Source organism: Nannobrachium achirus, assembly GCF_963921795.1.
Source record: "Nannobrachium achirus genome assembly, chromosome: 13".
Classification (NCBI taxonomy): domain Eukaryota; kingdom Metazoa; phylum Chordata; class Actinopteri; order Myctophiformes; family Myctophidae; genus Nannobrachium; species Nannobrachium achirus.
The window spans coordinates 55476911-55537858 of record NC_137833.1 but is presented as its reverse complement, the minus strand read 5'-3'; the positions used below and the strand labels follow the sequence as shown (position 1 = coordinate 55537858).

Below are 60948 nucleotides of genomic sequence, written 5' to 3'. Positions count from 1 at the left end.
TTACAAGGTTACAGAGAAGTATGAAATGAACAAAGTACTGTTGTGTACAGCGAAAGGAACAAGGCAGAAAAGAATATGTATAGTGTCAAGAACAGTCAATGCTGCATAAGTGTCGCGTCATAACACAAATAGTATGTTTAGTATGTAGGAATATATCACTGATCATGCCAGGGTCTTCAGATCTGTCCTTATTTGATCAAGAGGCTGTGCAAAAACATATCGTCACTGTCTGGACAAAACCTCTTGACTCCATGTTTGAGGTTTTAGATCTTTTGGGATGAATCAGAGCTATTGAACACCCTTTACATCTGAGTGTTGGTTAAAATAATGAACCAATGGAAAGTAGTAAAAAGTGCTTGGGACAAAACCTCCTAACTCCACACTTTCTGCCAAACCAGCTAACTCCACCCGAGTGGCCCTCTCTTTTTTTCATAAATATGTGCTATTGAACACCCTTTACGTCTGTGTGCTGGTTGAAATAACATTGAACCAAAGAAGAGTAGTAAAAAGCCCTTAGTCAAAACCTCCTAACTCGCTTGATCTAATTTTCCCAAAAATGAACATTTTGGAGTTTAGGAGGTTTCGGCCCGACTGCAGAGATATCCAAACATAAACAGCTGGACAATTTGAAAGGACATTGAACAGAGTGTTGTACTGAGAGACGAGCCCAAAGGACAACTAATAGGAGACTGTAATTAATCTTAACCCATTTAGAACGGGTACACATTTTGTGTATCATTATTTTATGCTTTGACTATTGAAAAATAGCAGATATACAAGCTCACAGCGCGAGTGCCGCGCTGCGAGCTTGTAGATCTGCTATTTTTGAAAAATTGTGAAAATTAGAATTTTGACCCGATTCTATAAGTGTCTTTTGAATCCTTCTAAGGCTTTTTTGAAAAACCTATGTTTCTGTGTCAGCAATCTGGCCAGCCATCGTCAACGAAAAGGTCCTTTTCGCTTAAAGCTATACTGTGTAAGTTGCTCAACTAGTGGTCAGTAGCGTCCGCGTCTTTCGGCCGTTTTTCGCCGCAGACCGGGCCTCACACCCCCGCGTCACCCCTGCGTCTGCCTCCTAGTGATGTGTCGTTCATGAGTGATTCGTTCATAAGATTCAAATCATTAGCATGACTCGTGAACGATTCGTTCAAATCCCTGAAATGGGTCGTTCACACTTTCGTTCATACCCCCTCCCCTCCCCCTAATAGCCCAGGCGGGCAGACAGAACGCGACGGCGGGCTGTACTCGCGACGTAATAAAAACGCTCCCGCGATTGTGTTTTTCACGGTACGATCGCGTTATGAACGAATCATTTGAACGAATCTTTTGAACGGATCATTACCGTGAACGTGAACGAAATGATCCGTTCACTGAAATGAACGGGATTGCCCATCACTACTGCCTCCACCTCGCCGAGATCTATCTTTAGAGGGGTCCCTGGTTCATGTGCGTTCAGGCATTCCGGAGAAACGGAGTGTTTCACCCGAGTATAGATAGAGACACACTACAAATATGGCCGCCCTATTGTGATAGCTAGCGACCCCACTTCAAGATGCGCTGTGATTGGCCGGCAGTGTATAACCCTCGCTGTGATTGGCCGGTAGTGTATGATGACGTAATTTTTGCGCGAAAACCGGACCCCGGTCAGGATTATACAAAACATATAAAGAGAAGGCTTCAGAAGCTGAAAATAACGGAGTGGGTGTTCTAAAACTTTAGCGATTTAAGAGTTAAGACAATTTTAAGATTTGTTTTATAAAAAAAGTTACATGGTACAACTTTAAATGGAGCTCAGTTAGTCTATTCTTGAGAGACTACTATGTCAGTGGTTCTCAAACCTTTTCATGTGAAGGACCCCCAAAATGATATCAATTTGGCCACGGACCCCCATCTCAAAATATCTAGTTCCAGGGACCACCCAGAAGCAAAATTTGAGTTACAAACGTTCGCTTTGAAAATACATATATTCAAAGATTTGCACACATTTTCATGACATTTTTCAAAAATAGCAGATCTACAAGCTCGCAGCGCGGCACTCGGTGCCGCGCTGTGAGCTTGTATATCTGCTATTTTTCAATAGTTAAAGCATTCAATAATTGTAGGCCTAAATGGGTTAATGAAAGCCTCTGGGAGTGGAGAACAAAGATAATACAGGGCCAGCTGCAGTTGATTGAAAAATGGAGTCAGGAACATCCTTATCAAGTTATATTTGTGACTTACAAGGTCAAATGTGCTGTGGTATTTTTAGTGTTTCTGGTATAATTGCCGTCTACCGAGCAATCTTCGTTACTCTCACCTCATGGTCATGAAGTGTGGGTCATGACCGAAAGTGTAAGAAGGTTGCGGGTGCAAGCGGCCGAGATGGGTTTCCTCAGACGGGTGGCTGGTATCTCCCTTATAGAGATAGGGTGAGAAGTTCAGTCACCCGAGAGAGACTTGGAGTAGAACCGCTGCTCCTACACTTGGAAAGGAGTCAGCTTAGGTGGTTCGGGCATCTAGTACGGATGCCCCCCGAGCGCCTTCCTAGGAAGGTCCTCGATGCACGTCCCACTGGGAAGAGACCCCATGGCAGACCAAAGACCAGATGTAAGGATTATATCTCCAAACTGGCTTGGGAACGCCTCGGTATACTCCCTGAGGGAGTGGAGGAAGTTGCTCGGGATAAGGAAATCTGGAAGTCTCAGTTGGAACTGTTACCCCCGCGACCCGATGCCGGATAAGCGGTTGAAGATGGATGGATGGATGGATGGATGGTGATTTCGGATAAGCGGTTGAAGAAGGATGGATGGATGGATGGATGGATGGTACAATGGAGCTACAGTAATCATTGCTACAGTGTATGTTCAGTAACACGGTTCTCTCCAGTTCTTTAAAAAAATGAAAATAAAGTAATAGTTGGGGACACCAATCAAGTGTCCAATCTAATCAGGAGAACCTAATAGTGCTTTATTATTTTTTATCACATATTTTGTTTGCCAATTGTTTGTTTTTTGTTCACTTTCAATTTCACCTGTTTACCCCGTTTCCTGTATGCCCTCTCCCTCCTGATTGGATGAAATTAGTATCCTGGCCTGAACATGTATTTTCTGCTTACTACAGCGACGACAAGACCAGTTACTGAACACCAAGGACGTGCAGAGAATGTTAGAGAGGCAGGGGCTGACATTTCTAAAAGGGCCTTTTGCTATTGAAAATAGCAGACCTCCAAGCTCACAACGCGTCACGCTGCGACACGTTTTAAACTTGGAGGTCGGCTATTTTGGGTATATACCACTCTAAACATAATCAAGTGAATACTGGAGATGTGGTTTACGGCGTGTATTTCTACACAGAGAGGGCAATTCTTTCAACATAAGATGCTGCATTCAAGTTCAGGAGCGTTTGGACAAGGCAATTCTCTTGAATGCTGCCTTCAGGTATTATTCAGGTATGGCATATGGGATTTGCATTTCTTTCACCATAGTAAAAACTGCCTTCATGGTCTGGAGAGGACACTTTTTACAGACGGGTAAAAGGGCAGGGGCTCAAGCCCCCTTTGATGTCTATGTGTGCACGTGCCTGCTGAATACCTTGTAGCAGAAATCACTATTGCAACATTGACCATCATTTTAACACATATATTAACTGAATAAAAATTACTTACACCCCCTTTAACTTGTCAGGCTGGGAATACAGCATATTGTGGTAAGTCAACCTGTTACAATATCATGTTTTGTGATACATTGCGTAAGACTGCTGCCCCATGCTGGTAGAAATATGGTATTGTATAAAAGTGTCTTGATACTCCAGTTCAGACAAGGGGGAAGTGACATGATTTTGCCAAGGGGAATCTAGGGAGAACACTTAATCAAAGGCTGCACAAAAATGCCAAACCATCTTTGATTTACACAAGGAATGAAAAGGAGGGCCTGTAGTGTTAAAATGAACCACCTTTATTTTTTGCACAAGACACCCATAGAGTACACTGTCCATAGAAAAATAAAATTGGCTGCTTTGGAGCTGAATTTTAACCCAAAAGACACTTATAGAATCGGGTCAAAATTCTAATGTTCACGACTTTTCAAAAATAGCAGATCTACGAGCTCGCAGCGCGGCACTCGGTGCCGCGCTGTGAGCTTGTATATCTGCTATTTTTCAATAGTTAAAGCATAAAATAATGATACACAAAATGTGTACCCGTTCTAAATGGGTTAAGGTTTGGCTCTTTTCTGGAACAAACCCAAAACAACAGATGCTCAGAATTCTGACCTGGACTTGGAAAAGACAAAAAGAAAATCCTTCACCGTTACAGACATTCATTCTGCTTAGGGCTGGGATAGGGAGACCAGCATATAAATAGCCATACATTTGTATTTGTCTACAAGCTCACATCACATCGTTGTTAGCTTGTACATCGGCGATCTTTTGCCATTTGAGAAAAGGCCAAAATTATTTGAAAAAGGGCTTAAACTATTCAAACTACGATAGCTAGTCTTCATATCAAAATATTGATATATTTATATCCCCAGCCCGAATTCAGCTCATCTTTGGGTAACATGTTCCTTTGTCCACAAACAGAAGGTACATTCTGTTCTTCAGATAGAAAACACACATGACTGCGCAGCAACACTGGTTCTCAAACGTTTTCTTCATGTCAAGGACCAAACTAATAGGTATTTGACCCTAAGGGGTCCTCAGAGTTACTACAGGGGGTCCTCCAAATCGTTGTGTGATAGAAAGCTTTTTTTTTTGCCAGATTCTTAACCAGATTCTGACTGAGAACCTTAGCCAAAAATAGCAGATCTACAAGCTCACAACGCCTCGCAGCGCGAGGCGTTGTGAGCTTGTAGATCGGCTATTTTCGGCAAAGAGGTTTGGTGTAGAGGGGAGAAGTATTATTGACAGTTCAAGTGGTTAAATATCTGAAAACACAAACTGACATGAATCCAAAACACACTGATGATTGTGCTGTCAAACAATGAAACTATATGGAATCTATGACAAGGTTGTGGGGGTCCCTGCTTCATCTCTCTCTCAACTAAGGGGTCCTTGGCCTGAAAACGTTGAAGACCCCTGTGCTACAGTATCAACTGATTTTGCTGGGGGGCCCTCGGAAACACCCTGGAGGACCCCTAGGGGGTCCACAGAGAAGCAGTTGCTGTACAGTCATGGAGTGGCAGAGTGGTATACAGTCATGATTGAGCCAAGATATGAAGGTAGTTAAACTGTACGCTTACGATAACGTTACATATCTACCTTCATACTAGAGGTGCAAACGGTAAAGGTTCCACAAGATGTTGCAATTTTTTATCACAGGAAGAATCATGCATAGCCATGAGCTGTAGCAGAGAATGGAAGCCAGCGAAAATCAGCCAAAAACAGGAACTAGGAAATTAACGGTGTGTTTTTTATTGAACACAGCTGTCAGTTAAATTGAACGTGAAGCGCATGATTACAATGCGTGGAATCAGCTGTACCGGATCCCACACCACCCATAGTTGTCCAAAATTAGTTTTGATTTCTTTTAAATATACTTTTTGAATTCTCTTGCACATAAATAGCGTTATTATTGCTAGACAAAAAAGGAAAAAAATAAAATAAAGAGAACTCTCTGAGAAGTACAGTCTGCACACACATACTGGCATAAATCTAACATGATGTGGTTCTTTGATGGCAAAAGAAATGGCAGGGCAAAACAAAACGAGAGAAAGAAAAAGTATTCAACCAAAGTACTGAAAAAACGTGTGAAATGCTCAAAATGAGACACCGCCGCTGCTTCCACACGCGGTACATCTACGATGCTTATAAACAAACCTAGGCAAGGTCAAACAAACACATTCAAACTCATACTTGGTTAAGATCTATTATACATGTCCGCAACAACAGGTCCAAAAAAACAAAAAACTGAATCAAATTATACCCATTTAGTGCATATTTACAAGTTTTTTTCTTTTTCCCCTAAAGAAAAAGTCACAGATGGGACTCATCTACTCGTCATTCATTCGTCTCTGTGCCGTTGGTTTGAGAAGTCTGAGTCTGGTCCTCAGGTAGGCTTTCAGATGGAGTCTCTGGTTCCTGGTCCTAAAGGTGGGGGAGGAAAAGAAAACGATTGAATTTGAATGTAAAATAAAGATGACAAATGCAAACACATTTCGTTGACTAAAGCTATGATGAAAAACATTCGGTACGACCTTTTTTCCCTGACGAAAAACTAAATAATAACGTAATAAAAACTAAGCTATGATGACTAAAACTAAGACTAGATATATTGACAATTGCATCAATAAATAAAAACTAGACTAAAATGTTAGGGAGGGACTAGTGGAGAAGAGATGCAGTAGAACTAAAAGACAAGTCATTTAAAGGCCCAGTTCACCTCTGGGACAACCAGATTGAACACAAAAAAAATAACTCAGGATGGTGTTGATCGTGTCCCAAACAACAATAAAATAAGATGTGGTTGTCCCATAGGTGAACTGGGCCTTTAATGATTGGTTGGTATTGCGTAGTGAGTTTGCAGATCGGCTATTTCCAGCATGCAACCAAGTGTAAAATCAGTCACTACGACCCCATCCCGGCCTAAAATCAACTCAAGATGACCAAAATCGTATGATTTTTAGTCTACAAACTTTTCAGGTGGCTAAAATAAGACTAAAACAGGGTTCCCACTAGAGATGGACATCGGTATCGGCCGGTATCGAAAATCGGCCGGTATTATATAAAATCGGCCTCAATCGGTGACCGGCCGGTCCTAACGTAATTTCCGGTTTTCCGCCGATCAAAAATGACACGCATTCGCAGTACGCAACATGTGGCTCAACGCGCGCTGACCAAAACAAAGCAGCAGCGAAGCTAACGCTAACAGACTCATGAAGAAAACATGTCTCAGATTTGGACTTATTTCACTGTGTGCCAGGATGATCCAAAACTCGCTCTTTGCATTATTACCCGTTCGCTCAAATAAATAACTCCATCTCATTACAGTACATCTGAACAAAAGCAACGATGCGAGCTGAACGGGGCTATAGTGTTCCGTCTATCTCTCTCGCTCTCTCTCCCCGTCCCTCCCTCCCTCCACACACTCTGACTCTCACACCCACAACGGACAGCAGCTAGTGGTGGCTGGCTGCTTGAGTTTAGTCGAAAACAGCTGATCTACAAGGCATACAAACTCACATCCTGCTAAAGAATGGCCAGATTAATGCACACGCTTTATGTGCTGAAATCTATAGCAAAGGCTGCCGAAGAAGCGCTAAAAATGTCCGTGAAGCGTCTATTTTATTTTCCGTGCGAATCGTCTATTTTACGTGCTATCAACAGTGATTTTCCGATGTTTCCTCCCTGTTGGTAGCCAGCCACACATCCCAAATATTGCGCTACATAAATGCATGTAATCATGAGCAGCATGAGTGTCCACTGTAGCCTGCTTGTTTAGCGTCCTGTGCTAAGATAAACACATCTCCGAGTCTGATCACCCGACACCCAATGTTGCCAGGCTTTGTTTTTGAGAGAGAAACAAGCAACCAGGGGGGTTGCTTGTTGATACTAATGACAGTATAAAAACAGAAAGGATTGCCAAGCCAATTTCACCAGCATATTAATAACAATGATAATAATAATAGTTAAATAGCACCAGCTTTCATTTTTCAAGTACAAACATTGCACTAGATTCTTAAGTTAACTCAGTGCTGCTTAAAAAATTGTTGATTGTGACATTGAAAGTCAACTATTCCAGTGTTTAACTGGGGTACTACGAGTACCCCTGGTGATACCCAGAGGTACTGCATGGGATACTGAAGAAATTACATGGTAGAATACCAGCCAACTGAGATGTGTTTTTGAATTTTGTTAATCAGTTGATGATTGGTTGTTGATTACTAGTTATTGACATGAAAACTGACTGAATCTTATTGTCAGTGTTGAAAATAAATCTGCTCAGGATGCACTGTTTGAAACTCACTCCATTTCTTATTTGTGATGTTATATTGTTGAACAGGGGTGTTATGCATATAGCCTACCATAGTTGTGGTTTTAATTGCAGTTATATAAGCAAAATGTTGTCTGGGAAAGGGAGTACTTGGATAAAAAAATCATGGAAAGGGTACTCAAGCCAAAAAATATATGGTGTATTGTATAATTATTGTTCTTTCTTAGATAGAAAATCGGTATCGGAAAAATCGGTATCGGCAGATCAGAATTTAATAAAACCGGAAATCGGAATCGGCCAAGAATTTTGCAATCGGTCCATCTCTAGTTCCCACACATTTTTACCAATTCATTTCCAAAACTTTTCCAGAATATTTAACCCAATTTCCAGGACTATATAACAATAATTCAGCTCAATAACAGGTCGCTTAAGCTGGTTGCACACTGCTGCGTTTTTCGTTGCGAAATGCGTTTTTCAGGGCAAGGAGAGAGAGAGAGATAGAGAGAGCAAGGGACAGAGTGGTGCGCGAAACGGGCGGCAGTGTGCAAACGTGACTGACATAACGTGAGTTTGATTTTTTTATTTGCGTTCTCCGAAATTCACTCCGATATTCGGCCCGAAAAACGCAGCAGTGTGCAACGACCTTTACTCCTATGCGCAATGCCCAAAGACAGGTAGTTTATGGCAGTGGTTCTCAACCTCTTCAGGCCGTGACCCCCGAAATAATCATATTTTAACTGGGGACCCGGGCCGGCACCCTGACGAGCACCAAGAGTTGAGGAATTTTGTATAACACTGTTCTATTGTGAAAATAGCAGATCTACATGCTCACAACGCCTCGCAACGCGAGGCGTTGTGTGCATGTAGATCGGCTATTTTCACAATTTCTGCCTCTAATATTAGACAGTTTGGCCCATGTTTAATTTGTCATTTCAGAGGTATTAACAAAATCAATAACCAAAGACAATGCATAGTTATTTTTTCCAGGACCTTCCAGGACCCTTGATGAATTCCAGAACTTTTCCAGTACTGGATATTTTTTTGCTTTTTTTTTTTTTCAAAATATTTCCAGGAATTTCATGACTGTGTGAACCCTGGGTTTGTGCGTTACCTTCTTGAGGGCCTCCAGCAGGTCCTTGACGGTTCCACTGAGCGTCCCCACCGTCCTGCTCAGCTGCTGCTGGTAGGAGGTCTTCTGCTCCTCCGTGGTCGACAGGGCCTCCTCCGTCCGGCCCAGGTGGGTCTTCACCTCCACCAGCTCCTTGGACAGGGTCCTGTTGGCCTGCTCCAGCTGAGTCATCTGCCGGACGTCTTCGTCTTGGGAATAGAAAAAAACAAGAATTGACACAGTCAATATAAAATCTGGTGGATTGGTGTGGTGTAAAGCAGGGGCGATGAAGTTTCAATATTGAGCTGGGTGCTCGTTTTTGACCCCCCCCCCCCCCTGACTGAACTGGTTAATGCGTGGAGCTTCAGTTTACTTGGGTTAGGTTAGCCCCTGAATCGCTAGCCACTCCCGTAAAAAAAAAATATATATATATATCTACAGTATGTGCACACACGTGGTGCATGATCTGTGCATGGGCTTGCATTATTATTATTATTGTTATTATGGTTGAATTTGGCAGTTCAGCCAGAAAGCAGCCATTTTTAAAAAGCAACGAATGAGATAATAACCATTCATTCAACTGGATAATGCTATGGGCTAACTGGCGCGTAAACTAACTAGGCTTGTCACGATACTGGATTTCTAACTTCAATAGGATATTAAAAAGAAATGTTGATACTCGATACCATTTTCGATACCACGCAATCACAGCGATTTTAGTGAAAAATTGTTTATTTTTATTTAAAGAAAAATACAGAACTTCTTGAGGTAGATGGTAGCGCACTTTTTAAAGGCCAGCCTTTGATGTTTTCATATTGTAAGTAGAAACAAAGAAGTTAGCCCGCACTCACTTTAAAGTCGCTCCAAGCTTTTTAATGACAAACAGCAATAACTTATTGCTGTTTGTCATTAAAAAGCTTGGAGCGACTTTAAAGTGAGTGCGGGCTAACTTATTTGTTTCTAGTATTACTGCACTGTCAGTTATAGCTCGGCACCGAAGAACGGAAGAGTGCGTTATTTTTCCTTTGAAATTCATATTGTAAGTACAAATAGGCCTTTAAAATAACTAGGAATAAGCCAATAAGCCAGAGAGGTAAAAACTGAGTATCGATATTATCGATAGTATGGAAAAGTCATGCTGAAAATCGATACTATATTCAAAATCGATACTTTTCGATAAATCGATATTTTTGACAGTACCAAAACTAACGTTTAGTGACATCCCTTGTCAGGCATTTTCACACATTGCCAAACTTTGCCTCATTACATTTAGTAACATGACGAATAAATGATCCTAGTTGCTCATCTAGGTCCATCCCAGTGGAACATCCTTGGACACTGACATTAAACCCAATTCCCACCCTAAGCACTTTTAAAGATAGACTTAAAACATGGCTTCTTGAGATGGTAGCTGTGTGAGCATACAAGTTACGATAACGAGTGTGCTTTACTGATTTTCGTATCTGCTGTAAATTATGCTTCTGTGTCATTTATGTTGGTCAGTATCTGTCGATATGTGTAAAGGGACCACAGTGGAATTAAGTTGAGAGTCCACTGATCAGCAGCAGTTTATCATATGTACCAGTCCACTGATCAGCAGCAATCCCATAGCAGAGGAAAGGCCAAATGAAGTGGGTCTGGACTCCTTCTGTAGCAAAGCTCAAAATGAGTCAGATCACTGTCCTGGAGGACTACTGACACAGAGTGTAGCCTGCAGGTCATTCAGCACGAAGCTTATTTATGATCCACAAAGTACGCGTTGGTCTGAGAGGTGCATCCACACTGGACGAGACATTATTTGCTGGAGCAAAGCGATCAATGTAACAATAACGTAACCTGACGTCGAACAACATTGCGTTTCTTTGCCCTGAGTAGCGGAAATTACGCCGTCAAGCGACAGCTGATGCCGGACCCAGTTGGAGAAGTAGTTTGTAGAAGAACTGCGTTGTCTCCGTTTGTTGTACCGTGCTCAACACAACACACATTGCATATCGTTTCCGTCAGGTGGAAACCTCATATGTCCATAAAGGTGACTTTTCAGGATTCAATAAAGATAACCACGTTTCGAGCTTGTAGATCAGCTACCTTTGATACTTTCATGTGACGCTGTAGTATGATCAAGTATGGCGTTAATTATGGGGTTTTCTTTGTGCCATAATTAATTCGTATTCGTACTTTTCCTTTTTTTACTCGTAAACATTTTTACCCAAAAAAAAATACATGTAAACAAATTAATTTGAAAAATATATCCGTAAAAAAAAAAAGTACAAATGTTTTTTTGGAAGCTGCAGTGATTATTATGCCAAAACTAAAAAAACAAGCCAAAATACGAATATTTTCTTACTGTTTTACGAGTTGTTTTTTTGGTTACTTCATCACGAATGCTTTCATCATCTGCACGACTACGAATCTCAGTCAGCAGTTAGGAAACTGCCAAAAATCACATGATCGACAGAGAGCCAATGATGTGAGGCCTGTCCCACTAGCCAATCAAAAGGCTCCGGAGTTGGCATGGCAACCAGCTGTTGCCATGTCTTGTAAAAGTGAGTACTCTGGGCTTTCTTATCCATCATTTTAGCTAATTCCATCACCAGTCCCTATGGAAGTCTAAATGCTCAAAAAATAATACATAAATACTACAATGAAATGAAATAAAATTAATAACAAAATGATATAAATAAAAAATACATAGTTCTATAGATCTAGGGAGTCATCCATATGTTTTCAGATCTATATGCCCATCCCCATGTTCTATTAATAGATCTATGGAGTCATCATATTTTATATTGTACTTATTTTAAATAAAGGGGCCTCGGCATCGGCCGAGGGACCCCTCGGAGCTCCGGGGACCCCCGCGGACCCCCTGGCGCCGCCGCAAAGGGGCTCCGAAGGGGCCCAGAAATAGGAGCGGCACTTTCATGGGAAATTCGGGACTTTGACCGTGCGGACCCCCTCCATGGGTGACAGGACCGGGGCAAACGTGACAGCGCGGCCTGGTGGCGGCCCCCCGGTACTGCAGCGCACATAAAAACCCATAACTCGGGCTAGGAGTGACCGTTCGAGACGGGACCGGTACCCACACGTCCGGCTCGGGGCCCCGGAGCCGGCCGTGGCGGAGCACCACCTGGTGGCCGAACGCCGGTACTGCAGGCGGGTAAAAAAGGCCATAACTCTGCCCCCGAGCCACCGGGAGAGACGGGGCCGCCTGCAGGGAGGTCCCCGAGGGGTACCCAACCCCTGCGTTTCCCCGCGCCGCCCCAAAAAAATAGGCTGAAATACCCAAAAGTAGCCGATCTACGAGCTCCGGCTCCACTCCGCGGGCCCTGCCCGCATCTCGGGGGGGGGGGGGGGTCCGGGCGGCGCGGGGAAACGCAGGGGTTCCCCGGGGTCCCTGCAGCCGGCCCCGTCTCTCCCGGTGGCTCGGGGGCAGAGTTATGGCCTTTTTTACCCGCCTGCAGTACCGGCGTTCGGCCACCAGGTGGCGCTCCGCCACGGCCGGCTCCGGGGCCCCGAGCCGGACGTGTGGGTACCGGTCCCGTCTCGAACGGTCACTCCTAGCCCGAGTTATGGGTTTTTATGTGCGCTGCAGTACCGGGGGGCCGCCACCAGGCCGCGCTGTCACGTTTGCCCCGGTCCCGTCACCCATGGAGGGGGTCCGCACGGTCAAAGTCTCGAATTTCCCATGAAAGTGCCGCTCCTATTTTTGGGCCCCTCCGGAGCCCCTTTGCGGCGGCGCCAGGGGGTCCGCGGGGGTCCCCGGAGCTCCAGGGGGTCCCCGGGGGGTCCCTCGGCCGATGCCGAGGCCCCTTTATTTAAAATAAGTACAATAAAATATGATGACTCCATAGATCTATTAATAGAACATGGGGATGGGCATATAGATCTGAAAACATATGGATGACTCCCTAGATCTATAGAACTATGTATTTTTTATTTATATCATTTTGTTATTTATTTTATTTCATTTCATTGTAGTATTTATGTATTATTTTTTGAGCATTTAGACTTCCATAGGGACTGGTGATGGAATTAGCTAAAATGATGGATAAGAAAGCCCAGAGTACTCACTTTTACAAGACATGGCAACAGCTGGTTGCCATGCCAACTCCGGAGCCTTTTGATTGGCTAGTCCGACAGGCCTCACATCATTGGCTCTCTGTCGATCATGTGATTTTTGGCAGTTTCCTAACTGCTGACTGAGATTCGTAGTCGTGCAGATGATGAAAGCATTCGTGATGAAGTAACCAAAAAAACAACTCGTAAAACAGTAAGAAAATATTCGTATTTTGGCTTGTTTTTTTAGTTTTGGCATAATAATCACTGCAGCTTCCAAAAAAACATTCGTACTTTTTTTTTTTTACGGATATATTTTTCAAATGAATTTGTTTACGTGTAATTTTGTTGGTAAAAATGTTTACGAGTAAAAAAAAGGAAAAGTACGAATACGAATTAATTATGGCACAAAGATAACCCCATAGTTAATTTACGGAAAACACAAAAAAGTTAGAATATGGAGAAAGAGGTTTCTGGCTTTCTGCCCGACCACAGACATAGAAAGGTAGACGCCTCCTCCGGCTCTGGGGCGTTGGTAAAAGAGGACTGGCAAGCTTCCGGAATTCACAGAATGGGATGCTTGGTAGGCCAATCATATGCGGGACTCCCTCTTTCCCACTGCAGGGGGCAGAGTGCCTTCCACAGTTCCACAGTTCTGCACTTCCGCCAGTCCTGTTTTACCAGTCGCGCCAATGAACTGCAGCGGCGGATGAGGTATCTAGCTTTTTATATCCGTGTGCCCGTCAGCAACCGTCACCTGCCAGCGTGAACGCACCTTAAATGACAACGAGGTCGTACCTATTTTGGCATCCTGGACGATGAGCTTCTGTTCAATCTCCTCTCGTGCTTTCTCGCTCTTGTCCAGCTTCTGCATCATGCTGCCGATGTCCACCATGGCACCGTTGTACACGATCAGGCTGCCGGACTCGCTGGCCTCCGACGTCGTCTTCGAAGACGAGAGCAGCGCTCGGTTACCTGGGAGACACAGGAAGCAAGGATTAAAGCTAAATGAAAGCTCATCTCGTGACGGGAGCAAAAATCGGATCGCCGATCCGCGAAGCCTAAGTGCCCCAAAGATGGTGCTTCCGGTTACTTGTTAACTCATTTAATGCCACCCTTTCACCACTAGAGGGGGCCAAGTGTGCCACAGACAATCCCATAGAGATATGCTGGTATATGCAGAAGCCCTGCAGCCATGACTTGCCTAAACACTTTCCTTTGTGCATGTACAGGAAGAGGATGAAGTTAGCTTGAAGTTAGCTATTGGCTACCAAGCATTTTAAAAGCCTTATTTTCGTCAACTTAGCCATGATTAAACCTTGCACACCTCATGCATGGGAAAAAAACAGAGAAGAATGAGCTCTAAAAAATCCAATGCAATCCTGGATTGCATTGTTGTGGGTTTGTGCAGTTTGTTCACAGCTTTCAAACAAAAAAATCCGATTGGAAATCCGTTCAGGCATTCTTGAGATAATAGCCATTATGTTTTACACTGTTGTGAGCTTGGAGGTCTGCTACCTGAGTTGTATGGGGGTTGTATGGGGGTTAAACATGCAAAATCGCGATTGAAATCATGTTCACTAGTTTTGATGGGGTCCAAAAAAAAAAATTCAAAAAAAAATTTTCAAAATTTTTTTTTTTTTTTGAATCACGTGTATACACGTGATTGGCACTGTGGGATGCGCTAATATATCACGTGTATACACGTGATTGGCACAGAATGAGTTAATACATCAGTAAGACTCCCTAATCGGGAGGTAAGCAACCGTCAGGTCGCATACACAAACTTTAGAAGGCAGGCGTAGCCAATCGGGAGGGAATATGGGAAATGGGACAGATCCATGTTGATGACATGACTTTAGAGATACTGTGTACCACTTTGCGTGAAAGATAAGAGTAGGGGCAAAAGTGTGATGTGACGTGACGGACAGACTGACTGACAGACACACAGCTGGTGGAGCTTTTCATAGTGACTTGCAACCTAACGGTCGCAATCAACCAATTGGGTAATTTTGGATTCCCAGGCAGTTTAATAAGAACCAATGCAGTTTATCATATGTACCAGTCCACTGATCAGCAGCTATCCCATAGCAGAGGAAAGGCCAAATGAAGTGGGTCTGGACTCCTTCTGTAGCAAAGCTCAAAATGAGTCAGATCACTGTCCTGGAGGACTACTGACACAGAGTGTAGCCTGCAGGTCATTCAGCCTCAAGCCTCATTTAAGCAAAGTATGCATTGGGCTGAGAGGTGCATTCATACTGAAAGAGATGTTATTTGTTGGAGCAAAGCGATTCATTGTTAAGTCAATGTAACAACGTGACGTTGGGGGGTCCCTGCTTCATCTCTCTCAACTAAGGGGTCCTTGGCCTGAAAACGTTGAAGACCCCTGGTCTATGCGGTTTAGTTTGCCAACAACATACAAAGACAACAATGAAGTGAAGAGGCATGTTGGCTCACCGAGCAGGCTGTCTATGTGGGCCTCCACGAGGGAAGGAACCGCCTCGTCTTTCCCCCGGTCGGTCAGTTTACGGTAGTAACAAGACTCTCTGATCACAGGCTTGTTCAACAGCTTCTTCACCTGGAGACAAAAGAGCAGGAGATGAACAACGTCTCACGGGACTTCCACTGAGAACAAGGACTTGTCTAGAGAAGTGCTTCCAAAACCTTTTAGCTTGTGACCCAAAGTAGAAATTAGACTTTTGCCCGGGACCCAAACTAGTGAAAACAGCAGATCTACGAGCTCACAATGCGTCGCTTCGTGCTGCGTTGTGAGCTTGTAGATCGGCTTTTTTCACTACTTCTTCAACATTTTTTTTTGTCATTTCTTAAGATTTTTCTTGGATTTCTGAAAAAAATTGAGAAAAAAAAGAAAAGAAAATCTTTGGGAATGTTTTTTTTTAAAAATCCAGTTATTATTTATAGTCACAAGCTCGTGTTAATACTTTTTCACTGGTTAAATATTTATAAAACTCACACACACACACGAAACCACTTTGAAATCGACAAACTCACACGTTGTGAGCTTGTGGATCGGTTACATTTGTGTGACACTGCATTATGGCAAAGTAAGGCATTATAGAAAAGAATAAAAAACAGCAACTAAAGGAAGAATAAAAAACAGCAACTAAAGGTTAACATATGGAGGTGGTTCTGTAGTACATGTGTGTACCTGAGCGCGAGACAGGTGCAGTCCCAGGGTGTACATGATCTCCTCCAGGTCTCTCTCCATCAGATAGCCACAGTGGCTCTGGTCAAAGTAGACGAACGCCATGAGCAGCTCCTTGTTGTAGGTCACCATCTGCTTCTTCACCTCCTTCTCCTGGACACAGACACAGTCACACACACAGGTTCACAAGTCAGTCTGACCACCATAATCGGTGTGATGGCCTAGGGGCCTTTCTGTATAAGTATTAGGCTATTCAATATTATGTATTACTACTGTTTATTATTATTATCCGTGCCATTTGTATTTCCCTGATGCATCAATGGAGCAGGGAACCATTCGATCCACTAATAGACAGTATACGCGGGGAACGTGCAGTTTGGTTGGCTGGAGGGCTATGACGAGCAGTGACGGCAGACGGACGCTCCCCGCCCACCGCCTATAAAACGCAGACTTTGACAGTTGCAGGTTGAGCTAGCAGTCCCCCTGCTATATCCCCATTGATCCGACGTTTCTTTCTTTTGCTGTTACTATATGATTTGAGCTTATGGGGACGGCTGCCTTCTGGTTAAGTTGACTTTGTTGCTTTCTGATTTATATAGCCTATTTTCTTTTTGTTTGTATGTTTTGTATTTAGACTTGTATTATTTTGTTATGTAGTTGCTGTGTGGAGAGCTCTGAGCAGGCCTAGCCTGCAGCCTTTTGGCCGTCTTTACGACTTAACTCTAATATTCAGTCTGCTTTATTGTCGCCTGAAGCCTATAGTATTGAGAAAGTATTTATATCTATTTTTCTACTATTTGCCTATGGTTAACGAAAAACGGACCGCTGTAAACTTCGCTATCTGCCTTTATTGTAATAAAACCATCTATTTTTGCAAACCGGCCTGGTAGGGAATATGTTATCCCTAGACTATTTTTGCGGGTCATTACACGTCAACACGTGTCACATACCGCCTAGACTGAAATGGTCAGTGCCGAGACTAAGGTATCAAACTGGGGGTCCATGAAATTAAAAAGGTTAAGAACAAATGCAGTTTATCATATGTACCAGTCCACTGATCAGCAGCTCTCCCATAGCAGAGGAAAGGCCAAATGAAGTGGGTCTGGACTCCTTCTGTAGCAAAGCTCAAAATGAGTCAGATCACTGTCCTGGAGGACTACTGACACAGAGTGTAGCCTGCAGGGACATTCACACCTACACAGCGTGACCTTGTAGCTCATTTGTGAACGAGATGCTCGTGGAGGCGCGACTCCATCAGAATAGGCTCGCACAATGGTATAATGTAGTTGCGTTTGACAGGGCCCTAATTCTCTACAAGCCTGTTAACGAGAACAGACAAGTAGACTTTGCTCAATGCAACAACAAAACAATGCCCACGCAGTACATAATGTGCTATACCATAGTCATATTTCGGTTCATAATTGACGACAACTTGGTGAACTACGGTTTTGGAGGACTTAAACCAACCTTGTCTTTGGAGGATCTCTCTTTGGAGGACTTGCGGTCATCTTTGCGTTCGTCTTTCCTGTCCCGGTCGTTGGAATCGTCGTCATCTTTATCTGAGGGATAAAGGGATTTCTCTGATCACGTTGTAGCAAAGAAACAGCCCACATATCATCTAGAAATAATTCTGAACTCATTACATCCGTTGCTGTATTCGTCAGCATAATCTTCGTTTAACCCATTTAGACCTTGGATTTTAACAACTTTAGCACCGAGTGCTGCGCTTGTAGATCTGCTCTTGAAAACAAATCTTTGAATGTATATATTTTTTAAAGCAGACATTTGTAACGCCAATACATATAATTCTAGGCGGTCTTTGACATGAAAACGTTTGAGAACCACTGGAAGGGAAATATAGGTTTTTCAGAAAACTGTTAGGATCTAGAAGACTTTTTTTTTCAGGTCTTAAGGGGTTTAAAAGGAGAGTGGTACCGTCGTCGTCATCATCCTCTGCGTCCTCGGCCTCCATGGGGTCATACTCCTCTGCGTTGGCCGTGCTTCCTCCCTCCTCCTCGTTCTCCTCCTCTTCCCGAGACTCCTCCTTCTTCAGGACCTTCTCGTCATCCTGGAAGAGAGAACACGATGAGGGCGACACCTAGGCCTGTCATAATTATGACATGGTCGTCTAACCGCAATTATGTTGAAAAATAGCAGATATAGCAGATCTACAAGCTTACAGTGCATCACTTTCGTGACGTGTTTGTCTTCGTGTAAGCTTTGTTATAAGCTTGTAGATCAGCCATTTCCGCTATTTTCAAAAAAAGATTTTAAGCATAAAATTCATTGATCAGTTATCTGTCCTGTGCAGTTTGTGATTATGAAGCCTAAATGGCAAACAGAAATTAAGTACGTATTCATTTGTTCCAGTCGTCAATGCCAAAAACACAATTAAATCGCTAATCGTAATTATTTGTGTGAATTAATCTTCAATTTAAATGTGTAATCGTGACAGCTCTTGCGACAACATGGCGAAGGTTCTCCAACGTTCACGCTCACAACGTGTCGCGATGCGACGCGTTGTGATCTCGTAGATTGGCTATATCAATGTTCTTTTTGATATTCTTATGTGTCATATCTGCCATGTGCAACTTCAAAGCCTACAAGCCAAACAGAAATGTAATTGTCAACGACCAAAACACAATTAAATCTTTAATCGCAATTATTTGAGTGACAATTAATCGCCATGTAAAATGTCATAACCGTGACAGCCCTAACTGCCGCGTTACCTTCTTCTTGTCGTCGTCGTCCTTGGACTTCTTGGCGGGCGGGTCATCTCCGTCCTCGTCCTTCTCCTTCTTCACCTCGCGCTGCTTCTCCGCCGTGGCCTCCTTCTTCTCCACCACCGCCTCCTTCTTGGTCTTCTTCTCCTTCTCTTTCTTCTCCTCCTTGGCGGGGATGGAGGCCAGAGCTCTGTAGATGCGGAACCCAAAGTCCCTCTGCAGCATCTCGTTGAACAGCTCCGCAAACAGGGACACCTGGACGGACAAGACGGACGGACGGACGGACGGACGGACGGAGAAAGAGACAAAGAGCAACAGGAAGATAGAGAAAGATCAAACAGGGGAAAAAAACGAAAGAATGAATTACTAAAATGTACGCAAGGGCACAAAAAACTAACTCATTGAGTGCCTATCCCGAACTAGTTCGGCTTTATTATCGCATCCCAGAGTGCCAATCCCGAACTAGTTCGGCTTTTTAATAATAAAAAAAAAATTAAAAAAAAAAATAGAAAAAAAAAATACTTTTTTTTTCTAAATTTTTTTTTTGTCCTCTGTTTACAGAGGACGATATTTGCCGATATTTGCTGATATTAGTTCGGCTTTATTATCGCATCCCAGAGTGCCAATCCCGAACTAGTTCGGCTTTTTAATAATAAAAAAAATAAATAAAAAAAATTGAAAAAAAAAATACTTTTTTTTTCTAAATTTTTTTTTTGTCCTCTGTTTACAGAGGACGATATTTGCCGATATTTGCTGATATTTACCATCCACTCCAATGCAATCCAGGATCTTTAGAGCTCATTTTCTCTGTTTCTTCTCCCATGCATGAGGTGTGCAAGGTTTAATCATGGCTAAGTTGACGAAAATCTAAATCTAAAATGCTTGGTAGCCAATAGCTAACTTCAAGCTAACTTCATCCTCTTCCTGTACATGCACAAAGGAAAGTGTTCTGGCAAGTCATGGCTCCAGGGCTTGGGCATGCATTACCAGCATATCTCTATTATTCTCTGGTCACTGGGCGCCCTCTAGTGGTGATAGGCTGGCATTAAATGAGTTAAGGTACCCATAAAATGTGTCCACGACCCTCAAATGGGTCCCGACCCTAGCCTGATTTCAGACTCAGCTCACGCTTTAGTCTGAAGCTGTGCCCTATTCTAAATGATTTACGGGGGAAGGACTTTGCGAGCGTGCACGTGCGTGACCGTGCGCGAGTGATCGCGATGCATCGTGCTCGCAACACACGGTGATCGCGACGCACGGCCGCGGTGTATGTGTTTGTGTGTCTCTGTCTGTGCCAGTGACTGCTTCCACACAGAACTGCGACCAGAAACATGTAATCAACATTAACAGCTTGTGAACTCAGCGTGTGCGTGTGTTTGTGTGTATGTGTGCGTGTGCCTGTCGTGTGTGAACTTCGTTTGAAATCGTTTCAACTGCTGCGCTGATTGGATATTCGTTAGACCCACCCCCCACCCCCCGCGCTCATTGGAGCAGCCGAATTTTTGGGTTGCTAAAGCCGATTCCTCTACTCAGCTCCAGACCAGAGAAAGAGTCCACTCTGAGAGTGGGCGGGGTCTATGGTCTGGAACCAGGCAATCCCGACCCTAGGCCAGTCACAATTATTACATAATCGTCTAATCACAATTATTTGACAGAATCGCTTTGATAATTATTTTGTCTTAATCGTCATAATCATTTCCATGTTGAAAAATATGAATATATTGAAAAAATAGTGGAAATGTTCATAAGGTTGTCAAATATGTCAGTAATTCCTTTCTATATTTAGGTTATGTGTCATATCTGCCATGTGCAACTTCAAAGCCTACAAGCCAAACAGAAATGCAATTGAATCTTTAATCACAATTATTTGAGTGACTATTAGGTGCCCTCCAGACTAGGCGCGGTCACCGCCTCCTAGCAATTCATTTTCAAAGAGAGGCGGGCGGCTTTTTCGGACGCGCAGCGAAGTTTTGGGGCAGCGAGGCGAGCGGGTGCGGTCCCGCGAAATCCACCGCGAGCGTGCTCGTTTGTGCATGCGTACGCAGGCGGTGAGAGATGGATTGTGTTCATCTTTGTGAAATACCGCCCAGCGTTTACTCACTGAGCGAGTGTGTTTGTGTCTCACCGCGGTGCGGCCACCGCTGATCCTAGCGGCAGCCCGGACGGCAACCGCGCCTAGTGTGGATGGCACCTAAATCGTCATGTAAAAATGGCATAATAGTGACAGCCCTACGGCTGACGCAGTGTTTGGGAAGCGGTGGCACACTGGGTTGTGTCTCACCTCAAAGGAGTGCTCCTTGTTGTCCTCCAGCCGGTAGTCCAGCAGCACGCTCAGGGACATGACGCTGCAGTCGAACTTGCCGTTCTTGGCGGCCCAGTTGGGGTGCACGATGATGGTGGGCTCGTCGGGGAGGACGTAGCGCCGCTCCCGCCGCTGGCGCTCCTGCTCCTCCAGCCTCTTACGGTCCTCCTCCTAGAAGCAGAGACACACACAGCCTCTGAGTGTGATGCTTAAAGTAGGACTGTCATCTAAAGGGGTACGGTCACTTTAAAAAGTAATCTTAAAATGTTAGTTAATATGTTTATGATGTCATTGTGAGAACGCGCAATTATAAGCCAATCAAATTAATTGACTGTACTTAGACTACTTACTGTACTGGTCAACTGTTGTTGTTGGGGGGCGAGGGGCAGATTACACTGCGACATGAGTTTCATAGAGTCTCAGACCTTTTTCAGAGAGACCACGTGACCTACTGTATCATACTATTATAATTACGGGGCGCGTCAGAGGGCCTTTAACTAATTTACTGCCACAACCCGAGATTCCCAGGATATTCCAATTGTTCCAGGCCGCCATGCCCGAGATTCCTAAGATTTATTTTATTTAATTTAATTAAAAACAATCCAAAATCGGATCGCCGACCCAAAGTTCCCAAATAGTAGTGCTTCTGGTCTGGACAGAAAACAGGAACCGAGTCTCCATTATTTTGGAGGAACAGCCCATTTCTCTGTTACCTTTTCCTGCCTGCATTTCCTTCCATTGTAAACACTGCTGCTAGCTCTGGAACGGTACGATGGATAACTCAACCTCAGGTCTTAATGGGCTAATATTATTTTAGCGGCTTGGATTCCAGGGACCAGGGTTTTACCCAAGAGGGCGGAACAGACCTGTACTTCCCGTTTCTGTAGGTGGATACCTTTTTAGGAGGCGGAAGCATGTTTGGAGTCTATTCATTTACAATGAGAGAGCTGACGTGAACAAAGCTTCTGAACTGTTATTTTTCTCCATGGTCATTGAACCAAATATTGGACCCGATCATCAAAAGCCACATAATATTAACACAATTATCATACTAAAGTGGCTTTTTTCAGCGACACAACAAAGGAGAAAATCTACTTTATTATTGCTCTTTATCCGTCTCAGCAACACACTCTCGCGGGATCTATAGCACCAGTAAACAGGACGTGTGCGAGATTTGCCGTCAGAGCCGGCTATTTGTAGGATTTGTGTACCATGTCGCACTCTTCCAAATCCAAAGAGGATGAGCCATCTTCATGAATTAAATATCTTTGGTTTTACCAACCGCTCCCGTATCTTCCCAAATCATGCGTCCCAACATAAGAGGTTAGTGAAGCACTGACCTCTCGGTCCTCCTCGGCGGTCCGCGGCTCCTCCTCCTCGGCCACCTTGCTCTCCGGTTTCTCAGGCTCCCGGGCCTCCTCCACCTGCTCCTCCACCTTCAGCTGCTTGGTGAGGCGGGCGATCAGCTGGGACTTCAGGCCCTTGGAGCTCAGAGAGCGACAGTCCAGCTCCTTGCGGAGGTCGTTCACCTTGGGAGCGGTCAGAGCACCGGCGGTCATTTCGACAGCATGTTTTTATTTAGTTTTAATGAATATTTTAGTCATCTGAAATGTTTTTCTTTTTTTTTTTTTTGGTCAACTACGTAAACTCATACAGTGCCAGGCGACTTTTAGAGCAACTTTCTCACTATGGGCTTCCCTGCCAAGCGACTTTGGGCGACTTTTACTTAGAAAAAAAAAAAAAAAAAAAAAAAAAAATTTCAAAAAATTTTTTTTTTCAAAAAAATGTTTTGGACCCCAAAAAATGTAGTAGGCATGATAGAAATCGCGAAATTGCATGTTTAACCCCCATAGCAACCCCATCTATCAAACATGGCAGCCATCTTTGTTTACATTTTAGGAAAACATAATGGCTATTATCTCAAGAATGCCTGAACGGATTTCCAATCTTTTTTTTTTGTTTGAAAGCTGTGAACAGCCTGCACAAACATGGTGCATGATCTGTGCATGGGTGTGCATGATCTGTGCACTACAAATTACATGGAAGTCTATGGAGAGGGCTGGCACTAATGCCACTCGAGGGCATTTTTAATTGGCAGTAAGTGAGTTAACATTTTAGATGACTAAATCTTGTTGATTTTGTTGACAAAAAATTATTTTGGCACATTGGTTGCATGATGAAAATAGCAGATCTACAACAAGCTCAAATGTCATGGTTCAACACGTTGTGAGCTTGCAGATCTGCTATTTTCAGAGCGCAACCAAAAATGACTTGTCTTTTAGTTCTACCGGATGTCTTCTACACTAGTCCCTGCCTAACATTTTAGTCTAGTTTTTATTTGTTGACAAAACTCTCAATATATTTAGTCTTAGTGTGGATACTTATTATCAGACATTCCCACGTGCAGGGGAACCCTGAATACTGTATATGCAGAGTAGCCTGATTTCAGACTCTGCGCTGAGCTTGAGTCTGACATTGTCCCATTGACAAGAGATTTCAAAGGGGAGGGGATTTGAAATTCCCAATCACAAGAGATCTGGTGGGAGGGGTTGTGTTTGACTTGTGTGTACACAAAAACATTCCCCCCTCCCCCTCCCCTCTATGACAGGCATCAAACAGGTCATTGTCTTTGATGCTAACGAGGTGTGCAAAAAAACACTTTGAAGTTCAAAGGGAGCAATTAAGAGCTTTGGCTGAGCTCCCCTACCCTCCACTGTTTCTGTTGATTTTCAAAAGTTAAACCCACCCCCTCCTCCGAGGCTCTGACTCTCATTGGCTTGGTTCTGCCTTAACCAGAGAAACTTTAGCGTCATATGACAACACCAGACCAAGAGAACCAGTCCGGTCTATGGGCTGGAGCCAGGCAATATGCAGAGGTCTGCATCGGCGCTTTAAGTCCTACCTTCATCGACTTCGGGTCAAGCTTAGCCCAGTGAGTGGGAGTGGTGACCTCCTTTGAGTCGTCTTCATCCTTCTCCTCTTCCTCCTTCAAAAAAGGGAATTATTCAGAGAGAGAGAGACAGACAGAGAGAAAGAGAGAGGTAGGACAGCAGACAGTTAGACACTCTGCTCTGGAACCGGTGGAAAGCTTTTTTGTGAGAAACAAAAGTTGATCCGTGCAAGAAGCAAGGTCACATCTGCCTTTCATAGCCTTTGTCCTAGTGAGATCTCAACGGCAGTGTTTTTTAGTCCACTGCGACTGGGGAGGGGGAGGGAGGGGGGGTTTTGTACACAGGGAAACTCTCTAGCTCATTTATAACCCACGGAATAGCCCCCAAACCCAGTCGGCCAATCAATGCAGTTCTGTGGAACACAAAAAAAAGGTCAAAATCAATGACAGGTGCGTCCAAAAGGTGTGTGTAGTAGTAGTAGTAGTACATCTGGCGGATTCAAGCTGGTTCTCCTAAACGGAGCTTGAACTGGGCCAGCCCTAGCGTGGCCTAAAACTTGGGGGTATTCTTGCCAAAGTGATATCATTTTTAAAATGATTTCTTTTAAAAAGGCCTACGTCACAAAGAAAGCCGTCTGTCCAACCAACTGCCCTGGAAAAACCAAGTTCTACATGATGTCGCCCCCAAATCAGAGTATAGAAGTCAAAATGACATGAAAACAGACAAGAAACAAGACTTTAGGGGGTCGGGAGGAGGGGGGGTTGCCTTTTTTGAAGTCAGCCGAAATCAAAATGGTCATGAAAGGTCATTATGAAAATAAATGACACAATGCTAGAACAGACATTTAAATGCAACTGACCGGCAGATTCCAGCACATAATTTAAAAAATCAATCGCCGTCGGATCCAAGCTAAGAATTAAAACAATGCCTTTTTGAGTCAATTCTGGAAACCTGCGTGCAGGTGAACCCAAATTAAACGTTTTCGTATTTGGTTCATGATAACACGAACAGCCAAACACATACACACATAATGCGATTAAGAGGAGTGGTTTATACCTAGATTGGCATCCCCTATTAGTATAAGAAGCTGGAAGCTGTAGATTCAGTTGCAACAGTGTCTGGCAGTTAAAAACCTACACTCACTGCTTCCACTGAGTGTGTGTTGGATGGATGTGAGGGAAGGTAGGGTGGGTGGAGGAAGGGACCAGTTGGAGCACAGCAGAACGGGGGAAAGGGGTGTTGGATTGAACATATCGTCATTGTCTGGCAGAAAAACCTTGTATCTCCAAGTTTAAGATTTGCGTGTTTTTTTCGCAAAGTAAAGCTCTGCTTCGTCATACAAGGCCGTCGCACAAAAGTAGTGAAAACAGCCGATCTACAAGCACACAACGTGCTTGTAGATCGGCCGTTTTCACTAGTTTAAATCGTTTTCGAAGCGACGTCCAAAACGAACGATTTTGGACATACAAGGTTTTCACCCGACGACGACGATATCAAACTATGAGGAGGAGGAGGAGGAGGGGGGAGGAAGGGCTCTGGTGGTACGATAAATCTGCCTCGGATCGTGTGTGTGTGTGCACGTGTCTGGTGCGTGGTGTGTGAGTGGTGTGTATCTGGGCTTTTTAGGTTTTTTTGTTTTTGTACAAATTCCTGTGCCTTCCTGTGAGAAGCGGAAATGAGAAGAAGGAAGGGATTAGCGGTTCAGTGCCTGTTCTCCATCTCCAGCCTCCTTTCGCTCGGCCGACAGCTTCTCAGCCAGCTGCTCCCGGAGTCCTCGCGACAGCCCCTCCCACTCTGAGCGGGTGGGAAGACAATGCCAAACATCCGGGAGAAACAAAACCACTGTCTCCACATGTGCGGGGACTGTCCGCCCCTTGTGAGTCTCCTCCGGCCGGTGATAGCGAATCTCTGCAAAGCGATACCTGCCGCAAAGGAAGAAGGGTGCATTGGAAAGAAACATTCTCGTCAGGACACATAAAAAAAATTAAAAAGCGGCGAGCTAGCCTCCCCGTATACAACTAGTCCCACCCCGACAGGTCGCTGAATGACCACAGGGCGTCATTGCAGCGAGCCGAGTCCTCCCAACAACACCACTGACAACAAATGGAATCACGTCTGCAGCTCTCCGACAGTTGTCACAGGTTACGGCAGCCATTTTTGAGAAAGTTGGACAGACAATGACAAACAATACGTCGTACCCTCTCGTCCAAACCCCCGCCCCATTATTCTGCCATTATTCTGCCCCGCCAATTGGGTGAGTATTCGGCATTTAAACCTAGGATACATTTACAAAACCCTGTTACACTGGGGCGGACGTGAGAAAAAGAGACAGAATCAACAAAGACAGTGAAAGCAAGTTAAATATGTAAGATATTTAACAGAGAATCAAACAACATAAAAGTAATGGTGGTGTCTTCTGGGTCCGGGCCACTGGTTATCCGACCACAACGTCAGTTCAATGCATTCGTCACACACAGACACACGCACATAGATATTTATAAATATATAAGAGGCAGGGCAACAGCACAAAGGCCAAAGGGACATTGCAAATAATTGAAGTAGCAAATTAAAAACACAGATTTATAATCAATATGAAAAACAAAAACAAAACAAACCCGCCCAATAAGTCAAGACATGATAAAGATTTAGTTGCTGGAGGCAGTAAAACCATGCAACAGATGACAGCACATTCTGGATTTGGTGGAGTTTTCTTTCAACTGGTTCGGTTTAGAGAAGAGGCGAAAAAGACGGGATGGGGGAGCCGGCGCTGTACTTACCACTGAGTGCACAGACTCAGGTCTATGCCAGTGAGCGCCTTGCAACAGCGTATGGCTGTCTTTATGAGGACCGACGGGTCCTTCTCGGGGTCTGCGCCGTCCAGAGACGGAGACCAGTGGCCGCCGATCGCCATGGCCTCGTCTTTACCTCTCATGCCCACCAGAAACTGAAACAGAGAGAGAGGGAACAGAGTGAGAGCAGTTTCCATGGAAACCTGGATGAAGGAGAGGAAGGACACGGACAGTAAGAGAGGCGAGCAAAACATGGAATCATGTCGATTTTTTATTTTTCCGTGGGACTGAATGTAACCTCCACTTCAACTCCTACAAGTTGAACTGGATACTAAAGGATCTCAGCCTGCCATCTCCTAATGTTTATACTTAATATACAATGTCAATGTTTTGTAAGTATAAATATATAAACGCTGCTACAGTAACACAATAAATAGAAGAATGTATGGATTTGACGCTGTGATCAGGAATATCGGTCTCGGCTCTCGGCAGATACTGATTCCAGTTGATCGGTATCGTCCCCAAAAATCGGAGCATCTTTACGATCCAAACGGGAACGTCCGTGGCAACCGCTGTCCGCCTGTAGGGCGCTTAACTCTCAATCTTATTTCTAACCTTATCCTCAGTAAAAAAAACAAATATAAGAACACAAGAATCGCCCCACCGTGCGGTCGGCATGAGGTTGGCGGAAAGAAATAGGGCGAGTGTGAAATCGGACCAGCGGACTGGTTACCTCAAATGCGGGTCCATGAAATTAAAAAAGGTTAAGAGGATCTAATACAGTTTATCACGACAAACCAGTCCACTGATCAGCACAGCAGCAGTTTATCATATGTACCAGTCCACTGATCAGCAGCCATCCCATAGCAGAGGAAAGGCCAAATGAAGTGGGTCTGGACTCCTTCTGTAGCAAAGCTCAAAATGAGTCAGATCACTGTCCTGGAGGACTACTGACACAGAGTGTAGCCTGCAGGTCATTCAGCCTCGAGCCTCATTGATGGTGTCCATCTGGGGGTCCCCAGAATGATAGTTGGGAACCCTGCTTTGAGAACCAGTGCTTGTGTTGAGAGGTGTACCTTGATGAGTCTAGCCGGGTGCTGGAAGGAGTCTCGGACCTCCTGGGGGTCCTCTGCCAGAGCACAGGACTTGTGGTACAGCTCCTCTATGCTGGGGTTTGCCAACAGCATCACCTGAACACAGTGCACAGAGCAGTGGAGAAAAGAAATCACGATTTACGATATTATCACGATAATCAAAATTCACCTTTTACCAATTATAGAGGGTTTAAAACCCATTTAGGCCTGAACACAATATGACGCAATATTTTATGCTTTAAATATAAAAAAATAGCAGATATACAAGCTCACAGCGCGGCACTCGCTTGTAGATCTGCTATTTTTGAAAAATCTTGAAAATTTGAATTTTGACCCGATTCTATAAGTGTCTTTTGAATCCTTCTAAGATTTTTTTGAAAAACCCAATGTTTCTATGTCAGCGATCTGGCCAGCCATCGTCAAAGAAAAGGTCCTTTGCACGTCACTGGAGCTCAGTTAGTCTGTTCTTGAGAGACTACTATGTCAGTGGTTCTCATAATTCTTCATGTGAAGGACCCCCAAAATGATATTTATTTGGCCACGGACCCCCATCTCAAAATATCTACTTCCAGGGACCACCCAGAAGCAAAATTTGAGTTACAAACATTCGCTTTGAAAATACATATATTCAAAGATTTGCACACATTTTCACGACTTTTTCAAAAATAGCAGATCTACAAGCTCGCAGCGCGGCACTCGGTGCCGCGCTGTGAGCTTGTATATCTGCTATTTTTCACTGGTTAAAGCAGTCAATAATTCTAGGCCTAAATGGGTTAAGTGGTACCGGATATGCAGCTCGGCAAATGAAAGGTGAATTGAACCCATTGCATGACGGAGGACGATATCAAGATAAATTAAATCTCCACGATATGATTATCGTGAGTGTATTTTATCACAATAACAAACAATAATATCGCTTATCATCCCATCCCTAAGTGGAGTCAGGCTACTGTTGAATACGTGCAAGCTAAGGTAGGTTCTAAACCACTGGTGGTTACCAAACTTCTTAGCTTGTGACCCAAAAGAGAGATCAGACGTTTGCCCAGGACCCAAACTAGTGAAAACAGCAGATCTACAAGCTCACAACGCGTCGTCACCGTCACTACTACTTTGTTTTCTAATTTATGGAATTTTAGATTTTTCTTTTACTTTTTTGAGAGCTTTTTGGGTTGTTTTTTGAAAATGTTAACTAAAAACAAAATATAGGAAACAGAAAATTAGATATCCATTTTCACTACTACTTTGTTTTCTAATTTATGGAATTTTAGATTTTTCTTTTACTTTTTTGAGAGCTTTTTGGGTTGTTTTTTGAAAATGTTAACTAAAAACAAAATATAGGAAACAGAAAATTAAAGGACCCATAAAAATGAGTCCCGACTCCCGACCCAGTGTTTGGGAACCAGTGTTCTAAACAACGGAGATGTAGAAGAAAGACATCCTTTTGCACAGCTACTGAGTGGACTGATGCGTCAGAGTAATGAAGAGCAGAAAAGGGAAAAAAAAGAAGCAGGGGGGGGAAAACACGTTACATTGTGTTCCAAACAATGAAGGATTGTTGGGTTCAGTTTGAACATTGGCAATATAAGTATATTATACAGAAGATTGTGGCCTTATTGCCCTGGTCATATCGCAGCCTCTGAGAATGCAAAACAGTGACATGGACTATAATGGCCTGCCACTTCCACATACGCCATATACACTGGAACATCAGTAGGATACAGGAATTATTATGTTGTGAACTTTATATATTTATCATTTTAATTTATTTTAATTTAATTTACTTTCTTATATGCATACCCATTATGTTCTTTTTATCTTATAACAATGCAATATGCTTCCTTTTTTCGCACCATTTTATGACTTTGTGACTTTCTATTTTGTTATCACACTATGCTCTAAGAACACTGAGTTCGGGGCACCTGCTGGCCTACTGGTCCAGGCGCATTACCACTTAGGCATTGCCACTTGGCATTGATGCCGGGTGGCGCTGCCAGTTCGATTCCCGATCTGGACGACCTTTGCCGCGTGTCACTCCCCGTCGTTTCCCCCCCGTTTCCTGTAATTCTACCGTCCTGTCCAATAAAGGCAAAAAGCCCAAAAAAAAAATCTTAAAAAATAAAAATACAAAAAAAAGAACAAGGAGTTCACTGCCTGCCATGTTAAAATAATAACCGAAGAGAGACTCTACAAGCTCTCAATGCATTGAAAGCCATTTTCGGTGTGCGACACACTTCCATAGAACAGTGGTTCTCAACCTTTTCAGGCTGCGACCCCCAAAATAATCATATTTGAACTGGGGACCCCCACTCTGCACGAGCACTTGGAATTGTAGGAGTTGGCATTACATTTAGTTTGACTCGATCTATTACATTGTGAAAATAGCGAGTCGTAGTCGACTGAGAACTTGAATCCGTGCCACACACACGTGGCCACGCCAGCTTTACCTTGGCACTGTAGGTGTGGTTGGCGTCGGGCGGGTCCAGCACGGCCGTGTTCTTCACCAGTGGGTCCACCTCCTTGTGCAGGATGTGGAAGTTGCAGTAGTTGCCGAAGTGGAAGGGCCTCTGCAGGGGGAAGGCCTCCACCCAGGTGAACACGGCGTCGAAGAAGTCACTGGGGATGTAGAGGCTCTGGTAGCGCCGCCGCAGCTCCATCATGTCACAGTTGGAGCTTTGAGTGATTGATTGATTGGAGACTTTGTTAGGAAGGTACGGTTTCATGAACGGTACAGTTCACTGGTACATGATCAACTAAAAAGGATCAACACCTCGAGAAAGATTTTGGGCTTGTTTCAATTGTTTTAACGCATAACCTTGAATGAAAGACAAATATAAAAAACAGTACTATGCAGGAAAAAGAAAGGAATAGGCTGTTTTCTGATAGTTTCTACCTACCCGTCCAGGCTGAACTTGGAGAACTGTACGGTGTAGCGTGGAACCACCCTACGGGGCCGGCGTGGGGAGCGTTCACGTCTCGGAGAGCGGTCTCTGGAACGCTTGCGAGTTGGCGAGCGCTCTCTGGACCGCCTGCGCTCACGGTCCCTCTCGCGGCTGTATGGCGGGTGAGGAGAGGAAGATCCAATTAATTAATTTAATGATAGCTTTTGACAAGATATTTAAACCTTGGAAGAGGAACGAGCACATCATGACACGGTCCTCTCCAGATCAGACAGTTCTGGTTTTCTCAAAAGACAACATCACAGCGTTTCTGCAGGTTTAGGCAAGATACATTTAAGACTTTTATAATGCCCCCCAGTTTATCTTCGGCGAAAATAGCCGATCTACAAGCTCACAACTTGCATTCGGAGAAGAGATTCAGTATAGAAATGTTTCACAAAAATAAAATAGCTGTTCACATATTTGAACTAATTCAGAAATATAAAACCTAAACCTTATTTTACCTGTCTGTAGCTTTAAAGGACTTGTTTTTGCGACCGTAGGTCACAGATTAGTATGTAAACGGTCACAGCTTGTCCGTATGCATGTATGTATCTCTGTCATGCCTGACACTGTGGTTCTATGGGTTTGTCGCTCTGACATCATGCTCTGATGTCACTGTGATTTCAGGGGAACCACTCTTAACAGAATGAGTTTGCCGCTCTGACATCACGCTCTGGCTTCACTGTGATGTCACACTAACAGAATCCCTTTTATGTCCATATATGGAGTTAAGCCCATATCTAACAGGTCTTCATATGGGAATAAGTCCCATGATGACCCCTGTTACCCATACATGGAGATCCATGTACTGTAAATGGAGATATGCTGTGAGAGCCCAAACATGCTTAATCAAGTTATTCGTTATATGAAAGTCCTATGACATCAACATCATACCCTTTTATGCCCATATATGGAGATCCCTGTCTGTAGAACCAGCCACACAGATATGGGCTGTCTTGGCCATTCTGTTAATGTGGCCTCCATATATGGGTAACTGGTCCGATATACATCACTGGCCAGATGGCCAAGAATTGTCGAGGTCGCATGTCGCCCTGAGGCGTCTTACTAGTTTTACGTAGACGAATGTATGACTTTTTTGAACTACAATAGCCGATCTACAAGCTCACAACGCGTCACGTTGTGACGCGTTGTGAGCTTGTAGATCAGCTATTGGGGCTGAGCTCTGACCTGCGTTCTTCTTTAGTCCTGAGGATGAGCTCGGGGCCGCGGTCGTTGCGGTTGGGGAAGCGAGGCGGGGGCTCGATCCGTCGGACGGGCTGGGGCTGAGGCATCATTCTGACTGGAGGCTGGAGCAGCCCTCCAGAGAACACATCTACACACACATGACCAAGAAAGGAAAAATAAAAGTGAGACACCTGAAAATGTATTTTTCTGTTTATCAACTCATTTAGACCTAGAATTATTGAATGCTTTAACTATTGAAAAAAAGCAGATATACAAGCTCACAGCGCTGCGAGCTTGTAGATCTATTTTTTGAAAAAGTTGTGAAAATGTGCCCAAATCTTTGAATAGCTAAAAGTGAACATTTGTAACTTAAAATATTTGCTTCTGGGGGGTCCCTGATACAAATTATTTTGAGACAGGGGTCGGTGGCCAAATACATATAATTCTAGGGGTCCTTGACATGAAAGAGTTTGAGAACCACTGACGTAGAAACGTGTTTTTCAAAAGATTCTAATTTTCAAGATTTAAAAAAAATAGCAGATCTACAAGCTCGCAGCGCTGCATCAATAGTAAAGCATAAAATAATAATACGCAATAATGCGTACCCGGTCTAAATGGCTTAAAGAGCTGAAGGGATGGGGAGACCTCTGGTAGAGAATAAATAGTCTATATAGACCTTTACGTCTCGCTTTAAAGAGGTGGTGCCATAGTTTTGTACCTTTTCTGTTTTGTATGTGTCTATGGAGTCAACACTACTCTAACTAACAGACCCCCAGGCATGGTTATAATATGCAAATATAGCTCATCTTTCCTGTGTATTTTTGGTTTCTTCCTGAACGCTGAAAGCCTCAAAGAGTCAAAAGGCCCAATTGAAAAACTGTATGCATGTATGTCATGCTGTCTCCAACTCTGTCCACTAGAGGGGGCGGTACTATCACTTCTAGGCTGTATTATGGTTGTGTTTGGCACACAGTATAGAGTTAGGAATGAGTTTATTTTTTGTGCTATTTGTCCTGTGCAATTCTTTTTTACACAGCCTAAAAGGCAAACAGAAATACTCTTATTTAATGATATGCTCCAATGTTCAATCAAATGCAATAAAACACAATTAATAATACAATGTCAAACTGGTGGCAGCCCTGCTACATAAGAGTACATTCAAACACAGTGACGGTACGGGGACAACCAGGGGTCCTTGGGGGCGGGATGACTTTCGTTTTCCACAAATCTTCTATTCTAAAACGGCTACCGTAGTTCCATTCCTTGATTCTGATAGGCTGGTTTCCCTTTACTTTCTGTTGTATATGCGACTATAATCCACACAGTTTATATCAAACCCAGGTGCGTTATTTCTTTCCACAGTGTTCCACAGTTTTCATGTTGCCATATTGTAAGCGTTTTAGAAAAGCAATAAGCCACGCAAGGCATGCGTGGCTTATAGTGTGTGCCAGCGGCTACGTCATTGTAGTCCTTAGCGGCCATTTCTTGGGTCAAAACACAGGTGTTTCAATCGTTTGATTGCATAGAACTAATGCTATAGTCTAATCAGAACACCTGTGTAAGGCTGTGTTTACCCAAGAAATGGCCGCTCTTAGAACTACATTTGGCACACCCTATAAGCAAGGCAATAAGCCACGCAAGGCATGTGAGGGTTGGAGACATTCGGCTTCGCCTCATGACTCACCACGCCTCTCAGCCGCTATATAAAATACCAGGTAACCACATGCAACTTGTGGCTTATTGTGGGGGTCCCTCGCAAGTGGAAAACACTGTCAGGCATTGACACTAAGGCTTGCCCACCTGCCCCTGGCAGGTAAATAAAACCTTCGGGCAGGTGAAGTTTGCTTTCAGGTTGCCCGACAGGGCGAGTGCTCATTTGAGAGGGGACGCAAGCGCGTCTAGAGATATCTGTCTAAACACCTACCGTGTTCTAGTCTGTGGAATGTAACAAGTGTGAAACCATATAGACATATAGATATATATAGACATAGACATAGACGTAGTCAATCATAGCCATGTAGGTAGGTATTTGGTATTGGTATTTGGAGGTATTGTGGTATGACATTTTTTATTGCACAGCCTCAGAAAGTAAAGAAATAAGTGTTAAAATGAGTGGTAATTACAGTCTCTTACCTATCATTTTACAATGGACAATTTACTTTTCGGGCAAGTGGGCATGACCTTTGGGCAAGTAGAAAATGACTGTACTTGCCCGACGGTCAAGTGCCTCTGAGAGCTTAGTGTCAACCCCTGACTGTGAAAAGTCAAGAAAAAAAAAAGATCACTGATCCAAAGCAGCACAGTGCGAAGAAGAGAGGTCCAGTACCTTTGGGTTGTGGCAGCAGGGGCTGTGGGGGGTTCTGGAGCAGCGGGGCCAGGGAGGCGGCAGACAGCTGGGCCTGCAGCAGGGAGGGTGGAGGACCCTGCGTGGGAACACTGAAGGTGGTGGGAGGGGGCAAGGACTGCAGCATGGCGGGGGTTGGCTTCATCATGTTGGGTGGAGGTTGAGGCTGGTTCTGGTCAACACAAAGAAAAGAAAGCAAGAAACCGACAGGGATGGGATCAGGAAACCTTCAGTAAAAAGAAAGCCACAGAGTGAGCTGATGTTTAAACAACAATGATGATCATATCTTTTTCTGTGTTGTCATGTTGTGTTAGTTAAATGTAAGGATCTCCTTTTTCCATCAAAATGGACCTGTAGGGCTGTCACACTTATTACATAATCGTCTAATCGCAATTATTTGAGGTAATCGCAATTATTTTGCATAATCGTCATAATCGTTTCCATGTTGAGAAACGTTAATATAGTTACACTTTCAAAAAGTAGTGGAAATAGCAGATCTACAAGCTCACGATGCGACACGTTGAGCTTGTAGATCGGCTATTTCCACTATCAATGTTTTTTTTAAGTATAAAATTGTCAAATATGTCAGTAATTTCTTTGTATATTTAAGTTATGTATCATGATTGCCATCTGCAACTTCAAAGCCTAAAAGCCAAACAGAAATGTAATTGTCAAAGACAAAAACAATTAAATCATTAATCGGAATTATTTGAGTGACAATTAATCGTCATGTAAAATGTCATAATCGTGACAGCCCTATGGACCTGATTCATATTTCCGCCTGCAATTTTGTCTCCTTGAGAGAAACGAGGTGGGGGGAAATGTTTGGATGTCTGCGTGAGTGAAGGAATGCATAACAAAAATAAGCCATCTTAGCAACAGGGTCATTTGATGTTCTGATCAAAGAACCAGTGCATTCTTCACCAAGAATAGCAAATCTTCAAGCTCACGTTGTGATTGAGCCTGCCTTACAGTAGTTGGAACTATTTTAGGCGAAAAGATTTAGTGTTGAGGGAAAAAGGGAGCAGACCCAGTTTAGAGCCCGGGGGGACCTTGGGTTTAAGTGGTTAACCTAAAGCTTAATCTTTTTATTTTTAAGCAAACCATTTTTTAAATATATATATTGTTATTGTCATAGTTTAGAACTGTGTTGTGCTGGTAATCTTATGATTAGCACCATTTGAAACCTCCAAATTTCGCTGTAAACTGCCATGTCCCCTGAAATGTAAAGACATTTATCAATTTCCACAAAGTTCTGAAGCTCAAAGTTGAAAGAACACCTATGAAATGAAAGCAACAGATCAGGCAACAGTCATTAATGATCAAAAGTAGCATTAGGAAAAGGCTAATAAACTACCAGTGATTGTGTTCAAGATACAAAAATTAGGACACAATCTGCCAGGCGTTGTTATTCATTTCGTAAGAGGAATAGGATTAATGTATATCCATGCTAAATCCAAACAAGTTCGGAAGTATGTTGAGGGAACCCTAATTAACAGCTATTACGGTACGTAACATAGCATGAGACACAAAACGACCGTGGCCAGCATCAGCCATTTATCCTCAAAGTCAAAACCAGAGTGTTTCCTGAAATTGGTGCAATATAATTTTTTGTCCTATCTAACCTCTATCAGCTGATGGCAAGCATATTTAAAAAGAAAAATAGGCGAACTGCATTAACTATGCATGTGCCATATAAAATTAGGGTTTGTGTCCTCATGAAAAAGCATTGTTTTAATAGAATTTCTTCAAGTTAAGTACATAACCTTGACCAGAGTGTAAATTATGTAGGGAGACCAATAGAAAATATATACTTTATGTTAATTATTCTGAAAATGTGACCAAATACACTGCCTGCCTCTCTCTGCAATTCAAATAGGCACCCCCCCCCCCCCAATCTCATTAAGGCATGCCTCTGTCCACATGGGCTGCAAAAACACTGCAATTAAGAATAGATGTCACTATTGTTAGACTTCACTAGGGCTGTCACAAATTATTACATAATCGTCTAATCGCAATTATTTGATATAATCGCAATTATTTTGTCATAATCGTTTACATGTGAAAAAAAGAAATCATATTTTGTGGAAATAGCCGATCTACATGTGACGCGTTGTGATCTTGTAGATCGGCTATTTCCACTATCGATGTTCTTTTTCAAGTATAAAGTTGTTATATATGTTAGTCATTTAATTGTATATTTAGGTTATGTGTCATATCTGCCATGTGCAACTTCAAAGCCTACAAGCCAAATAGGAATGTAATTGTCAACGAAAGAAACACAATTAAATCGTTAATCGCAATTATTTGAGTGACAATTAATCGTCATGTAAAATGTCATAATCGTGACAGCCCTAGACTTCACCGTAAGCAGCAGGGCAAGAGGAAAGAACCCAGGAAAACAAAGAAGGAGGACATAAAATAAGAACAGGGGAATAGAGGGGTGTGTGCGAGGGGTTACATTTTGTCGGTTGTCCACAGAGGCGTGCATGTCTGAGTAGCGCAGCTGCATCCCGGGCTCATTGTAAAAACTGCCCATCTGTGGAGAAGCTTGAGGTAAAGGCTGAGGCTGCTGTTGATGCTAGGAGGGGGATTGAGAACACAGCAATCAATAAGTCAATTGCAGGAAAAAGCAGAAAAACACAACTCATGGATCATCTCAAATTTGATCACACCCACACACACATCACCAAAACACACACCACAGGAAATTGGGATTTGTACATATCCTAATGTAAAATATCAGAGCAGTTGCTGCATGGGCTTATTTAATTTACGTTTTTTTTTTTTTTTTTTTTTTCAAGCGTTCCGAGTAAAATTCAACTCTCGGAAAGCAGATAATGCCACACACATCACGTTCAGCATGTCGCGATGGCTTTGCTAAAAATGCGCAGCTGCGATTGTAAAAATGTTTTAAATGTTAAACTCATTTACTGCCATTAAAAAAATTAAATAACGCTGCTGCAGCGTTGTCTAAAGGGGGTGTCATAGTACACACCGCGGTGATAAGCTATCACCGTGGTGTAGTCCTTTAAAGTCAGAAAACTACAACATTACGTCATTAGCCGCAGTGAAGAGCCATCACTGGGGACCTAGAAATCTCTCCTCTGTTTTTACTTTCAGACATCTCCCCGTCTACGCGTTCACTGAATTGTGGTGATAGGACTTCACCGTGAGTCCGTGACTATGATTGCCATCACATTTTTTAGGCGATAGCTCTTCACCTTGGACTCATATCCATATCCGTTTCCGGTCCCAAACCGGAAGCACTGTTTTTGTAGCACTTTTGATCGTTTTGAATTAAATCGGATTAATCAAATAGTAATCTAATAGTTTGGGGAAACTCGGGCGTGGCGACCTGGAACAACGGGGATAACTCGGGAAATGGCAGTAAATTAGTTCAAACTAAACAAAAAAGTCAAACACCTTGGTGGCCTCATAACTGACAGAATATAGGCTCTTGTTCAGGAGTAGCTTTAAACAGGAATATTCTGGCTAATGACAGAAATCAATGTCAGTTCAAATGTTGAACTGAATCTAGTATCCAAGACGGTGTCATAAAGACCAAAGGGTGTTTCTTTGGTATGTGGGTCCAGTTCCTTAGGCTCCTTCATAGACCACTTCCCAGTGTCCGTTCCAATTTGCGCTCATTTGGATACTTTTATCATTGACATCAAGTCATTTTAAAAAGGCCCATACTAGAGGTCTTATAAAAAATAATGCGGTAGCAAGTCTTAATTGTTAAACTAGTGATGAATGCCGTGACTGCTTGGGGGGAGTGTTCTCACCGACGGGTTCGATAGCTGAGGTAAGGTCTGGATGCGTTGAGCGTTCCACTTGAAGGGCATGTTGGGGTTGTACACGGCTTCCACAAGGACCCTGTCGCCCACCTGAGGAGTCTTGCCCTTCACAGCGCTGAACAGAACAGAAAACAACATGCTTGCTCAGTTTTGTGCTGTCAATTCAGTGTTCGAATGAAATTGAGACATGAACGTCAGCGCAACAATTGGATATTAAACGGGACGAGAACTTCTTAACACTGCTAGAGATCCCAGAGACGGGCTCTGTCAATTCATGCCAATTTGTGGAAATGTATAGCAGCATTGGTATGAATTTATGTATTTTTATTGGTGATTGAATGAACACAATGGGCCCAATTCATCAATCTGGTCGTAAATATAGTGTAACTAAAGTGACTAAATCTGGCTTATATTTCTGTCTTACCATCAAAATCCCAGACAAAAAAGAAAAAAAGAAAAAACATTGCCGAATCTGACCCATAACTTGGGAATTATCCTAAATGCCGGTAAGATCAAATATGGGTGTAATTTGTCCATAAAGTGCTTGATGAATCGGGCCCAATATCTCTACCTTTATTTCCATCTACCGATGGCTTAGACATTTTGCAGGTTACCCTACTCCTTATTATGTACTTGTTTTCTACTCTTGCCTGCACCTTTGTTTCATCCTTACTTACTGCAGCCGTTTTGCTATAATATTACTGACTGACGATCTATCCATGTCTATTCTGGCCCCCTCACCTCAGCTGAAAGAAGACGTCCTCGTCCACAAAGCCAAAGGTGTCGTGCAGCTTGTTGACCACCCCGGTGAAGACGCGCTGCTTCTGGGGCTGGGGCTGCTGCTGGTGGCTGGAGCGTGGCGTGGGGTAGGAGACGGTGATCTGGGCCGTCTGCTGGGGGTTGGACAGGCTCATGCTGGTGGGCAGGTTGACGGGGGGCTGGGGAGAGGAGCAGGGGGGACGTTTCAAATCAACTCCTCCACAGAGGAAATACAACGAGGGCGATTACTTGTTTCCAGTCAATTTGAACCCATTTAAGACCTGGAATTATTTTATACTTTAGCTATTGAGAAATGGCAGATATGCAAGCTCACAGCGTGGCACTCAGTGCCGAGCTGTGAACTTGTATATCTGCCATTTTTGAAAAATCTTGATTTTTTTTTGGCAAATCTTATATATTTTTCAAAGCAAACTTTTGTAACTCAAATCTCTGCTTCTGGGGGTCCCTGGAACAACATATTTTGAGATGGGGGTCCGTGGCCAAATACATATAATTTACATACATAATTCATGTCCACTGACATGAAAAAAGTTTGAGAACACTGATTTAGAATAGGTTTTTAGAGAATTTATAGAATCGGGTCAAAGACTTGCCATGATTTTTCAAAAATAGCAGATCTCCGAGCTCGCAGCGTGCGCTGTGAGCTTGTAGATCTGCTATTTATTTAATAGTTAACGCATAACATAATGGTTAAAGTAATAATACGCACATGATAATGCGTTCCAGGTCAAGAGGCACGTTTTCCTCAATATCGATCAGAAACAGTGCAATCGGTCGAACCCAAGTCTCTGTCAAGAGTCATGCCCTAATAATAGCTGCAATGTATGCAGTGAAATGTCTAAGTAGTACAGCCATTAAAGTAGCAAAGCATGTGTTTACTAATTGTACATTAATAATAACTTGAATGTACATAGTGCCTTTCCTAAAACCAACCGCTGTTAGTCTGCTCCCCCTCTCATACACATTCATTGTCTAATCCCTCTAAATCGTTTTAACAAATACAGTAAACCAAATACAGTAACACTAAAATGGGTGTGTGTCAATTGATAGTAATGTGGTTGGGATTTCACTAAGAAATGCACATCGGCAGGATCATGTACAACAGTGGAAAAGGAGTTCATGCTTCACCTGGTGCCATTGTACAGTTGTTGGGGGGGGCTGCTGTTGTTGCTGCTGTTGCGGCTGCTGCTGATGATAATAATAGTAACTTGAATATACATAGTGCCTTTCCTGAAACCCATGATTGTCACCGTAATCGCTCCAAATCTTTCCCCCGATTGATTTCCGTCATTAAAATGTATCTGTACTTTGCAGTCCGTGTGTCAATGATGTTTGCCCGTGATTTGGAATGCAGTGCTGATTTTTCTAACGCCGCACATTCCTTGCGAGAGGAAGTAAGCTCTGTCATGCCAATGGCATTTCATCTACACACACACACACACAGGCAGTACATGGAATTGAACTGTAATGTAATGTGTAACTGTAATGTGAGATGGTACATGAAACGGAACCGTAATGGCATGCACGGTGAAATGTGCCAACTAAGGAGAGACCTCAGAAATGTGTGTGTCAGTCAGTGTGTGACACGCCGCATGAGACGGAGAGAGAAAGAGACAGATTGTTCTCTCAACACAAACGGGCATTACATTTATTGTTCAGTACTGGCCTTGCGGCCCGCGCACCTACTGTAGGCTCTAAAGTGTCACGGGTTCAAGTCTCGATCCTAGCGGCCTTTGCTGAATGAATGCATATTTTTGTGTAACTCTAACAAACACAATAAACTAACCATTTAATTTAGAAAACAAGAAAAAGAAAACATTGAGAAGGGTCAAACCTTGGGGCTAGTAAAGTTTAACAAAGTCACAATTTATATTTAACGGCAGAAGTTCTAAATGAAGTGATTTTACTTGTTACCTGGGAAAGCAGTGCCTGCTGTGGTTGTGGGAGCTGTGGAGAAAGAAGGTACAAAGTGAATTGTAGTTGGTATAATTACTGTAGAAATGGTTCTAAAAATGTTAACTCCTGTCCCAATTCCCAGCCCAATTTTACATTCTGTATGAACACATCAGTCATGTACTTATTGAAAATGGATTAGGACAAGACTTCATAGTCTTCTTGAGACAGTTATGAAGAAAAAAGAAACAGTGGCATGGCAATACCGGAGAACCATTTGGTTGAGAAATCAACCAACTGATAAACATAAAGTCGATCATTTAAACGCCGCTGACATATAAAAAAAAAAGGGGAGAAAATGGCTATTTTATTTGCTAATATTTATATGATGTCATTGTGGGAATCAAATTCATTTACGGTACTACTGTACAAATGGTTATCTGTCTAACTTTCTCCTCCCCTTGCTCTGGATGTTTTTACCGGCTAATGGCGGCTATGTTCTGCTGTCTACTCGTCTGGAAGCACCAGAGCGATCCTACAGGCTAATGTTGACTGTTCAGCATGACGTCTCCCCCCGCTCTTACAAACACAGTGTGTGTGTGTGTGTGCGTGTGTGTGTGTGGTGTGACAGAAAATAGCCGTGCTGAGCCGAGCCGAGCGGAGTGGAAGAGGATTTGTAGAAGAAAGTGAAATTGAAAGCACAAATTTGATTTATGTCGGTTGGCCAGAGCACTTGTGTTTAAGATCCTTCTGGAAACGGTTCAAATCACACCAGAATTCGTTTTGAGACAAAATTCTGACTTTATATGGACCAACAAGGTCTGTGACAAAAACCACAACAGTTAACAAATCTATGAAATACAGTAACACTAAATGGGTGTGTAAATTGAAAGAAATGTGGTTGAAAATGCATGTTAGCAGGTCCGTGTTGTACAACAGTGGGAGAGGAGTTTGTGCTTCACCTGATGAGGTACATTGTACAGTTGTTGGGGGGGTTGTTGTTGCTGCTGTTGCTGCTGCTGCTGCTGCTGTTGTTGTTGTTGTTGTTGTTGTTGCTGTTGTTGTTGTTGTTGCTGCTGCTGCTGCTGCTGTTGTTGCTGCTGCTGTTGCTGCTGATACTGCTGGAGGGCTGAATTGATCTGCGACTAAACACATCCACACAGAACATGATTATTAGACGTGAGCTTTGATCAGACAAGAATACGCGTGACCATAAATCAGATGGACAGCCGTTTAGCTGACCTGTTGCTAGGCCCGTCACGATTATTACATAATCATCTAATCGCAATTATTTTGCATAATCGTCATAATCATTTCCATGTTGAGAAATGTTCATAGAGTTTCAAACACTTTCAAAAAGTAGTGGAAATAGCAGGAAATAGCAGCTCACAACGCATCGCGATGCGATGCCTTGTGAGCTTGTAGATCGGCTATTTCCTCTATAAATGTATAAAGAATAAAGTAAATATGCTTGTCATTCCTTTGTATATTTAAGTATTTGTCATATCTGCCCTGTGCAACTTCAAAGCCAAACACAGAAATGTAATTTTTATTCATGTGCTCCAGTATTCAGCGACAAAGACAATAAAAAATTGTTAGTCGCAATTATTTTGTGACAATTAACCGTCACGTTAAATGTCATGAACGTGAAAGCCCTACCTGTTGCAGCGCTGCAGCTGCGGCGGCCGCAGCCTGCTGCTGCAGAGCGGCCGTCTGCTGAGAGAGCTGGTAGTTGGCGGCGGCGGACTGGTTGTTGAGCGACGCGACCTGCTGAGAGTACATGTTGGGCGACGCACCCAACAGAGACGGCTGCTGCACTCCTAGAGCTGTGGGGCCAAGAGGACAAGACGCAGAGAGATGAATCCTTTAGGACAGGGGTCTTGAACCGGGGGGGGGTCCGGGGGGGGGGGGGGGGGGGGGGGGTCCGGGACCCCTAGGGGGTCCTCAAAATCTTTGTGAGATAAAAACTTTCTTTCTCCTTTTTTATATTAACCACTTGAACTGTGTCCTTATTCTGAGAACTTTAGCCAAACTGCAAGGCGTTGTGAGCTTGTAGATCGGCTATTTTTGGCAAAGAGGTCTGGTGTAGAGGGGAAAAAGAGCAGACTAGTACAGAGTGAAATGTTACATTTTTAAGTATTGACGGTTCAAGTGGTTAAATATCTGAAAACACAAATTCACATGAATCCAAAATACACTGATGATCGTGCAGTCAAACGATGAAACTATATGGAATCTATGAAAAGGTTGTGGGGGTCCCTGCTTCATCTCTCTCTCAACTAAGGGGTCATTGGGCCTGAAAACGTTGAAGACCCCTGCATTAGGATTTTAGCGATTCCCTCTTAACCGCTCCGATTCCTTAAATATTCCTAAAGGGGGTTCCAAAATAAATGGACCATTACAAGTCTGAGTTATGGTGGTCCTTCAAATTAAATTTTTTGGGGGCCACTGGTGTTGTTGATTGTAAAGCAGACGTGAATACCAGCAGCACATACTGTACCTGCTCTGACAGTGATAAACCGGTTCCGGAGAAGGTACACCGAGTTGTTTTTTTTTGCCACCCTATAAATATCATCTCCTCACATCAGAACAATGGGATTTAGGCTCAACATCAAAATCAACCAAAACCTGGTGTAAATGTTTTACTTAATTAGAATAATTACGTTAAAGTTTAAAGTGATTAAGGGGATTCTGATATGACAAAGAGAGACAGTCAAGAATAGAGATGAGAGGGTGTCACCTTGGACAGGTAGAAGAGCTTACTTTCATTTGTACCAAACACTAACATTGTTGTACAGACGATCAAGCAACCCAGAGTCAAAACAAGACACTAGTACACAGCAATACAGATCAAAACACCATAAAAACAAATACTTTAAAACAAGTGTTTATAGAGCTCGCCTTACATTGTAGTCTTGAGGAGTAAATAAGTGATTTGGTTGAGACTAACCTATGAGCTTTCTAGCACACTTGACAAATATTCTCCTGACCCAAGTTAATATTTGCTAGACTGGGTGAGCCTACTGCACACAGGCACCCTGTTGATAGCTGACAGATTACATATCATCCACAGCTGTAGCACAAGTCAAGTTAGCAGACCAGTGCACCAAAATCCACATGAGAATAACAACAAACTAGACAGGTGCAATTCTGGGAAATTGCAACTGTGGTTGCACTGACCGTTTACAAAAAGCAGGTTCACTTTGCTGGCAAAATAATTATCCGATTGAGAACAATAGTGTGTTGCCTATAGATTAGCAACCACACTAATTACACATCCCAATGTATAGCTGCAAATTGCAACACTTGCAAAGTGTTTGTTTCATAAAAACCCAGCATTGACATGTTATGAGTAATATCTGTCAATAAATCCGAGCCGACATGTTTTTGTGTTGGACTTCGGAAGCGCTCGTCTTCTATAACGCCATGTCCCGCTGCCTCCTGCACTCGGCTATGTGACATTTAGAACCAGCTGGTACACAGGACCACTGAGTGACTTCCCACGAGCGCTTCAAAACTCCAGCACTTAGAAAAGATTATCACCTGAACTGAATTTCTTGATAGAAAGTAGCTCATAACATGCCTACGCTGGGTTTTTATTAAACAAACACCTTGCAGATAGAAAGAGGATACTTAAAGCTTTCCATACCGCCCAAATATTGGTGAGTTTTACGTTGTTTAATACAATCAGATAGCATAAAAAAAGGGTTGATGCATTGACTGCCTATGGGAGGTATTGCAACCCTAGATTCAACATATTAAAAAAAATCTTGTGTTGCAATTTGCGGCTACCCAATGTGTAGGGGCGTTTATGTCAATAAAATAATAGAAAGCATAGACTGGTCCACACAGCATGCATGAATGGTCTCTCTCTAGTCTAATGAATGGTTACTCACAGTGTAGGCTGTTGAGGTCGAGGGACTGTCCCGTGTGGCCTGGCTGAGACACCGCCGTGGTGGCGAACTGATTGGCCCACGGCGGGTTCTTCTGTCCCCCGAACTGAGCCATGGCTCTGGCTTAAAGGGCCGGGGGGTGGGGTGGGGGGTCTTCTCTCGGCAGGTGGTGGGCTGTCAGTCTAGTCTGGAGACGAAAAGTGGCGGTTAGGAAGCAGTTGCTGAGGCAGCAGAGCTGCTAGCAGCCGGTCAGGCTGCTTATCAGATCCAGCACTCTGGAGTCCAGACTGGACAGCTAGATAGCAATAGCTACATATTATTATTAGTAGGGCTGTCACAATTATTACATAATCGTCTAATCGTGATTATTTGACATAATCGTGATTATTTTTCATAATCGTCATAATCGTTTCCATGTCAAAAATTGTGGAAATAGCAGATCTACAAGCTCACAACGCGTCGCGATGCGACGCGTTGTGAGCTTGTAGATCGGCTATTTCCACTATCAATGTACTTTTTTAAGTATAAAGTTGTCAAATATGTCAGTAATTTCTTTGTATATTTAGGTTATGTGTCATATCTACCATATGCAACTTCAAAGCCTAAAAGCCAAACAGAAATGTAATTATCAACGACAAAAACACAATTAAATCGCTAATCGCCAATTATTTGAATGACAATTAATCGTCATGTAAAATGTCATATCGTGACAGCCCTAATTATTAGCTTATGGTGTTTTACAGCCAAAGACAGACAATGACAGACAGAAAACATTCTTAGAACTGTTGCACCAGGCTAACGTGGCTATACTGACTGATATAATAGTGTTCCCTCAGATCTTTTACCAATGAATTTCCAAAGCTTTTCCAGAATATTTAAGCCAATTTCCAGGCCTATATAACAATCATTCATGAGTCTCTTACTCCTAAGTGCAATGCCCAAAGACAGGCAGTCTAGCACAAATAAAGCATAGAATATAGAATGGTATATTCCATTCTCAATTTTGTGCCATTTTTTGCTACAGTACTTATCCTAGGCCTAGGGCATAGGGTCAGGCTGCAGCCCGCTGTGAGCTTGGAGATCTATTATTTGTGTTTCACGTCCGGTACACATTAGGCTGCAATCACGAGGGGGAAAAAAACGTAGGCTATGTTACAGATTTCATGTAATGTTATACATGTTTTGGAAAATGTATAATCCAGGACCCTTGATGCATCCCAGACCTTTTTCCAGGGCTGGAAAAAGTTCTAATTTAAAAATGTTTCCAGGCATTTTCATGAATAATTAACTGTTGAAAACGGGGAACATATGTTCAGTTGGATTGGGTACAGCTGAGTGCTGACATTGTGTAAACAGAGCTATGTCACATAATTGTGTCGTTAATTATATATACAGGGTATAAAGCTTTTGGGGACAAATAGCAGCATTTATTTTCTCAATGCGATTTAAACCGCATACAAAAAAAAGCTTCAGATCTAAAATGCGTTTAAAGGTAGTCTCAGCTCTGTTCATACTGTATCATGTGCGGTGCCAGTAGGGTCTAGATGTCACTCAATGGTTTGTAGTCCTTAGCTTAGGGTGGCTGGATTCCATTAACTAGCCTTCTGTTATCGCAACAGTTCACTACACCACTTCGTTCATTTAAAGGAAGCACGGTTGGCTAATAATGCAAGCTAGCTTGCTAGCAATAGCTTCTGGTGATAAACACAAGCTAATGGCTTTTTGTTGTCAACAGCGTGAAGGTCGCGCGAGACCAGACCAGGCTACTGCGAGACGCTGGTCAACAACGAGGCCCTGGCTAACGTTAGCAACGCATATAGCCAGCTGAGCTAACCTCACTGCTGCTAACAGACCAGTCTCAAACACCAAACGCTCTGGCCGCTAACCACACTGCAAACTGCGTCGCTGCATTTAGCACGAAATGACACGCGTGGTGTTCGTGCAGAAATGCTCTCCGCGCAGAGCGACGTTCGCTTTTAGACGAATTAAAATAGAAAAAAGACGTCCTCATCTCTCCTTACCCTCTTGCTCTGCACCGGTGGAAGAAGAAATGCACTGCGCATGCGCCTCAGTTGAGCGAAGACATCCAGCACGGTAACAGGAAAGGTAGTCTGGGATCACTTCACTTTTCGGGTTTGTAACCGGTCTGGAACGGAAACCACAAAACGTCATGTTGTAGTACTCAAAGGACTACAATTTGCCGGAAAGAGCAAACCGGATTCAGTTTTAACCCAAAATATTCCCCTGCGCTCAAGGACACACTTTTAGGACCTACCTAATAAACTCCTTGATGCAGAGTAGTTTTGCTTTTGAAAAATTCGTTTGGTACATGCATCTTTTAGTCCAACTTTTAGCGACTGGCAAGACTACACTAGGCTACTCGAGCATTTTAATAGGGATTGTGGAAACAAACGGAGGGAACCAAATCAAAGCGACGCCGCTTCTTCTAGTGGTTTCCGCGCTTTAGGCGGAAACCAAACGGGCTGTTGTGAACGAACACCAGGCTTTTTCTCAGAAAGCCTGGTGGGCGAGGTTACAGGAAAGGTCGACCTAAAACAAAGTCGACCCAAACTCGTTTCCCAACGGGTCTGTGGTAGATGCAGAATAGACCGAAATCTAATCTTTGCTTCTGGGGGTCCCTGGAACAAAATATTTTGCGATGGGGGTCTGTGGCCAAATACATATCATGCTGGGGGTCCTTGACATGACAAAGTTTGAGGAAAAAATGATGGCAACATAAGTTTATTTTCAGAAAACTGTTAGGATTTAGAAGACATTTTGTAGAATGTGCTTACTAGTGGTTAAGGACCCCCAAAATGTGTTTTTGGCCACGGACCCCCATCTCAAAATATTTTGTTCCACGGATGGACCCCTATCGCAAAATATTTTGTTCCAGGGACCCCCAGAAGCAAAGATTAGATTTCGGTCTATTCTGCATCTGGGGCACAGACCCATTGGGAAACGAGTTTGGGTCGACTTTGTTTTAGGTCGACCTTTCATGTATTCTCTCGCACGACCTCCTGTCTGCCTGACAGTGGTGTTAAGTACATTTACTCAACTACTGTACTTATTAAGTACACTTTTGAGTTATTTGTACTTTACTTGAGTATTTCCAATACTTGTACTTCTACTCCACTACATCTCGGATCCAAATATCGTACTTTTACTCCACTACATTTATTTGAAAACTTGAGTTACTTTTCAGATTAAAAAAATAATATTATAAAACATACATAAACCATTTTTAGCCCCATTTTATATACCTAGGCTGTTTGAAAATAGCCGATATGCAAGCTCACAGCTTGTAGATCTGCTATTTTCAAATATTTTTGCACCACTTCCACTACCATCTGATCCATTAAAGGAGTAGTTCACCCCCAACATGACTTTTTTCTATCGATTGCTCACTCCATGGAGACTTGAGTTCAATAATGTTTTTTTTTAGTTTTTTGTCGCATTCCTAAGGCAATCATTTGGGGAGACTCTTTGTCCATTGATTTCCAGATGGAGACCCAGGGCTGGATTAACCATTGGGCCGGTGGGGCCGTTGCCAGGGGCCCCTAAAAAGATATTGGCCAGGGGCCATCGCGGGGTTTAATCCGTCCATGTGGAGACCCAAAATTATTGAACTCAATCAAGTCTCCATGAAGTGAGTAGCCTAAGTAAGTCATTTTGGGGGTTAACTACTCCTTTAGCCACACATGAATGAATAAATAAATGCAAAAGACAGCTCTACATATGATTACATATATTATAGAAATGCAGGTTTATTAATAGTTTATGACCTGGGTACGTGTATTGTGTCTAGCCATTTCACACACACACACACACACACACACACACACACACACACACACACACACACACACACACACACACACACACACACACACACACACACACACACACACACACACACTTTTCAGACAAAACAAAGAGATCCTAATTATGGAAAAATAAAAGCATTATTTCAGAGGGTCGCATAGCCATATGCATAATTTATTTATTGTTTACGTGATGTACAGCCATAAACAACCTAATGATCTTATAGTGTAGTACTGCACTATACACAATTTTTTCCATACAGAGTAATAGTCTGGTGCTGTTCTATATATTGACAAATATAACATTTCACCTTACCCTAATGACTAATTGACTAACCCTAATTAGTCACTCTGGGAATTGTCAGCACAGACCATTGGCAGCTTCAAAAAGCCTCATGTTTTTTTCTCCACCACACAAAATGATTCATTCAAAACATACAATAGGTACGTATATGAAAAAGCAGTAAATACAACATTTACAGTCATCAGCAGGTCAGAACATCCCATCTTAATATCCTAGTTGCCGGTATTCACAAATAGCTCTCTTCCACTAGAACAGCTTCATACAATATATACATAAATTGACAGCTTGAACGCCAGCAAAGGTACACAGAAGGTTATCTTTTAACAGACACGATTGCGTTGCAGAGTGGTGACACGGGAAACTAGTGCCAAGACAGGTTTTCTTCTATATTCACAAGCATTTCCTATATTATTGGTATATACTGGTATATTATGTGTATTTGGGGTATCAGAGGGTACTGGCATGTGGGTGAAGGCAGGAATATTACTCCTTTAACTTCTGTTCCAGCTCTGAAAACACCTTTGCACTGATTTCATCCAATTCATCTGTCACCTGGAGGAAAGAAAGACAATCAAATGAAGGTGTAGCTATTCTTGCCCCCCCCATATACAATAGCCAACATCCCCTATAGGTAGGCAGTAGCAATGGAAGGAAACTATATTGCAGCATATATATACATATACTGTAAATCAGGGGTCTTCAACAGGGGGTCTGGGACCCCTAGGGGGTCCTCAGATTTACTAAAGGGGGTCCTCCAAATCTTTGTATGATATAAACTTTGTTTCCACCTTTTTTATATTAACCACTTGAACCCTAGTGTCCATATTCTGAGAACTTTAGCCAAAAATAGCTGATCTACAAGCTCACAACTCAAATAATTGCGATTAACGATTTAATTGTGCTTTTGTCTTTGACAATTACATTTCTGTTTGGCTTTTAGCCGGCTTTGAAGTTGCACATGGCAGATATGACACATAACCTAAATATACCAATAAACAACTGACATATTTGAGAACTTTATACTTTAAAAATAACATTGATGGTGGAAATAGCAGATCTACAAGCTCACAGCACGTCGCATGAGTTTGTTGATCGGCGATTAACACTATTTTTTAACGTGCTTGAAAATATATGAAACAACTCTCAACTTGGAAACAATCATGACAAAATAATTGTGATTATGTCAAATAATTGCGATTAGACGATTACAGTACAGTAATAATTGTGACAGGCCTACCTGTTCCACGTCGTCCACCTCCGGGATGTAGAACTGGAGCATGTTCTGGATGCCGTTCTTCAGCGTCACGGTGGAGCTGGGACAGCCGGTGCAGGAGCCCACCAGCTTCAGCTTGACGGTGCCGTCCTCAAAGCCCTTGAAGATGACGTCGCCACCGTCCTCCTGCACGGTGGGTCTGGAGGGGAGCGTTTACCGGGAAAGATCAGAGAGAGAAAGAGAGGGGGGTGGAGTAAGTCGGAACGCTAGGTCAAATATTGTCGTTGTCGGGTGACTGAAAACCTTGTATGTCCAAAACCGTTCGTTTTGCATTCATCATTTTAAAAATGATTCAAACTAGTGAAAACAGCCGATCTACAAGCACACAACGCCTCGCACCGTGAGGCGCTGTGTGCTTGTATATCTGCTGTTTTCACTACTTTTGTGCAACGGCCTTGTACGATGAAGCAGGGCTTTACTTTGCGAAAGAACATACAAATTTGAAACTTGGAGATACGAGGTTTCTGCCCGACGGTGACGATATGCTAACCCAGTGGTTCTTTTTCTTTTTCTTGACCCGAAGCCTTTGGCCGCGGACCACCATCTGAAAATGGTTTGTGCCACCGTACTGTCCGCATATGGAGCATCGGAGCCATTGCGTTGAGACGTAGCCTGAACCAATCAAATAAAGAAATAATAATATAAAGTGTTTGGGGGGCGGGACACTGTCATTTACCTCTATGGACGTCGCCGCGAAACCTCGCTCAAATAGATGCTCTGCGAGCGTAAACCGGAGGGGTGGACGACGTCGCTGCACGACGCGTTGTCGCTCGCGGTAGGTCAGGACGTCCTCATTGAAACGCATGTATTTCAATGAGATTTCATCGCTCGCGTCGCATCGCGGGCAGTGCAGATGAGCTGTTACAACACCATACTACTCAACGCGGCGGTTGCAGGAATGAAACCCAGAACCTTGTAGATCCTAACGTAAGTGCTCTACTCAGACACAACATGCATAAGCAAATACATAGCTCACAGAGCATAACATGTCATTTCGTACCTGATTCTTGTATCCAGAAGTTCCTTGATCATAGATACAATTTCATCATCATCTTCAGAATGACCTACAGTACAATTGAGACAACATGCAATAAATGAGATGTCCAGGCATTAACTAGGGATGGAGCTCGAAAAACAAGGGCCCACTACAAACTCGATAACAAATGTATTGAGTACCCGGTATCAATAAGCAAGAAATGATTACAGTACTATTCATAATAAAGCCATTTAACACTTATTGCACACCATTGAATGATTTTTGTAATGATTTTTAATTATATTTGTTACTTTTGTCAATTGTCATCTTCATAGATGGTCAGCCACAAACCCACAGTCACAACAACTGGCTAATAAAAAAGTTCAGAATTTGTCATCTCACATCTTTCCACAAAATATTAGAAAACGCGCAATAGTGGGCTTGTAAAAGCCCGGCTCAATAAGCAGGATCGACAAGGCGCTCATCATCAAAACAAATGAATTAATGAGCTCCATCCCTACCATTAACAGGCTGGAAAAATAAGGTACATGTCCAGTAGGGGGCTGCAACAGGACTTGGTTCCAGGGCTGTAGATGTGTGCTTCACAGAGAAACCTGGTAGGTGTGTTTCATCATACATACATACTCACTGCTTTCATGGTGCTTCACTCCGGTTGTTATAGGGTCTCCGCTCTCAAAGAATTTGGCAATGGCCTCCACAGCATTACGTTTAATGTGCGTCCATTCCACATCCTCATCTGCCTGAAATGTTTTAAAACATAAAAGCAATGTTGAACTTTGAACCAAAGGGTGTGAAATCAGGAAGGATGTATTTGTCACCGATATATAGCTATACCTAAGAATGATTGTTCAAATAGTGTCCATCCTTATCTGTTGTTGCTGGGCTCTATGATTCAAGAACTGGACGTAGCAATTAGATTTGCTTAGTATAAATACAGCAAAATACTTGAAAAAAGTTGCTTCCCGCCACAGTGTGAGCTTCTTGTAGATCAGCTATTTTCACAACCTCTTAAACGTTTGTTTTCTAAATAAGGGAATTTCTTTGATTTATCAAATTATCTGGAAAATCATTGAGTTTGTCTTTAATTCATGTAGATGTTTTATTTTTTCTTAAAAGAATATCCAAAGAGAATGTAGGAAACAAAGCATTAAGCGATATTTGCTTGCGACCCATATAAAATTGGTCCATGACCCAAAACATGGGTCACAGTGATGTAAAAGGAACTCAAACAAACAAATTTCTTTCTTTAAACACTTGAACCAAATCAAATAGCTGATCTACAATCTCAGTTGTTTTAGCAGAATGTTACGTTTTGGTGTATTTCCACCTATGACATGTGCAGAATAGGGATGCTGTTCATGTAGTTAAAAAGTGCCAGGACACATTTTTGTACATATTCACATGTGTATAGTGTGTCACCATACAGTGAATTCATACTATCCGGTTCCTCGATCACAAGAGCACAGAAGAAACACCACTTTGAATATTTGGACATATGTTGCATATAAAAGTGATATATACAGTGATGTCATTACGTGCGCATCCCGCATCAAAAACTCATTCAACTCGCCCAGGGACTCATTCATGTCATGGTCCTGGGGTCCCGGGGATGCGCCTCCATTGGAGTCCATGTTAAAATAATTTACTTCTTCTACTTAAGTTGCTATATTAGTTTAGATAGTTTAATTCGTTTTTTAATGTATTGTGTAAGATAAACACTGTAAATATTTATTATCAGTTAAACCTGGAACAGCTAAAAACTATTTGCACTAGTGGTTCTCAAAGTGGGGTCCTGGGCCCTTGAGGGAGTTCCAGGGGGTCCCCAGATAAATGATAGTTAGGAACCAAATAGAACTTTATGGGTCTGTAACTCGGTGAACAAATGGAACCAAATGGACCTGTTCCATTTGTACTCTAGTATTTTAACATTTAATATAAATTGGGGTCCCAGTGATATTTAATATAATTAAATGGGTGTCTGTAGCCTAGTGTATTTAGAAATCCTAGTTCTAAGTTCAAACATTAGCCAAATTGTAAAATAAATATAAGAAATAGGCAAACATTTTGAAAATAGACGATCTACAAGCTCACAGCGCTCGAAAACATTGTATTGAGGACTCATAAAACTTTTCTGGGACCCATTTGAATGACCACCTGTGGGTCCCGGAACCCATTACATTGAAAACCTAGTAACATCACTGTATATATTTGATATGTATTGATATATATATAAAAAATATATAAAAATGATACAGGTATGCTGTATCAGCACATGCAACAAAATACCTTGGTGACTGTTATGAAGTCTGGGCCAAAGAAGACACTCTTTACTCCCTCAATTTCAAAGAGGTCCCTGTGGGTGTGAAACTTATAGTTATTATTATTCAACATACGTTAAAACATTCCATGACAATGTTAAGAGGATCATACCACCATCATACATCACTGTCTTTTCACAACTTCAATATGTCATACATGTCAATATATAATGTGTCCGTTAATGGTTGTACGCGTGTGCTTACATATTCTGAAAGTCATAAAAAACAGACAGAAGTATACCAGAAGAATTTAATCAGTGTTTGCAAACCATCACAGTGTGGTTAATGACAATGAGTTGTGAATGTTTTAATTTCATTTGTAAATCAGGCTTTTCAAATCAAGCATTTTAAAACTGCATTTAAAACATGACAAAAATAACTTTGCAATGACTTGTGTGTTGGATTACCTACGTATATCAAGCAAGTTTGTGGTCTCTGAAAGTGTGAATCTAACACAGAATCCAACAAACCACAGCTTTGGAAAATGGTCGACACAACTCACTACTAAACACCTCAAGTATACCAGGAGTTGTAGTCAATGGACCCAACATGCATGTATAATGTGAATGGCAAATCGAGTGGCAAAGTGAGTTTAACGCTGTTTAACGCTGTTTAATGCAATCATATAGGACTTTTCTGTTTGGATGTCAAGGCCAGAAAGTAGTTTTCTGCCAATCAGTAGGCATTCCCGGTTAACTTCTGGGTATGATGATGAAGACACACGTAGGCTATATACCCTCTATTCTGTGTTCATTTTGTGATCACTTTTGTAACAAATATCTGTACACAGCAAATTTCTGCATAATTAGAAATAGTAATTCATACATAGACACCATAAACATGACATGTCTGTAACTGTACAGTACTATCACTTACACCCTGCATCGTTATCTCAGGCAGTACTCAAATTGAGTTGTGAAACATTCAAATGAAAGGTTAAAGGCACAGAACCTGGCTAGAGATGAACATTCTGCAGTCTTCGGGGAAGGAAAGTCCAGGGTCCCAGTTCCTAAGACAGGTTTGCCGGGGAGAAACTTCAAGCTGCTGGGGTTCGGAGTATCCTGTGTCTGAACGGACAAGTGTCGCCCTGAAACATTTGAACAAACAGGTATTTGTAATGTTTTGTCTTGTTCGTTTCTATAGCATGATGACGGTATTTTCTGTGTGAAGGTAACGCAGGGCAAGACTTGGAAATTAGAAATGAACATATCAGGCTTTCTCACATGTGAAGTTTGTAGCTCCTGTCACAAGTAGAAGTTGATCTTTTGTAGCAGCGCACTGTGTGTGGTATTGGTTTCTTGATTTGCCTGCAAACCTTATAGCATATATGGGAATAATGTCAATTAGCTCAGTGTATGAGTAGGCCTATATTTAAATAGAGTATCATAAAATAGAATTGTGACTGTAATCGATGAATTGAGTACAAAGGACCCCAATGTTAACAAGCCATAGGATTTATTGGGTTTAAAACCATATTAGCAAACCCTGTACTGAACTGTAGTTTCCATATTGTTTATATTTTGTATTTAATTATTAGCATTCTGCTAAATTCTGGCATCCAGTGTCACAAAAGTGTCAGTGTCAGTGATCTACTGAAGATTATCACTACAAATACAGCAGCCAATTGACACTTGTTTGGTATCATGGAATATCGTTTAAAAGTAAATAAAATAACTGAGTGAGCTGAACATAAACACCTGTCCTAACTTAACACTCACGCTAGCTTGAAACGTTAGCCCGTTAGCTCTGAGGATGATAACCTTGGCTGTTGTTAAAACTATACAGAGTCAATGGGGTTGTTGTGTTGAGCGAAACGCCCAGCTCTAGTTAAATGAGGAGCAGTGAGAGGGACGTTGAAATTACAACCTCAGCTGAGCCTGAGAAGGACTTCTTGACCGTAGTAACTGGTGAAGACCCCGTCTCATGTGCGCCGCCATTTTGTTTGTTTTGACAACAACGAGGACCCCGTGTGGTAGACACAGCATATCCTGATGTGGTAAGATTTGATTTAGAATAGTTTAGAACTAGAAGTCATGTTTTTGAGGGAAATGGGCCTACAAATGTCAATAGTTAAAAAGTATATTTCTTTTTTTAATGACAATATTTTCAATTTCAATTGAGAAAACCTTTTGATTGATTGATTGATTAATTGATTGATTGATTGATAGATTGAATACTTTATTAGTAGGCCTAGTTCACATAGGACAGGATTGGGCAACTTTGATGACAGAGGGGGCCACTGTATTTAATTTCCACACTCCCTCCGGGGGGCCACATTGCATACTGTTGCTGTCGACAGAAACCTCGGCTCTTATCTATCTATCTATATATCAGTATTTCGATATTAACCTCAGAGGTGCATTAAGTGAAGGTGTGGGCCGCAAGTGGCCCCCGGGCCGCCAGTTGCCCATGTATGACATAGGAACAGACAAGGGGCCAATGTACTCAATTATAATTGAGTCATTAAATGACAAAAATATACAAAATTACTATGCAACACACCATATACAGTAACACTTGCCATGTAAAATGTATGTAAATCAGACCGATAATTATACCTTTACACATGTAAAGCAGGTGTGTGCTAAACGCTGATAAATCTCCATTTGTTCAACCTTTTTGTTTTCAACTTAGAAAATGAATGCATACAAGAGTATGACACAAAAGTAGCAATAATAGCCGATCTATAAACTCCCATGAGTCCCATCATACATTGTGGCTGCAAGCGTTGTGAACTTGTAGGCCTAGATCTGATATTCACAAGTGTTCAATTATTATGTCATGATGGGGGCTCAAGTGGTTAATAATAACATTATTGTCTTCTCTATAGATGGCACTGAATAGGCTATTCCAAGTAAAAAACTATAACAAAAACCCATTCTCAGATCTCTATCTGTCTCAAATGCAAGCTGATCCTCATGAATAAAACGATATAAGGAAATGTAACCCTATCCTTGTGAATAAAATGATAGAACGGCTTTGTTAACATTGCGGGAATACCTATGTTGACCTCATAATGTTTTTCAAGCGGACATCCTGGTCTTGATTTTGATCTAGCCTACCTTGGGTCAGTATGTCATTTATATCTAATGTAGCTGGTCGAACTATTGTGAGGTAGTGTGATAAGCTTTTCTTCTGTTATGTTGTTGTGATGTCAATGGAAGAGGATAGTTTGTGTGAACTTGTGAACTCGGAACTCCCAAGTTCAAGTCACTTAAGGGTGAGAATGCTTTCTACAATGCAGCCACAACACAGTGGAATGCTCTACCAACAGCCCTAAAATGTTTAAAGGAGTAGTTCACCACTTCTCAACCTGTCTTCATATAATAGGTCCTCACTAATGTTCATGATAAAATTTCTCAATTTTTTTCTACTCAGTCCAAGTCTCCTAGGAGAGCTGTGGGAAGTTCAGAATCCATCGTCTTGTGACATCATCATTTTCCAAAAAAAAAAAAAAAGTCAATATTTTTGAAAAAAAATATTTAGATTTTTATTATCGCGAGAACAATGGCTTCCACTTTAAAATTGCAACTTTTCAGGAATAGAAAGCCTGCAGTTTCTATAAGCTGGATTGGCAATGGATGATGTCACAAGACGATGGGTTTCTGACGTGCCCACAGCCCTCCTCTGAGAGAAAAAAAAAAGAAAAAGCTATTTTTGAGTGAGGACCAATTATATGAACATAGGTTGAAAAGTGGTGGAGTTCCCCTTTAAGTTTCTCATTAAGCTGACCTAAAAGCATGGCTCCTGTCCTCCTCCAAAATTCAAATTGATCTTATAGCTAAATTGGTCCCCTGGCCGGCCTGCCCCCAGGGTTGCAAAAGGCTCACTCCTTCACTGAGCTCTGACTGCTATCGTATCCCTGGCCTCACACCACCTTTTTTATGTTATCATGAATTATTTTAACCTGTATCAGGGTGGCAAACTCTCATCTTGTTGAACCACAGTTGCTCTCCACCCTGCTCTCATTCAATACAATGTCTATAGGTTAGGTCGCTTTGTTTTCTCATCCTGAAAACGTTTTAGTTGAGCATGGCAGTCTCCATGTTTCTTGTTAAAACCAGAGGGCATGAAAATATCAAATTAAGTTTTCAGTAGGCTACTCGCTATGCAACACTTTCTAAAACACGCAGCAGAAGAAGGACATGTTAACGTTTCTCTGACATATTTGGGTGTGAAGTGTGGTTTGCATAGGATGTTGGATATTATGCAACTAACACTCAAAAGTGTAGGTTCTTTTGACGGATATTATGCAATATTATGGATATTATGCAACTAACACTCAAAAGTGTAGGTTCTTTTGACAGGCTTTTTAACAGATTAAACTATCAAAATGATTAGGGCTTATCTGTGGATCACTATCATTCATTTTCATATTTCATGATTTTTATTTAGCGAGGTGTCCCTGATTTTCATCTCCGGGAGTTCCGGCAAGCCACTTTCACCCCTGGTTCAGAATCCTTGAACCAGCCCTGGACAGCCTTCATCTGGTCTGGATCATCCACTGTATGTCAACAGTGAATAGTGAGTATACTGTGTATATAAATATAAAAGTCTCACAACAATTAACAGCTCGAGACCCAGAAAATACATTTTTAGGGTTTCCCTGGGACATAAACTTACACAATAGGAAAATAATGCATTGTGAGATGTGCTTTTTGTTTATTTGATAATGTTGAAAAGTTTTACTGTGTTTGAAAAAACTATGTTTTCCTTCTCTTTTCCTTTTTATTATAATTTTTGAATTGCATTCCATAAAAACAGGTCCGCTACCCAAAACGCGATTGCGACCCAATTTTTTGTGAAACACTGCTGTAGTGTACACCCACAAAGGACTGTACAAGTCACACTTGTTTTAGTTTTTCAGTGACTGAAACGGCTCATTATTCCCTGTAGTTCTGCTATTATCAAACATTTTGTACTTTTACTTTTGGTACTTTAAGTATATTTTACTTTTGTACTTCTACTCAAGTACACTTTGAATTCCGGACTTTTACTTGTAACAGAGGATTTCTACATTGCAGTATTGATACTTTTACTTAAAGGAGCTATAGTCAACTTTTTCATTTTAGGGCCGACACTTTGTTTACATCCTAGTCTATAATGATTATTTTTATCATTATTTTACGCTTTTTGTGGTCATTTTTGAATAGAAACACATATATGAAGCTTATTTCTTTATACAATATTTTCGAAACATTATTTTTATTTTAGCATCCGTTTTTCAAGAAAAAGTTGACTATAGCTCCTACTAGTTCACAGCCAAATCGCCAAAAATTGCCATTTTGGGGGGGGGGGGGGGGGGGGCTGAGGCAGCCAGATCGCCAAACGTCGCCTTGCTGATGATTTTCTGATTTTTTGGGTATTTCTTTTTACATTTTTAGAGCAAAAACTGACCTTTCTAGCTTCATTTCAGTCTAAAGAATGATTTTGCGATGGAAATGACATCATCGATGACGTAACCCGGAAATCGTTTGCCCATAACATAGCATAGGCCTTTTTTTAGCATGGAAAGCTAACGTTTCTTTATCAAACTTTACCATATTTAAACGGATTTTCATTCGGAAAAAAGTGGCTGGGCTGACAGAGTGATCACCCAGGAGCAAAAACGATTGTGCACGGCGTGCGCACGACGTGCACGGCGTCCAGGATCGCTCCCGTTCGCCCGGACCGGCCCCTAATGGCGGCGCCCATAGGCGGCCATTATGGTCCAGGCTGGTCCAGCCCATGGTCCAGCCTGGAAGACCTAATCGTTGGGCACTCTCTAGTGGTATAGTACGTGTACTACAGTCTGCAATCATAATTATGCCTGCTGGGTTTCTGTACTCATAACTTGGAAATTAATAATATTCCTGGCAGTATAGGCGCACAAGCATATTGTAAATGGCTGTGTATGTGTTAAGTAAAGAAACGTCATACTTTTTTACACTGTGTGTTTCCCGCCTGATTGTCTACCCCTTCCAATTGGTTTCATCTGTCCCTCATTATCTCCAGCCAGTGCGTTCTGGCAGGGCCAGTTCTTCTGTCTGTCTACCCAGTGTCAAGCCTTTTCCCCCCTCACATCTAGTTCCCCTGGTGGTGTCTTTGATATCAGCTTTGTTTACTTGGACCTCGCCTTGGTCTTCTCCTTTCCAGATTTGTTTGACTGGCTCCCTTTGTGCGGAACCTTTGCCAGTGAAGACTTGTTTTCTTTAAATCAAGATTTCTGTCTCTGAGTCACACATTATTTATTTATGTTGCCAGTCACTACTGCACAAACTGGCCAAGAAGACCATGAACTCATCTGTGTTTCAGGCCCTGGTGAATGACGTTCTTTTGAGACACGCTGAACCCGTTTGTCTTTGTGGCATCAGCGCCACATCAGGCTTATGCCCAGCCCAACTATTTGTTCCTGCCTCCAATCTTTCCCATGGGCCATACATTTGTCATTGTGGTTGCCCCTGCAATACTTGTCCAACTTTATTCCATCCATCTTTCAATCTTTCTTTTCCCTCCTAGATAAACTTTGCCACACTACGCCTCCCACAGTTTTGAAATACGTTATCGTTTAATTGCGACCCTAGGTCGCAGTTTACTATCAGAACCGTCATAGCTTGACCGTCATAGCTTGTCCGTATACGTCCATCCGGACGGGTAACGCCTGACACTGTGGTTCCCCTGACACATCACTGTGACATCACAGGTGACATCACAGTGAAGTCAGATACTCAGAGCAGGGATCACCAAATATGGGCATAAACAGTTGACTTCACAGTGATGTCAGATACTCAGAGCAGGGATCTCCATATATGGGCACAAAAGGGATTCTGTTAGGGATCTCCATACATGGGCATACAATGGATTGTATCCCAGATGATGCCCTGTTAGGAGAACCACACTAACAGAATCCATATATGGCCAAGACAGATTGCGCGACCTCGCCCTATGTGAAACGGCACATGCTGACTCCGTCCGTCCAGACGTGTACACTTTTGTAAGGTCTATTGGGTTTGCCGCTCTGACATCATGCTCTGAGGTCACTGTGATGTCAGGGGAACCACTCTAACAGAATGGGATACTCCTACCGAGACTTCCGCTCGGTAGGGGTGTCTTAATGTAAGGCTAACCACCACCCTTCTACCGATGGAGAACAGATTAACGATTCACTCCTTTCCTCTGCCTATAAGTTTCCCTCCAACAAGGAGAAGGCGGATTCCCTGGGAAGTGGTGTCAGACAGGACTGAGGCCACAATTTCTGAGTTCTTGAGGGCTCTGTTCTCTTCTCTGCACCACTGTCAGGGGCCTTTTCCACCGGCAAATAACCGGTTCTGGTTCTTTCTCCCGCCTATGGGATGAACCAGAGGTGAGCTTTTCCACCGGGAACCGG

At 42.6% G+C, this 60948-nt stretch overlaps 2 protein-coding genes across 4 annotated transcripts; both read right to left on the bottom strand.

Annotated features, from left to right (window-relative positions):
* Nucleotides 1-4838: 4838 nt before the first annotated feature.
* On the bottom strand, nucleotides 4839-45013 carry ccar1 (cell division cycle and apoptosis regulator 1). Of its 3 annotated transcripts, none has more exons than XM_080740477.1 (26): nucleotides 44870-45013; nucleotides 42633-42799; nucleotides 41936-42118; nucleotides 40995-41027; nucleotides 40209-40268; nucleotides 39042-39238; nucleotides 38289-38415; nucleotides 36962-37081; nucleotides 34483-34672; nucleotides 32160-32304; nucleotides 30927-31082; nucleotides 30477-30702; nucleotides 28015-28128; nucleotides 26927-27093; nucleotides 25858-26071; nucleotides 24161-24244; nucleotides 22599-22787; nucleotides 21238-21429; nucleotides 18963-19211; nucleotides 18169-18301; nucleotides 17701-17792; nucleotides 16237-16386; nucleotides 15525-15645; nucleotides 13866-14042; nucleotides 9018-9223; nucleotides 4839-6060 (listed from the first exon to the last, which is right to left on the bottom strand). In XM_080740477.1, exons 1-26 carry the CDS (start codon nucleotides 44979-44981, stop codon nucleotides 5974-5976), a joined length of 3891 nt encoding a protein of 1296 aa, XP_080596603.1. In that variant the 5' UTR covers nucleotides 44982-45013; the 3' UTR covers nucleotides 4839-5973. The 3 variants fall into 3 exon arrangements, with proteins under 3 accessions (XP_080596603.1, XP_080596605.1, XP_080596604.1); XM_080740479.1 differs by having other exon boundaries at nucleotides 34483-34666; XM_080740478.1 differs by having other exon boundaries at nucleotides 40209-40265.
* A 3834-nt stretch (nucleotides 45014-48847) lies between these two features.
* On the bottom strand, nucleotides 48848-55517 carry LOC308296581 (NFU1 iron-sulfur cluster scaffold homolog, mitochondrial). Its single transcript, XM_080739894.1, has 8 exons — nucleotides 55449-55517; nucleotides 54806-54897; nucleotides 54534-54669; nucleotides 53551-53617; nucleotides 51893-52004; nucleotides 51268-51331; nucleotides 50232-50406; nucleotides 48848-49546 (listed from the first exon to the last, which is right to left on the bottom strand). The coding sequence occupies exons 1-8, from the start codon at nucleotides 55505-55507 to the stop codon at nucleotides 49478-49480; spliced, it is 774 nt and encodes a 257-aa protein (XP_080596020.1). The 5' UTR covers nucleotides 55508-55517; the 3' UTR covers nucleotides 48848-49477.
* Between the last annotated feature and the right edge of the window lie 5431 nt (nucleotides 55518-60948).

Excerpts from the sequence above, each read along its gene's own strand:
- ccar1 (XM_080740477.1), bottom strand. The coding sequence starts at position 44,981 with ATGGCTCAGTTCGGGGGACAGAAGAACCCGCCGTGGGCCAATCAGTTC. Across the intron at positions 42,800-44,869 it reads CGACCTCAACAGCCTACACT|CTCTAGGAGTGCAGCAGCCG; the intron begins GTGAGTAACCAT and ends TTGGCCCCACAG. Across the intron at positions 18,302-18,962 it reads ACGACGACGACAAGAAGAAG|GATGACGAGAAGGTCCTGAA; the intron begins GTAACGCGGCAG and ends TCTCTCTTCCAG.
- LOC308296581 (XM_080739894.1), bottom strand. The coding sequence starts at position 55,507 with ATGAGACGGGGTCTTCACCAGTTACTACGGTCAAGAAGTCCTTCTCAG. Across the intron at positions 53,618-54,533 it reads GAATGTTCATCTCTAGCCAG|GGACCTCTTTGAAATTGAGG; the intron begins GTTCTGTGCCTT and ends TCACACCCACAG. Across the intron at positions 49,547-50,231 it reads AGGTGGACGACGTGGAACAG|GTGACAGATGAATTGGATGA; the intron begins GTAGGCCTGTCA and ends TCTTTCCTCCAG.